At 35.6% G+C, this 72,089-nt stretch overlaps 3 protein-coding genes and 1 long non-coding RNA gene across 4 annotated transcripts; all 4 read left to right on the top strand.

The window, feature by feature from the left end:
• The first annotated feature begins 13,317 nt into the window (after positions 1-13,317).
• LOC141392717 (uncharacterized) lies at positions 13,318-13,881 on the top strand. Its single transcript, XR_012409860.1, has 2 exons — positions 13,318-13,521; positions 13,617-13,881. It is a non-coding gene; the product is annotated as an uncharacterized lncRNA (long non-coding RNA).
• A 2,468-nt stretch (positions 13,882-16,349) lies between these two features.
• Positions 16,350-17,661, top strand: LOC141392220 (uncharacterized). Its single transcript, XM_073965174.1, has 3 exons — positions 16,350-16,560; positions 16,761-17,190; positions 17,613-17,661. Exons 1-3 carry the CDS (start codon positions 16,350-16,352, stop codon positions 17,659-17,661), a joined length of 690 nt encoding a protein of 229 aa, XP_073821275.1.
• A 12,701-nt stretch (positions 17,662-30,362) lies between these two features.
• LOC141392718 (uncharacterized) lies at positions 30,363-31,087 on the top strand. The gene is made up of 2 exons (XM_073965601.1): positions 30,363-30,564; positions 30,634-31,087. Exons 1-2 carry the CDS (start codon positions 30,444-30,446, stop codon positions 30,966-30,968), a joined length of 456 nt encoding a protein of 151 aa, XP_073821702.1. The 5' UTR covers positions 30,363-30,443; the 3' UTR covers positions 30,969-31,087.
• A 2,940-nt stretch (positions 31,088-34,027) lies between these two features.
• On the top strand, positions 34,028-34,598 carry LOC141392719 (uncharacterized). Its single transcript, XM_073965602.1, has 2 exons — positions 34,028-34,180; positions 34,282-34,598. The coding sequence occupies exons 1-2, from the start codon at positions 34,069-34,071 to the stop codon at positions 34,494-34,496; spliced, it is 327 nt and encodes a 108-aa protein (XP_073821703.1). The 5' UTR covers positions 34,028-34,068; the 3' UTR covers positions 34,497-34,598.
• Positions 34,599-72,089: the final 37,491 nt, after the last annotated feature.

A 72,089-nucleotide genomic window follows, 5' to 3' on the forward strand; every position in this document is an offset into this window, starting at 1 on the left:
GTTTTCAGGTGTTTAGCTACATTGGTATACCGAACTACCTGTAATTTAGCATTTGAGCTTCTCAGTGTACTTGTGGCCTTAATATGTCTAGCGGATGTAAAAGTTTACCAAGTCGGTGATGTTACTGTGGTGACCGATCGTCGTATGTACCTTTTTTTCTAATAAAATTAGTTTTTTTAGTGTCATAGAAATTATTTTTACTTATCATTTTCTTTTTTGTCAATTTCCATTCATCAGAAAATTTTCGCTGCGATCGCATTATTTGTCCACGCAATACCCAACATTGTGTAGTAACCAAAACTTCAAAATCCTACGATATGACACGAGTAAGATGTGAAAACCAGTGTTATTCCATTAGCATGATCTTGTGGAAAAGTTCCAGAACCTATGAAACGGTCAACACTAAAGTACCAATTAATTTCCGTTTGGCTGTAGAATATGATCAACATTAAATTATTGATGAAAGTCAATGAATTGATAAATAAATTGTAAACGAAGAAATTAAGTTACACAAAAAAAAATACAAATTTGAATAAATAATAATATGTATTTTTTAAATAGGATTTTAATATAATTTTAATCAAATACAATATTTTAGATAGTTGAAAATACTCAAGAAATATTTTTGTTTTCATGATTGCAAATACTCAATAAATGTAAGTCTTCATTACACTAGCGGTTTTTCTGTGAAATACTCAAAGGTTATGAGTTCGCATTACTATGGGAGCTATACCAAAACATGAACCTTTGTTGATGATTTTGGGTGGAGAACTTTCGTGACCGCTGAGAAGCTTAAATGTCAAATTGCAGCTAGTTTGGTAAAAAAAGTTGTGGCTAAAATCGTCAAAACACCGAAAATTGGGAGGTACTGTTATATGACGACTATACCAAAACATCAACCTATGTTGACGATTTTCGGTGGAGAAGTTTCGTGACCACTGATAACTTTAAATTCAAATTTAAATTAAATTCAAATTACAGACACTTCGGGTAAAATTGTAGCTAAAATCCTCAAAATACCGAAAATCGGAAGGTATCGTCACATGGGGGCTATATGAAAACATGGGCCTATGTTGAAGATTTTTGGTGGAAAATTTTCGGGACCACTGAGAATCTCAAATTGCAGCTGGTTCGGTTCAACATTTTAGCTAAAAACCTCAAAATACCGAAAATCGGGAAGTACCGTTATATGGGGGCAACACCAAAACATGGACCGATGATAAAAATTGTTGGTTGAGATATTTTGTGAACACTGGGGACCTTAATTGTCAAATAAAAGCTAGTTCGTTTAAAAATTTTAGCTAATATTCTCAGAATTCCGAAAATCGGGAGGTACCGTTTTACGGGGGCTATACCAAAACATGGGCCTATGTTGACGATTTTTGGTGGAGTAGTTTCGTGGCCACTGAGAACTTAAAATCTCAAATTGCAGCTAGTTCGGTTAAAAATTGTAGCTAAAATCCTCTAAATACCGAAAATCCGGAGGTACGGTTATATGGGGGATATACCAAAAAATGGACCTATGTTGACAATTTTTAATGGAGAAGTTTTGTAACCATTAGGAACCTCAAATGTCAAAATACAGGTACTTCGGTTAAAAAAAAATTGTTGGTTGAGATATTTTGTGAACACTGGGGACCTTAATTGTCAAATAAAAGCTAGTTCGTTTAAAAATTGTAGCTAATATTCTCAAAATTCCGAAAATCGGGAGGTACCGTTTTACGGGGGCTATACCAAAACATGGGCCTATGTTGACGATTTTTGGTGGAGAAGTTTCGTGGCCACTGAGAACTTAAAATGTCAAATTGCAGCTAGTTCGGTTAAAAATTGTAGCTAAAATCCTTTAAATACCGAAAATCCGGAGGTACGGTTATATGGGGGCTACACCAAAACATGGACCTGTGTTGACAATTGTTGATGGAGTAGTTTTGTGACCACTGAGAACCTCAAATGTCAAACTACAGATAGTTCGGTATACGGATGTAGCTAAACACCTGAAAACACCTAAAATCGGGAGGTCCGATGATAGGGGGGCTATACCAAAACATGGACCTATGTTGACAATTTGTAATGGAGAAGTTTTGTAACCATTTGGAACCGAAACAGCCGAAAACACCTAAAATCGGGAGGTCCGGTGATATGGGGGCTATACCAAAACATGGACCTATGTTGACAATTGTTCGTGGAGTAGTTTTGTGACCACTGAGAACCTCAAATGTCAAATTACAGATAGTTCGGTTAAAATTTCAAGATAAAAAAATCCTCAAAATACCGAAAATCGACAGGTACCGTTATACGGAGGCTCTACAAAAACATGGACCTATATTGACGATTTTTGGTGGAGAAGTTTCGTGGTCACTGAGAACTTAAAATTTCAAATTGCAGCTAGTTCGGTTAAAAATTGTAGCTAAAATTCTCAAAATACCAAAATCAGGATGTGCGTATTGACAATTGTTGGTAGAGTAGTTTTGTGACCAGTGAGAACCTCGGTTAAAAATTCAAGCTAAAAAAATATATTACCGCATAACTCTGTTATCTGACCACATACATTAACAGCCGTACCTGCCTTCCAGCAAGAGCGCTATAAGATCTATGTATATTAAAAATTTTACCAATTTTCAGACAAAAATGTTAATTTTTTTAAACTGCTAAATTGGTTGGATTTTATGTTGTTTTGGAGATTGTTTTGTTTCCCCAAGCCTATTTTTGCATCATAAGATAATCGGGACATTTGTTCATGTCATTTTGTATTAACAACATAAAACAATTCTTACCGTATACTCCCTTCAGAGGAGTATACTCCCAGCAGCACAAAGCTGTAACCGGCGCATTGGCTTGATTTTTACACTCTAAGTATATTTGGCCACTTTCTCCATACAAATATTTTTTTTTTTTTTATCAAAGTGTATTTTTTAAAAAAATATTTTTTCATCAACGAGGATTTTTTTAATACTTTTGAAAAATTGTTTTTTATCAAAATGCATTTTTTTATATTTTGTCATCAACTTGATTTTTTTTAATATTTTTTATCAACGTCGATTTTTTTAAAAATATTTTTTCTTGAAATTGATTTTTTAAAATTTTTTTTTCATCAACGGGGATTGTTTAATAATTTTTTCGCCAATTGGATTTTTTTAAAAAAAATTTTTACCAACGTGTTTTTTTAAACATTTTTTATTCAAAGTGGATTTTTTAAAAAATATTTTTTTCATAGAAACGTGAATCTAAAAAAAAAAAAAAATAATAAAAACCTAAATATTTTAAAAAATATTTTTCACAGAAACGTGGATTTTTTTTAAATAAATTTTTTAAAAAATATTTTTCATAGAAACGTCATCAACCTGGATTTCTTAAAAATATTTTTTGTCACCCTGGATTTTTTAAAGATATTGTTTATAGAAACATGGATTTTTTAAAAATAATTTTTTTATGAAACTGTATTTTTTAAAAATAATTTTCTTCAACCTTGATTTTTTAAAAATATTTTTCTTGAACATTGATTTTTTAAAAATAGTTCTTTGTCAGCGTGGATCGTTTAAAAATACTTTTTCGTCAAAAAATATTTTTCATCAACGTGAACATTGTAAAAATATTTTTTCATTGTTTTTATTTTCGCTCGAGGTCAGTAATTTTGCTGTATAATTTTAATTTTCTTCGGATATTTCGATCGTCTTCGACAGGAATTATCTTATAACAGCTTCACTTTATTTCTACTGCGCAGGTGATTTGCTACTGACTGAAATATCGGAAGAAAAATAAAATTATAAAGCAAAAACAAAAGTATTGGAGAATTATCAGATCAAAGGTCAACTACCGTAATTAAAGTATTAAAATATATTTTTCATAAACTTGTATTTTTAAAAAATATTTCTCATCAACGTGGATTGTTTAAAAATTGTCATCATTCATAAACATGGATTTTTTTAAAAATATGTTTTGTTGCTTAAAAACAACGGGGATTTTTTTTAAAAAAAAATTTTTGGTTAAAAACAAGGTTTTTTTATTTTTTTTTTTATTTTTTTTATTTTTATTTTTTTTTTTTTTTTTTTTTTTTTTTTTGTTAAAAACAACGTGGATTTTTTTAAAAAAAAATTTTTTGGTTAAAAACAACGTGGATTTTTTATTTTTTTGTTAAAAAGAACATGGATTTTTTAAAAAAATATTCTTTATTGCTTAACAACAACGTGAATTTTTTGAAAAAAAAATTTTTATTGCTTAAATCCAGGTTGGTTTTTTTTAAAAAAATATTTTTTATTGCTTAACAGCAACGTGAATTTTTTAAAAAAAATATTTTTATTGCTTAAAAACAGCGTGGATTTAAAAAAAAAAATATTTTTTATTGCTTAACAACAACGTGGATTTTTTAAATAGAATATTTTGCGACGCTTAGCAAGAACATGGATTTTTTGAAAAGCATAGAGACCAGCAAGGTAATTTGGTAACTGATACAGATAGTGTGCTGTATTATGCAGATTCGCTGGGGTTTGGCAGCTGAGGAGCTCGTGTTGAATTAGCGGGTTATTCGGGGAAAACGGTGTTGTTTGTGTTCGGGGGTGAATGATGTTTTCGGTGTTCGGCTGTAGATGATCGCGCAGACGGTGTATTCGGTGTTCGGCTGCAGATGATCGGGATGACAATGAATACGGTGTTAGGCTGCAGATAATTGGGAAGACGATGTATTCGGGTTTCGGCTCCAGATGATCGGGAGACGATGTATTCGGTGTTCGGCTGCAGATGATCGGGAAGAAGATATGTTCGGGAACACGGCTTCGGCTGTTGATGCACGGGTATCGGTGTTCGGGAAGACGATATGTACGGCGTTCGGATACTGACGCGACGGTGTTAGTCTAGGACTACGGTCTAGTTTCTACAGTGTACTACTATTACTAAAACAGTAGAACAGATGACCCAGAGGCCCTGTAGAACTGGAAAACCCGAAGGTCCAGTGCCGAATGGAACATATGACCCGAAGGCCCTTTTGAACTGAAAAACCCGAAGGTCCAGTGCCGAATGGAACAGATGACCCGAAGGCCCTGTAGAACTGAAAAACCCGAAGGTCCTGTGCCGAATGGAAAAGATGAACCGAAGGCCCTGTAGAACTGAAAAACCCGAAGGTCCAGTGCCGAATGGAACAGATGACCCGAAGGCCCTGTAGAACTGAAAAACCCGAAGGTCCAGTGCAATTCATTAGCTACCACAATTTAAAGGGTAGCTTCCAAAAAGTATTCCCAACTCGGTAACACCAAGGTGTACGTTGGCGGATTTAGAACAACATTTAGTTCCAACCCGTGTAGCTAACTCCCTGCAGTAGCCAGCCCGCCATCAGCAACCAACTCTGAAATATATGAGTGACTCGATGCATGAAGTGAATGCGAATTATTCGCCCTAAGCACTGACTACGATGGTTGCTAAAATACACTGAAGTTAAATTTACCAGTGTGTGGCCTGTTATACAACTGGTGTCAGGTAGAGACAATGTATGGTGGAGTGTTGTCAAAGCGCTGTTTACCCATGACTGTAAGGGTTTTCTTGGTAGTAGTTGTTGTGTTATGTACGTGATCATATTGTCACGTTACATAAGGCAGCAGAAGCCGATGGCTTACCAGCCGACCTGTTCAAAATCGGAGGCGACACCCTGATAAGGTGTATGTAGCAGCTAGTTAGCACCATCTGGCAGGAAGAACGCGTACCCAACGATTGGAAACTGAGTATCCTGTGTCCCGTCCACAAGAAAGGAGACAAGACTGTGTGCTCAAATTAAAGGGGCATAAGTCTTCTCCTTATTACCCATAAGATAGTGTCAGGGATATTATGCGAACGACTAAAGCCTATGGCCAATGAAATAATTGGGGCATACAAATGCGGCTTTAGACATAGGCAAGTCCACCATTGACCAGATATTTACCCTGCGGCAGATCCTGGAGAAGACCCAAGAGAGGCAGATCGACACATATCACCTTTTTGTCGATTATAAGGCAGCCTTCGACAGCCCTCTACTCCCAAAGATATTCCAAGCCATGTCTGAATTTGGTATCCCCGCTAAGCACATTCGACTTTGTAAGATGACTTTTACTGATACTAGGTTATCAGTTAAAATAGGAAAGAACCTCCCCGAATAATTCAGTACCAAACGAGGTTTCAGACAAGAAGACAGCCTCTCGTGTGACCTGTTCAACCTCCTGCTGGAAAAGGTTATACGAGAGTAAATGTCATAAGAAATATAACAATATACAGCAACAGCCACATGCTACTTGCTTATGCTGATGACATTGACATCATGGGACGATCAGTAAAGGAAGTAATTGATACCTTTAAGAAGGTCGTAGGAGAATCAGCAAAAGTGGGTCTGGCAGTAAACGGCGAAAAGTCAAAGTTCATGGTGTCGACGAGCAATGCGTCCATAGAGCTAGGACCAACAGTGGAAGTTGGTTCCTAAAATTTTGAGGTGGTAAAATACTTCGTCTACCTCGGCACCGTCATAAACACAACAAACAACATCAGTTGTGAAATAAAGAGAAGAATTGTTTTGGCCAACCGATGCTACTTTGGCTTAAGTAAGCAGTTTAAAAACATAACCACATCTTGTCAAACAAAAACAACGCTTTACAAAACACTGATACTACCCGTGCTGATGTATGGTTCCGAAGCCTGGGTACTTGCGCAAGCCGATAAGGCAGTGCTTGGAGTGTTTGAGAGAAAAATTCTTCGAAAGATCTACCGGCCAATCTGCGTTGACGGTGAATATCGACGTCGTATGAACAACGAGCTTTATCTGCTATACAACGACATCAGTATAGATAAACGTATCGAGATGTAACGATTGCATTGGCTAGGTAATGTTATAAGAATGAGCGATGATGAACCCGCTATAAAGGCGTATAAACACGTCCCACATGGCGGTGCACGCAGAACTGGCAGGCCAATGCTTCGATGGAGCGAACAAGTGGAAAAAGAAATGGAATGACGCGGTATTCCAAAAAGCGAATCAACAAATAGAGATAATTGAAGATATTGTCTTAGTTCGGCTTATGGAACAAATGTTCTGTAATGGGTCAGCTAAGTAAGTAAGGTCCATGCTTTGGTATAGCCCCCATACCTGTAATTTGACATTTAAGGTTCTCAGTGGTCACAAAACTATTCCACCAAAAATTGTCAACATATGTCCATGTTTTGGTATAGCCCCCATATAACGGTACTTGCCGACTTTCGGTATGTTGAAAATATTAGCTACAATTTTTATCCAAACTATCTGTAAATTGCCATTTGAGGTTCTCAGTCGCCACAAAACTACTCCACCAAAAATTTTCAACATAGATCACCGTTTTAGGTATGGCCCCTGTTTAATTGGGCAACAACAAATTCTCCAGTTCGATAGGATAAAATGTTGAGGTGAGGGAGGGGTGATCCATAGGTTATGTTTCTCAGTTACCGTATATGATGAGCAGTAGAGGGAGAAAAGAAGAAGTGAAATAAAAACAACCAGTATTAATTCTTTATATAAATATGATTGCTGTTTATTGTGATATTCAATTCTTTTCTTACAACAAAGAGATTACCTTTTGTAATCTGGGGTTGGCGCAGAGGCCTTGGCGCTTTCGCTTCTAGAGATAAAACAAAAGTGAACGCAGAGGTTCACGTGGATCGCAGAGGATCTTAGTGATCGCAGAGGATCGTGTTGATCGCAGAGGATCTTCGTTTATTACTAATACAACTACAATTATTCCAGTGAGAGAACAGTCTCTCCTATGTATCAAAATGGGCAAACCAACAACAACCGTCGCCCGTTGGTATCTACACTCTCCGGTCTCCGCAGAGGGAACTTGTAGAGGTGATACCCGAGCTGTCAATCAGCATCCGTGATCGACTGGGCTCGAGAATTTGATGGCCAACGTATCTAACTTATACATTGCCGCCCACCTTGATACACGTAAGCGTGTATCAACAATTAAAGCTAGAATAATTGTAAAAAGAATGAACGTAAATTCAGATTTCAAGTGAGCTATAGTTCAAACAAGCGATGTCAATAAACGAGTAATTAAGAAAGGATCGACTCCGATATTCGCTCGATTCAAGAATATGGAGACGAGTCACTGAACAATTCAATTTAAGTTTTTAAGATATAACAGCACTAGCGATTTGTTTCAATTAGTTGTTAGCATTACTCAGTGGTCGATTTCAATTTAAAATACGAGATTACGAACAAGAGGTGGCAGGAACCGGACCGATAAGAAGGTACCCGAAATAGATTTTTGGGCACGCAACGAATTCATAACTATGTTTGGCGGTTCCCAAAAGCACACTATTATTTAAGGAAGAGTTTGGTGTTGTCCGAAGACCGATCCAACAAACGCGGTTCTCGACTTTTGACCTTGGTAAAAGCCGGAGAGGTATTTGCGCGCGACAAAGAAGGGGTAAATACTCGACTTTTGACCTTTGTAAAAGCCGGAGAGTGGTTTGGGTGCGAAAAAGTGGAATTATGTTCTCGACTTTTGACATCAGTAAAAGCCAGAGTTGTCTTCGTTGAAGAAGCAACAACTTTTCTAATTTGCAAAGTATTAGTATCTGGAAGATTGCTTTGGCATTTATTAGAAGAGCGGGTCGACATATTGCACTTAGACTCTCGACTTTTGACATCAGTAAAAGACGGAGACAGTTTTGATGTAGCCGGAGCTCTTCTAACATGTGGCCGGTGGAGAAGGCTATGATGCCGTTGTTTGCACAAATTGCAATTATGTTTGCTTTTGCAAGATTTAATTACATGGCCACGAGTTAAGCAATTAAGGCAGCACTTATACTTTTTAACAATTGAGAATTTATCCTCAAACGAAAGTTCTTTGAACCGAGGGCAGACACGCAGAACATGACTCTGGTGAGGACAAATTGGGCAACAATATTTCTGGGCTGAACTATTGGATGAAGTTTTCGATTTGGACAACGATTGTTTGGAGGATTTAGATAGAGCAACATTATTGGGTGACGAGTCAGTGAGTTGATTCCCGTACATGTTGTGAATACAAACCGATGTTTGTATCCTCTCTGTGAGGAAAGCATCTAAGTCTCGCCAAGAAGGCAACGAAGACTTGTTCTTGATACTTTGCTCCCACAGAGTCAAAGTTAACTTTGGCAAACGCTGCAAACAAATACAAACTACTATTGGATCCCAATGATCCGTGATGACGTCATAGACGGTCATTGCAGCAAGACAACTACTAATCCCACGCTGAATGGTTTTCAAACCAGAGCAAGTTTCTTTATCCAAAGAAGGGAGACTGAGCAATTGTTGGATGTGACTATTTACCACGATACGTTTATTGTCATACGTATCCGACAATGCTTTCCACGCTAAGGGGAAACTAGAATTGGTGAGTGGAAATGACGAGACGATTTCGCGAGCCTCACCGGTGGTTTTCTGCAACAAATAGCAAAGGCGCTCAATGTCTGACAGACGCGAATTTTCAACAAATAGGGTGGTGAAAAGATCCCTAAAGGAGGGCCAAGTCATAAATCCACCAGCAAAAACATCAATGTCGATTGGTGGCAATGGTAAGCTGTGGGTATCGACAGGTGATGTGGAGTTAGCAACAGGGTCACTAGAGCAATTGCAAGGATTGCAAAAAGTTTCAGGTGGAGCAGGTACGGAGGGAGAAGCAGACTGCACAGGAACCGACGGGACGGATTCGTCCAATGACCTATTGGGTGGAGTTGCTACTTCAGCAAGATTCAACGAGTGTTTGGGAGGTCGTGAGATTTCTAAAGATTTACTCGAAAGCAAACCTGGAGATTGTGTTTCTTTTGAAACGTTCAACAATTCATTTTGTGGAGGTGGTGAGATTGGGGAAGCTATAGCAGATGATGGAGTTTCAGTGCCTGAAGATTTAAGGCGTTCAAGATGCCGACTAATTGTGCTAATGCACCGAAGGTAAGCAATGTAGGATGTGGCGTACTTTTCCTCAACGACATCAATACCATCAGCCTGTGCAGTCTCGGATGTCGTGAGGTAGTTTTTGCACTCGTCATAAGTGCTTTTGACTTTAGACCACAATTTTTGAAACTCAGAACTGTGGATTTCGAAATAATATACATTATTGTTGGATTCACTACTTCGTTCAAACGATGCTACACGTTTCAAAAAGATGTCAGAAGCTCTAACAAAACGAGTGTGTGGGGTGACTGACATCTCGAAGTTTAAATTCAGAAAAATCAGTGAAAATCTACAACTGAATTTGCAACGAATGTTGAAAAATGGAAATTCAGTTTAAGCACAAATTGCTATAGCTCAAAGGAAATAAGAAATTTCCACGAAAACCTCAAAATTTCTACGAATACTACAGAAAAATAGCAAGGTGTAATGATTTTTGTAATTAAAGTAGGGCGAAATAGGAGAGAATTTAAATACACTTCCTCAGGGCGAACAAGAACTACTTTAATTTGGTCAAAATGCAAAAAATGTATATAGTGCTACCTAGTGTAGGGTGTATGATAAGGTGAGATAAGCCAATGGTAGGGTGTAGTTTCCAAAATCCAACGACAAGTAAGCTATTAATATGAAAACACTAATGTTTGCACCAGAAAATCAACGCAAATCAACTAATTTGTCTGAAATATATATTGTTCGGTTGACAAGTTGGTGCAAAGTATGCCAAAAGTAGGGTGTATTTGTCCAAAAATACCGAAACCCCTACGGAGACTCAAATATTAATCCAAAATGTTTAACAAATATTGCCAAAAACAATATAAAAAGAGTCAAAAAACAACTATTTTTCACTTATATTCTCTGCTAGAAATTGGTGCAATAAGTGCCGAATGTAGGGTGAATTTGTCCAAAAATTCCAAAAACCCTACTGTCAATTAATTATATTTCCAAAAGTTATCGAAAAATAATTTTCAAAATTAATTATTAAGAAAAAAACTTTTTGTGCTTTTGCCCCACTGTGCTAACCACACAAGCGACGCTAGCAGAGAAATGGCTGTGTGTGAACAGCGAAACTCCCACTGAACAACAGACGTTGCAAACGACCAAGCAAGTGAGTGCAGAGGATCAGCAGAGTTTTTTAAGGGACGCTTAAAAAGGCGGGAAAGTTGTTGGTAGAATTACCATGTAATTTCTCAAATTAGAATAAATACCTGACCGACAAAGGTAGGAGAATAGAAAAACGAATGTGTTTGGTTGGTGATGGACGATGTATACAACAACGAAATCAAATGCAGAGAGAATTTGTATGGTGCGTTGTTATTGTAAATTTGGCAGTGCAAATTTTCAAAGGGTTTTAAGTAAACCGAGGGGGGAAACAACGCCAAATATTTTTTGCTTGGAGAGGATCGCGACAACAAAATAAACCAAACGACAATATGTATATGTAGTGTAACAATGTATGTTATGTTGTTAGTGTAAATTTGCCAATGCAAATTGTCAACAAAAGGGCTTCGTTAGAAAAAAACCCTGGGGAATAACAACAACAATCGGTGCAATAAGAGTTATTATTTTCCAAAGGGAGAGTGCAATAACCGATGCAAATCCGATTGGAAATTTGATGGGTTTTGTTTTTGTAAATATCACAGCGAATTCTCACTAAAGGTATCGGCCTTTCTAATGAGATCAACAACTAAACGAGTTGTGTGATATTATGAAGAAAAACGAAGACGTTTTGTATGATCAACGCGACGTAGGGTGATCAGTACAACAAAATAAAACTAGCAACAACTAGGGTTTCAAATGGAGGAACGAAATAATTAACACGTAGTGACGTTAATAGTCGACCAGAGTGATTTTTAGCTACAATTAGGAATTGCAATGAGAAAAGGCAATTGGTTTTATGTGTGAGTTGTTATGGTGAGACCAAATGATTTGGAGCAAATCTAACAAGAATAACAACAACACGTATTTTGATTTGTATGATCACCGCGACATTGGATAATCAGTATAACAACGATTTCAATAAGTTTTGTGTGGACTGTATGATGTGGGAAGGAAAGCAACGAATTAAATGCACTCGCGTAGGGCAATTGAAATTCGACCAATGATTTATTTATTTACTGCTCAAACGAAAAATATTAACACTCGCGGTAGCTCACTTTTTATAGAAATCTGAGTTTACGTACCTGGTGTTAGTATGGTAATTTGTTGTTGTTTAGAGGAGATGCAATTTTCTTCAATATTTGTCCGTGCTAAGACAACAACAAATGCTTCAAATCTCGTTGTAACACAATACAAGAGAGAGGGAACAGGCAACTGGAGCAGCGACAACAAAAAGGCTGGCATCTATCCGGCTCGATGCGACCAAATGTTTAATTGGGCAACAACAAATTCTCCAGTTCGATAGGATAAAATGTTGAGGTGAGGGAGGGGTGATCCATAGGTTATGTTTCTCAGTTACCGTATATGATGAGCAGTAGAGGGAGAAAAGAAGAAGTGAAATAAAAACAACCAGTATTAATTCTTTATATAAATATGATTGCTGTTTATTGTGATATTCAATTCTTTTTTTACAACAAAGAGATTACCTTTTGTAATCTGGGGTTGGCGCAGAGGCCTTGGCGCTTTCGCTTCTAGAGATAAAACAAAAGTGAACGCAGAGGTTCACGTGGATCGCAGAGGATCTTAGTGATCGCAGAGGATCGTGTTGATCGCAGAGGATCTTCGTTTATTACTAATACAACTACAATTATTCCAGTGAGAGAACAGTCTCTCCTATGTATCAAAATGGGCAAACCAACAACAACCGTCGCCCGTTGGTATCTACACTCTCCGGTCTCCGCAGAGGGAACTTGTAGAGGTGATACCCGAGCTGTCAATCAGCATCCGTGATCGACTGGGCTCGAGAATTTGATGGCCAACGTATCTAACTTATACAGCCCCCATATAACGGCACCTCCCCGTTTTCGGTGTTTTGAGGATTTTAACTAAAATTTTTGATCGAACTATCTGTAATTTGAAATTTGAGGTTTTCAGTAGTCACAAAATTACTCCTCCAAAAATTTTCAACATATGTTGGTCCATGTTTGTATATAGCCCCCATATAACGGTATCTCCCCATATTTTATAATTTATATGGGAAACGGTATGGAAAAAACACAAATTTTTACACACATAATTTCAATTTTAGCTCCAATATGTTTACTATTGAGTCCCATTAAGAAATTAACAATCGGTGACGCTAAAAAATTGGGGTTTTGGCCAGAAAAATCGATTTCTGAACCACTGTGCACCACCACTTTTTAAAAGTGGTTTTCTTATTCTCATTTATTGTAGACAATTTTTGTGGTTGATGTTGAAAAATAAATAAATTATTAATTAGTGGTTATCAAGAGCAATAACTATCGAGGTATTGAGTTTGCATTCTTTAGTGCCGATTCTCATAGTTCATTTGAAAGTCGTTAGAGCAAGAAGCACACCAGAATTTATTTTGATTATGTTGAAGTTTAAATTCCTTTCTATTTACTCCTATGTACTTGTGGCCTTAATATGCCTAGCGGATGGAAAAGTTTACCAAGTCGGTGATGTTACTGTGGTGACCGATCGTCGTATGTACCTTTTTTTCTAATAAAATTAGTTTTCTTAGTGTCATAGAAATTATTTTTACTTATCATTTTCTTTTTTGTCAATTTCCATCCATCAGTTAATTTCCGCTGCGATCGCATTATTTGTCCACGAAATACCTATCATTGTGTAGTAACCAAAACATCAAAATCCTACGATATGACAAGAGTAAGACGTGAAAACGAGTGTTATTCCATTAGCAAGATCTTGTGGAAAAGATCCAGAACCTATGAAACGGTCAACACTAAAATACCAATTAATTTCCGTTTGCATGTAGAATATGATCAAGAATAAATTATTGAAGAAAGTCAATGCAAATACTCAATAAATGTAAGTCTACATTACGCTAGCGGTTTTTCTGTGAGATACTCACAGGTTATGAGTTCGCTTTACTATGGGAGCTATACCAAAACATGGACCTTTGTTGACGATTTTTGGTGGAGAAATTTCGTTACCGTTGAGATCCTTGGAAGCCAAATTGCAACAAGTTCGGTTAAAATTTTTAGGTAAAAACCTCAAAATACCAAAACTTGGGAGGTACCATTATATGGGGGCTATACCAAAATATGGACTTATGTTGACGATTTTTTGTAGAGAATTTTCGTGACCACAGAGAACCTCAAATGCCAAATTACAGCTAGTTTGTTAAAAAATAGTGGCTAAAATCGTCAAAACACCGAAAATTGGGAGGTACGGTTATATGGCGACTATACCAAAACATGGACTTATGTTGATGATTTGCAGTGGAGAATTTCCTTAACCATTGAGAACCTCAAATGTCAAATTACAGACACTTCGGTTAACAAATGTACCTAAAATCCTCAAAATACCGAAAATCGGGTGGTACCGTTATATGGGGGCAACACCAAAACATGGACCGATGTTAAAAATTGTTGGTTGAAACATTTTGTGACCACTGGGGACCTCAAATGGCAAATTACAGATAGTTAAGATACAAATTGCAGCAAATATTCTCAAAATTACGAAAATCGGAAAGTACCGTCATATGGGGGCTATACCAAAACACGGACCTATGTTGACAATTGTTGATGGAGTAGTTTTGTGACCACTGAGAACCTTAAATGTGAAATTACAGGTAGTTCGGTTAAAATTACAAGATAAAAATCCTCAGAATACCAAAAACCGGGAGGTACCGTTATATGGGGGCTATACCAAAACATGGACCTATGTTGACAATTTTTGGTATAGTAATTGTTTGACCAATGGGAACCTCAAATGTCAAATTACAGATAGTTTGGTATACCAAAGTAGCTAAACACCTGAAAACACCAAAAATCGAGAGGTACCGTCATATGGGGGCTATACCAAAATATGGACCTATGTTGACAATTTTTAATGGAGAAGTTTTGTAACCATTTGGAACCTCAAATGTCAAAATACAGATAGCTCGGTATACCAATGTAGTTAAACACCCGAAAACTCCTAAAATCGGGTGGTCCGGTGATATAGAGGCTATACCAAAACATGGACCTATGTTGACAATTGTTCGTGGAGTAGCTTTGTGACCATTTGGAACCTCAAATGTCAAACTGCAGATAGTTCGCTATACGGATGTAGCTAAACACCTGAAAACACCTAAAATCGGGAGGTCCGGTGATATGGGGGCTATACCAAAACATGGACCTATGTTGACAATTTTTAATGGAGAAGTTTTGTAACCATAGCTCGGTATACCAATGTAGCTAAACACCCGAAAACACCTAAAATCGGGAGGTCCGGTGATATGGGGGCTATACCAAAAACATGGACCTATGTTGACAATTGTTGGTAGAGTAGTTTTGTGACCAGTGAGAATCTCAAAAGTCAAATTACAGGTAGTTCGGTTAAAAATTCAAGATAAAAATCCTCAAAATACCGAAAATCGGGAGGGACCATCATATGGGGCTATACCAAAACATGGACCTATTTTGACAATTTTTGGTGAAGATATTTTGTAACCATTAGGAACCTTAAATGTCAAATGACAGATAGTCCGGTTAAAAATGTAAGCTAAAAATCCTCAAAATACTGAAAATCGGGAGGTAACGTTATATGGAGGCTATACGAAAAGTAGACGCAACAGCCCATCTACGAACTCGACCTGCCTATGGAAAAAAGACACTCTGGTAGCGCTCTGACTCAGTTATTGCCGACGCTAGAGTGATTACAACAGACGGACATGGCTATATCCACTCAGAATTTTGTCCGGTAACTCTTGAAGGCAGTAATTGATTTCGTCCAAAATTTGTACATCGTAATATTCCTCCCAGATATATCGAGTTCGAAAATGGACTATATCGGTCAACTGCTTCAGGTACCGCCCACACAAAATTCGTATAATCTGAAGTTTGAGAGCTCCGAAAAAGTGGGCTGCTATAGCCTATCTACGAACTTTACCTGCCTATAGAAAAAAGACACTCGGCTAGCGCTCTAGCTCAGTTATTGTGGACGCTAGAGTGATTACAACAGACGGACATGGCTATATCCACTCAGAATTTTGTCCGGTAACTCTTGAAGGTAGCAATTGATTTGGTCTAAACTTTGCACATCTTATTATTCCTTCCACATATATAGGGTTCGAATATGGACTATATCGTTCTACTCCTACGGGTACCTTCCACAGAAAATTCGGATAATTTGAAGTTTAAGAGCTCCTCTCGGATCGTTTTGAAATTTTTTCCAGTAGGTTGTCCTTGCGGCTCACTTTACGACGGTAAAATTTTTTTCCATCGCAAGTCCATACTTCCTGAAATATGTATTGGACTAACAGATCCAATCTCTAATCAAATGGGATCCTATTGATGAAAGAATTATGACGGCAACGTTCCGAACTAGAGTTAGAAATGCCACTATAATTCAGTGCTATGCACCCACGGAAACTTCACCATTTTGCGAAAAAGATCGTTTTTATAGTAAACTCAATGGCACGCTGAACAACATTCCTCCAGGAAACATTAAGATCTTGCTTGGCGATTTTAACGCCAAAGTTGGCGCCAATAACGACAACCTTACTAATATCATGGGTAATCAAGGCTTAGGCGAAATTAATGAAAATGGCGAGATGTTCACGGAAATGTGTAGCTCCAACAATATTATAATAGGTGGCACGCTTTTTCCCCACAAAAGGTCCCATAAGATTACATGGGTTTCCCCAGATGGCCGTACCGAAAATCAGATTGACCATATCTGCATAAATAAGATGTGGAGACACAGTATCTCTTAGATACGCGGAACAAACGTAGTGCGGACATTGGCTCAGACCACCATCTTCTGATCGGCGAATTCCGCCTAAAAATTGTGCGCACTGACACTCGTAACATCCACACATCGACACGATTAGACATCCAAAAACTCAAAAATCCAAACATCCGACAGCAATATCGTCAACAGCTACAATTAAACATCACAAACATAGCACCGCATGGTAACGTTGATTCGAAGTGGAATGCTATAAAAGATGCTTTTATCGATGCAGGATCAAAAGTACTCGGTCACCAACGCAAAACCAAAAAAGACTGGATATGTACAACTACCTGGGAGGTTATCGATGAACGCCGCAGAAAAAAGGCAGCTGTCAATTCAGCAAGAACTCGTGCTTCCAAGGAAGCTGCATACCGTCAATACGAGACTTTAAACAAATCTGTAAAGCGAAGGTGTAGACACGATAAGCGGATGTGGATCAGCTCGATTGCGACACAAGCAGAAACTGAAGCTGCAAGTGGGAACACTAAAATGCTTTATGAATGCACAAAACGATTGTCAGGTAGACCAATAAATGGAAATGTCCCAATAAAAGCTAAAGATGGCACAATTCTTACCTCAGAAGTAGAACAGCTCTCACGATGGTATGAGCATTTCACCGAGCTCTTTCAGGTTCCATCTGAGTATAATGACAACCTGGCGAAATTCGTACCTCATTACGCAATCCAGCATATCAACCGCGTCGGGTCCCAATGCCCCAGCATCACAGAAATTGAGTCGGCAATGTCACAGAAATTGAGTTGGCAATGTCCATGTAGAACTCTTTAAAGCGGATAATGAACTATCTGCTCTGGCTTTGCATGAATTATTTCAGGATATCTGGACGTCAGAAACGTTTCCAAACGATTGGCTACAAGGGATAGTGGTAAAAATACCGAAAAAAGGGGCACTAAGCGACTGCAACAATTGGATCCTGTGCAGCTGTCTAAAAATATTCTGCAAAATCATTCTAAACCGTATTGAGAATAAAATTGACGATACGCTTAGGCGCCAACAAGCCGGATTCCGCAGTCGCAAATCTTGTGTCGACCATATTGCCACTATACGCATAATAATGGAACAAATAAACGAAATGCAAGACTCGCTCCATCTTGTCTTCATTGACTTCAAAAAAGCGTTCGACTTAATTAAGCACCAGAGTATTTGGGAAGCTATGAGCAGAAAAGGTGTCCCCGACAAGATTTGTAACCTAATCAAAGCACAATACCACCGTTTTGAATGCAGAGTAAGACATGGCGATAAACTCTCCCCCGCTATATCCGTAAAATCCGGGGTGAGACAATGATGTGTGCTGTCACCGCTGCTATTTCTTATTGTTATTGATGAAATACTTGTCAGGACAATCGACAACAATCCGCGCCGAGGAATAATGTGGCACCAATTAAAGATGGAACACCTCAACGACCTTGTATATGCTGATGACATTGCTTTAATATCTAAGCGGTTATCAGATGTACAAAGCAAAATAACCGACATAGCATCAACTTCAAGTGCATATGGCTTAAAGATTAACGTGGAAAAGACCAAATCACTTCACTTAAACTCCTCTCAAAGACAACCGCTCTCTCTGTATGGACAAGACATCGAACAGGTGGCGAACTTTACGTACCTAGGCAGTCAAATTACGAAAGATGGAGGTAAACGTGATGATATATCAACCCCCATCCCAAAGGCTAAGGTCGCTTTTGCGGGTTTGTATAAAATATGGAGGTCCAATCAACTAAGTACCAAAACAAAGATACGCATATTTAAAAGTAATGTTCTGTCAGTTCTGCTTTATGGATGCGAAACCTGGCTTGTGTCCAACAAGCTCACGAATAAGCTGCAATCTTTCGTTAATAGATCCAAATAACTGGATATCAAACTTGGATCTTTATCAGAGGAGTGATATTAAGCCGATTGCTACAGTAATCCGTGAAAGGAAATGGAGGTGGATAGGCCACGTTCTTCGTAAACCAGCGGATGATATATGTCGAGAAGCCTTTGATTGGAATCCACAAGGAATGCGAAGAAGAGGCAGACCAAGGGGTAGCTGGAGAAGAAGCATTGAAGAAGAAATAACCTTACATCCAGGAAATCTATCTTGGAATAATGTTAAAACTTTAAGTTCAAATAGAAATGATTGGAATAATTTTGTATTGGCACTATGCGCCCACGATTTGGCGTAAAAGCAATAAATAATAAAAATAATAACAGATCCAAGAAACCCTAACCGTACGAAATAAAATGGAAAATCTGTAAAATAACTCTCGCAGGGAATTTCTGATTGGTCCACACTTTGCACATTGCATTATTTCACCCAGTCGTGTATCAGGTTGGAATATGGACTATATCGGTTCACTCCTTCGAGTACCTCCCACTCACAATTCGGAGAGAGCAAAGTTTAAGAGCTTCTCTAGTATTGTGTTGAATTTTTTTCAAGAGGTTCTCATAGCGGGCCACTTTTAATTTTTTTTCCGAAGTTAGTTCATACTTCCTGTGATAATGACCCAAAAGCTCACAAATTGCCAAAGTTTGAGCATAATCGGAATATGTTAACACATGCCGCGGGGATCTTAGATTTCCCATAGTAATTTGTATGGGACCAATGGTGAATTGCCATCTTATAAACGTCTTTTAAAGCAACTCAATTGCATTTTTCGAAATTTCCTGCACCGATCAACACGGGATCCAACGAGAAAATCCACAATATTTCCGTCAGCTGTACATCCAATATCAAATGTTAGTTGGTGGAATAAATGCCCAAGGCTGCCTCTATCTCACGGTGTATAACATGGCGATCTTTCATTATCCGTTCACTTATGGCTTAATTGTTTTTCTGACACAATGGCCGTTTTTAGACGACCCTTACGATCTTCGTTTTTTTAGCGAGTGTCGGCCACGATTGAATTCACTTAACCAGTTTTTCATAGAGCTATAGGATGGTCATTAATCGGCATACAAATATTTAAGTTGACCGATGCATTCTTGCCGTGATTATCCACGCCGAAAGTTGTGAACAATTATCGGACGAAAATGTTCACAAGTAAATTCCATTTTTGATTTTTTCAAGTCCTTGTAAACACAACGACAACAAAGGGTGACGGAGGGGATGAAAGATATCACGGAACGGCCCTGACCGGCTTTAACATGGCAAAGCCCAGGATCTATCTTGGTGCCTCTTTCATCTCAAGTGGACACTGACCTTCCCGTGTTATCGCCTGGGAAGCTACATTTAACACCCGTTAAAGGTAGTGACCTAACATGTGCCGCGCGTTCACCCGTAAGAACGTTAACAATTCGGGTTTGGACGTCGGGTTAATAACCCCCCTCTAGCAAAAAGCAGTCAACTAAGAAAAAACGAAACGTTTTAAGGACCATGATCTGCAAATCTGCACCTGGAATGTTCGCACTCTTTATAGAGAAGGTGCAGTTTACGCATTGGCAGATGTACTTGAAAAGTACTAGGCCGACATTACTGCCATACAGGAAATACGATGGAATGGAAAAAGCGTCACAACAACACATAAAGGTGACGCACTGTATTATAGCTGCCACGACACAAAGCATGAGTTTGGTTGCGGATTTGTAGTTAGTCGGAAGTTAAAACATCTGATCTCCAGCTTCATTCCAGTGAATGAAAGTCTTGCTACAATACGGATAGAAGCAAATTTCTTCAACATTAGCTTTATCTGCGCTCATGCTCCAACCGAAGACAAAGACGAACAGGCCAAAGATATATTCTATGAGCGCTTAGAAGTAACACACGACCGTTGTCCATGGCTCATGACATTAAAATTATTCTAGGCGATTATAATGCCAAAATTGTAGAGGAGAATATCTTTGGCCCAACAGTCGGGAAAAACTTAGTCTCCACAGTGAAACATCTGACAACGTAATTAGGCTGATAGACTTTGCTGCGGCAAAAAACACGATAGTTAGCAGCACCAGATTTAAGCATCTAGAAATTCATAAGGGCACCCGGCTGTCTCCGGATCAGAAAACAAGAAATAAAATTTATCACGTTGTGCTAGATGGGAAACTTTCATTGAGCGTGTTGGATGTACGTTCGTTCCGAGGAGCAAACATAGACTCGAACCAATACCTAACACGAAAGTTAGACATCGGTAAGCTGCAATCCCAACAGAAAGCCACAGCATATTCCACTCTACTGGCCCAATTGCTTATTCAAAGGAGTTCTCGTCACAATAACATATCAGCACAATGACAAAGTATTGTCCATTCCATGCAAACAGCCGCAAAATCCATGCTTAGATACCAGAGACCTCCACCGAGGTATCCATGGTATGACCAGGAGTGTTGTGCTGCTACCGAAGAAAAAAATGCGGCATGTAGGGCTACTTTACAATCCGTAGCAACGCGTAACGCACAAGAGAGATATCAGGAGAAAAGGGGAGAGGAGAAACGTTTTTTCCGCAGGAAAATGAGAGAAATGGAAAAGCGAGAGTTTGAAAAAATCGAGATGTACAGGAGCCAGAATGTCCGAAAGTTCTACCAAAGAGTAAAACAACAAACTGATGGCTTTGGTACATCCTCCTGTGAATTACATTAATCATTATCGTGAATTTCTTTCTAAATATTTTTTCATCAGCGAGGATTTTTGTAAATATATTTTCATCAACGTGGATTTTTTTGAAAAATATTTTTTATCAAAGTGAATTTTTTAAAAAAAAAAAAATTCATCATCTTGATTTCTTTTAATATTTTTTATCAACGTGGATTTTTTTGAATATATTTTTTGTTGAAATTGATTTTTTTTTTCATATTATTTTTTCATCAACTTAAATTTTTTAAATAGGTCACTGTTTTGGTATTGCCCCCATATAACGGTACCTCCCGATTTTCGGTGTTTTGAGGATTTTAGCTAAAAATTTTGAGCGAACTACCTGTAATTTTACATTTGAAGTTTTCAGTGGTCACAAAACTACTCCTCCAAAAATTGTCAACATATCGACGCCTCCAAACAATAGTATGCTAAGTCGACTTAGCATGTTTTCAAGTTCTTTACATTTTTATATTTAACGTCCTTTAACTTAAATTCTGTCAAATTTTGGTAATGATCGGACAATCCGAACAGAAGTTATAAACAAATATTTACTTAGCATAGTACTGAAGGTCAAAGAAATTTCCAAACTTTTAGAGCTTGTCCTGCAAAACTCGCTTTTCAGAATTAGCAAACTATTATTTGGAGGTGTCGAACGTCCTTTAACTTAAATTCTGTCTAATTTTGGTAATGATCGGTCAATCCGAACAGAAGTTATAAACAAATATTGACTTAGCATAGTACTGAAGTTCAAAAAATTTTCCAAACTTTGAGAGCTTCTCCTGCAAAACTCACTTTTTAGACTTAGCATACTATTATGCTAAAAAATTGGGATTTTGACCAGAAAATAGATTTCTGAACCATTGTGCACCACCACTTTTTAAGAGTGGTTTTCTTATTCTCATTTATTGTAGAAAATTTTTGTGGTTGATGTTGAAAAATAAATAAATTATTAATTAGTGGTTATCAAGAGCAATAACTATCGAGGTATTGAGTTTACATTCTTTAGTGGCGATTCTCATAGTTCATTTGAAAGTCGTTAGAGCAAGAAGCACAGCAGAATTTATTTTGATTATGTTGAAGTTTAAATTTCTTTCTATTTACTCCTGTTTACTTGTGGCCTTAATATGCCTAGCGGATGGAAAAGTTTACCAAGTCGGTGATGTTACTGTGGTGACCGAACCATGTAAGTACCTATTTCTAATAACATTTTTTTTTTTTCTTAGTGTCATAGAAATTATTTTTACTTATTTTTATTTATCATTTTTTTTTTTTTTTTTTTGTCAATATCCATCCATCAGTTAATTTCCGCTGCGATAAAATTATTTGTCCACCAAGTGCCCATCTTTGTGTAGTAACCAAAACTTCTAAATCCTATCAGTTGACAAGAGTAAGACGTGAAAACCGGTGTTATTCCATTAGCCAGATCTTGTTGAAAAAATCCAGAACCTACGAAACGGTCAAGACTAAAATACCTATTGATTTCCGTTTGGATGTAGAATATGATGGACAATAAATTATTGATGAAAGTCAATGAATTGAAAAATAAATTGCAAACGAGGAATTTTTTTAAATATGATCTTAATATAATTTTAATAAAATACAATATTTTACATGGTTGAAAATACTCAAGAAATATTTTTGTTTTCATGATTACAAATACTCAGTATATGGAAGTCTTCATTACGCTAGGGGGTTTTCTGTAAGATACTCAGAGGTTACGAGTTCGCATTACTATGGGAGCTATATAAAAACATGGACCTTTGTTGACGATTTTTGGGGGAGAACTTTGGCGACCGCTGAGAACCTTAAATGTCAAATTGCAAAATGTCAAGTTCGGTGAAAAATTTTAGCTAAAATCTTCAAAATGCAAAATCGGGAAGAACCGCTATATGGGGGCTACACCAAAACATCGACCGACATTAAAAATTGTTGGTTGAGATATTTTGTGACCACTGGGGACTTCAAATGGAAAATTACAGATAGTTTAGATAAAATTGTAGCTAATATTCTAAAAATTCCGAAAATCGGGAAGTACCGTTATATGGGGGCTATATTAAAACATACACCAATTCTGAAGTTTTTTGGTGGAGAAGTTTCGGGACCACTGAGAACCTCAAATTTCGAATTGCAGCTAGTTCGGTTCAACATTTTAGCTAAAAACCTCAAAATACCGAAAATTGGGAGGTACCTTTATATGGGGGCTACACCAAAAGATGGACCGATGTGAAAAATTGTTGGTTGAGATATTTTGTGACCACTGTGACAGATAGTTTAGATAAAAATTGTAGCTAATATTCTCAAAAATCAGAAAATCGGGAGGTACCGTTATATGGGGGCTATACCAAAACATGGACCTATGTTGACAATATTTGGTGGAGTTGTCTTCAAGTCTCAAATTACAGGTAGTTTAATTGAACATTGTAGTTAAAATCCACAAAATACCGAAAATGGGGAGGTACTGTTATATTGGGGGCTATATCAAAACATGGACCTATGTTGAAAATTTTTGTGGAGATATTTTGTAACCGCTAGGAACCTTAAATGTCAAATTACAGATAGTCCTGTTAAAATTTGAAGCTAAAAATCCTCAAAATACCGAAAATCGGGAGGTAACGTTATATGAAGGCAATACGAAAAAGTGGGACGCTACAGCCCATCTACGAACTTGACCTGCCTATGGAAAAAAGACACTCGGCTAGCGCTCTAGCTCAATTATTGCGGACGCTAGAGTGATTACAACAGACGGACATGGCTATATCCACTCAGAATTTTGTCCGGTAACTCTTGAAGGTAGCAACTGATTTGGTCCAAAATGTGCACATCTTAATATTCCTTCCAGATATATCGAGTTCGAAAATGGATTATATCGGTCAACTCCTTCAGGTACCGCCCACACAAAATTCGTATAATGTGAAGATTGAGAGCTCCGAAAAAGTGGGCCGCTACAGCCCATCTACGAACTTGACCTGCCTATGGAAAAAAAGACACTCGGCTAGCGCTCTAGCTCAATTATTGCGGACGCTAGAGTGACTACAACAGACGGATATGGCTATATCCACTCAGAATTTTGTCCGGTAACTCTTGAATGTAGCAATTGATTTGGTCTAAGCTGCGCACATTGTATTATTCCTTCCACATATATAGGGTTCGAATATGGACTATATCGGTCCACTGCTTCGGGTACCTCCCACACAAAATTAGGATAATGTGAAGTTTAAGAGCTTCTCTCGGATCGTTTTGAGCTTTTTTTCAGTAGGTTGTCGTTGTGGCTCACTTTACGACGGTACAATTTTTTTCGGTCGCATGTCCATACTTCCTGAGATATTTATTTATTTATTGAGTCTATGGAATTACAATCCTTACAGACCAGCTTACTTACTAGCAAAATATAAATCTAATAACTCATTAAATTTATCTAGAGGGTAGCAAAAATCTAAATCAATTTCCAAATTAATTTTATTAAATTCATTTAATGTTCTCACAATAGGTTCGTTTCGACCATAGTTTGTTCTGTGGGTCGTAACGTTAAAATATTCGGCAAATCGAAGGGATCTTATTGGCACTTTAAATCCAATTAAACATAATAGATCCGGGCAATCTATATATCCACAAACTAGCTTATTAAGAAGAATTATAGACATTTTGGATCGTCGATCACATAGCGAATCCAAGCTTATTAATTTACAACGTGCTTCATATGACGGTAAAGGATTAGTAAATTGTAATGAAAACAATGCAAATTTAACAATTTTTTTTTTTTGAATTCTCTTAATGCGATCAATATGTGAGGAATAATACGGATTCCAAACAATTGAGGCATAATCAAGTTTAGATCTGACAAATGTCGTATACAATAATTTGCGAGTATAAGGATCCAAAAATTCTTTACAGTTGCGACGTATAAAAGCAAGAACTGAATATGGGCTAGGCAAAATATAGTCAATATGGTACTTGAATGAAAATTCAGCATCGAAAACTACACCAAGATCAAGTTTGGTGCTTACTTTTGAAAGCATAATGTCACCAATAGAATAATGACTATTTATCATTTTAGATAGCCTTCCAAAAGGAAGATGGACGCATTTAGACGGATTGAAATTAAGTTTATTCAAGTGACACCAAGAGATTAGCCGATTAATGTCGGCTTGTAATAACATTGAATCGCGAATTGAAGACATTTTTGAAAATAGTTTTATATCATCAGCAAAAAGAAGATATTTCCCATAATGAAAACACGAGCTAGTGTCATTAATGAAAAGTATGAAAAACAAGGGTCCCAGAATACTACCCTGAGGTATACCGGAGGTAGCGAAGTAATAATCAGATTTGCAATTCTCTATATTCACAAAACATTTCCTGTTCGCAAAGTATGATTTAATCCACATTAAAAGGGCCACAATGTTGGCTTAAATATTTCATTATAAAGATCTGCATTAACTTCCAACTTAAAGTTAATACTTTTATGTTCCTCTATTTGAGCTTTTTTTTTTTAATCAAACTGTAGCAAACTAAATGTTCGCGTACAATATCAGCATGTTTAACAACGTATGAAATAATATCATCAGCAGTTACTGTAGACCTAAAAGATGATAAATGAATCCATCTTTTATGAACTACAACATCAAGTTCACAATTCAAATTTTGCCCAAAAACTGCTCTATTACGCCTGCGTTTATTTCTTCCTTTAGCAACACGAAAATCGTTTGTTGGGTTAACATCCGTTGAAGCAATTGTTTGCAAATCAGCACTTTCGGTATACTCGGAGTTTACATCAGCATTGAGAATACCTTCAGATAAAAACGCATTTGTAGATAAATGAGAGAGTTCATTGTTGCGCACATCCATAACACGTTGACCACTAGCAGCATTGATGTCCAAAATAAATGAGAGAGAATTGATGGGAGAGTAATGTCCCTTTGTTAAACAATGGCTGACACAGCTCTCATTTGAATTCGTTATTCTCTGTTGTTACGAAAACGTGCAGGCGTTGACATCAATGACTAGCAGGAACATAAGAAGAAGCAGCATTAGTAGATAAGTGAGAAACGTCTTTGTTTACATCAGTGTCAACAACAACAGCATTGGCAATCATAGAACTATTATGATATTCAGGAGAACCGCTGTTAGCAACAACACCACGTCAAAGAGAGACGTTAGATAAAACGCGAGAAGAAGAAGCACAATTCTCGAGTGATTTAGAAGAAGTAAAACCAGTATTGAGATTGTCAAATGAATCTGTTGTTTTCTCAGCTCCATTAACATTTACCAACAACTCTCCAAGCATTTTCTTAAGCTCTATAACAGTGTTAATCACCACTGGGCTCGCGAGCCGTGTCTGTGTGAACACACACAATCTCATTTGTGGTGAGTTTGAACGTTGCTCTCACCACCGATCATCTTCTTTGTTTTAGCAATGAATTAACGCACACGATGTTTATCTAGAGAGGGATAGATAATCTCGTGTGTGTGCCCAACACAAACGCAGCGGTTGAATTTGTTGTTGCTGGTGAACACTGCTCTATAACCTCCAGAGAGAGTAATGAAACAGATGAAACTAACTCTCTCGATATCGATAAACATTCATTGCAATTATACAAAACATTTTTAGTTTTTTTAATGACATCAAAGATATTCAAATCACTTATTTCTGTGCAGAAATAATGAAATCTGCAACCGCATATATTGCATCTGATATATTTTTCACTTTGCATCTGCTTGTAGCACTTAGCACACAATGCCATCGACGGAATAGATGACATCGTAAAAATAAACATCTGTTTAATGCAAAGAACACTGACTGATATGTATTGACCTAACAGCTCCAAGAAACCCTGACCGAACGAAATAAAATGGAAAATTACTGTAAAATAACTATCGCTGGGAATTTCTGATTGGTCCAAACTTTGCACATTGTATTATTTCACCCAGTCATGTATCAGGTATCAGGAATATGGACTATATCGGTCCACTCCTTCGGGTATCTCCCACACACAATACGGAGGGAGCAAAGTTTAATAGTAATTCCATAGTAATATGTTTGGGACCAAAGGTGAATTTTCACAAAATTGCCATCTTATAAACGTCTTCTGAAGCACCGCCATCGCATTTTTTCGAAATTCCCTGCACCGATCAACACGGGATCCAACGAGAAAAACCACAATTTTGCCGTCAGCTGTACATCCAATATCAAATGTTAGTTGTTGGAAGAAATGCCCAAGGCTGCCTCTATCTCACGGTATATAACATGACGATCTTGCATTATCCGTTCACGTATGGATTAATTGTTTTTCTGACATAACGGGCGTTTTTGGACGACCCTTACGATCTTCGTTTGAATTCATTGAATTCACTAAACCAGTTTTTTCATATAGCTATAGGGTGGTCCTTTATCGACATACAAATATTTAAGTTGATCGATGCACTTTTGCCACGAAGAAAGTTGTGAAAAATTATCGGACGAAAATGTTCACAAGTAAATTCCATTTTTGATTTTTTTAAGTCCCTGTAAACAACACAACACATGGTCGTATGTCAAATTGCATTGAGTAAGTTTAGGCTGAAAGCTGTCAAACTTTCCAAAAAAAAAACAAAAATGTCGAATGGCGGCTGGCCAGAAACTTTTTTAACTTCACTCTTATGCATAATTTTTAAGACCATTTGCCACGCGAAACCCGCTCTCTATTCCCACACTATGAATTAGAGATGAAAACCTCTGTGAGCGGTATTACAGGTCACTACTTTTCACTTCAGGAAAGAAAGGATATTAGGCCCACTAGCCAACCGACATTCAACTGATGTTAACAGTTTGTCTGTAGCGGTATGTCCGAAGGACTTTTACACTCGATAGGTTTCTCAAGCCCTCAAACGATACTGCCCCAACTTCGGCCTTAATGACTATCCTCTTGCCATCTCCGATATTGAAAAACTACTACCAGGCAGACCAGAAAAACCTTTGCACAGCTTTTGTTACTAGTTTCAGAAACTGTTGACCCGTCCCCAATTTGCATCTATTCTCCTGTCCATAGAGACCCGCATGGTTGCGCCATGTGGTTCCCTGGACCACCATTTTTTAACACTTTACAAACTGTCCACGATCAACACAAGGGAGACATGAGTCTCCGAGTGGAGTGGCTGCTGGGCATTCTAAATCCAAAACCCGATAGTAAAGAACATCCGCCAGTATGGGATTTCATAGACCGCAATGAAAAAATATATATTTCCAGTCCATTATCGATTGTCCTTGCCTTTCCTGTTCTGTTAACATGTAAGTGTGACACGTGTGGCAGAATGTTGGCAGCGGGTTAAGACTGATAATGTTTATGCGTCACTTAACCATTCATACACCGCAACTTTTAACAAGTAAGAAAGTATCAGTCAGCTGAGCCGACAGAGATATACCCTCAGCCACGTACCCGAAGACAAACAGTTAACACAATACTTCTGTAGGTTTTTTAGCTGTTGGGAAAAATTTCCAGGATGGAAAGGGCCGCAAAAAACTACATGTTGCAACAAAATTCAGAATTATCCAAGACGAGTGCATTTTTTCCAAACTTTGGGTAGGGTGTACCCATAGGAGTGATCCGATGTAGTACATATTCGGACCTAATACAAATCTGTAGGAAATATTTTTTTTCTTTATTAGTCTATGGATATTTTCCTTACAGACTATATAATTAAATATGTTGTACTTAATTTTCTGAATTTAAATATATTACAATTTTACTTTTCAATTTACAAAGTTTGAGCTAAATCGATTTCTCTCTTAAAGGGTTATTTTACACATTAGCCAGTTTAGGTGGTACCGGTAGGATTTTCTGGACTTTTTGGGTCATTATCTCAGGAAGTATGGACTTTCCCACGAAAAAAAATTACAACGTCGTAACAGGGGCCGCAAGTGCAACCTGCTGCGTCACAAATTAATAAGATCGGAGAGGAGTTGTTAAACTATACTTTTTCCAAATTTTGTGTGGGAGGTACTCAAATGAGTGGACCGATATAGTCCATATTAGAACTCGATCTATGCCTGAAAGTAATATTACCAATAGCAAAGTTTGGTTCAATTGAGTTATTCACTCCTAGAGTTATCATGCCCACAATCTTGGCGAAAAATGTTGAACCTTTGTGGGGGAGGTACCGGAAGGAGTGGACCGATATGGTCTATCTTCGAATTTAAACTAAGTTTGGACAAAATATTGAAAGACCCAAAATTTTAACCAAATATGTTGATCCGTTCGAGAGTTATCGTGTACTCCAACTACGACACATGGTATTATAAGGGTTGTTTGCAGTTTTCGTGCTGATTTCTGAGGATATATGGACTTGCTCCTGAAAAAAATTATATCGTCGTAATGGGGGTAGTGAATACAAGTGGCTGCAACAAAAACCAAAGCGATTCGAGAGCAGGCCTTAAAATGCACTTAAGCAAAATTTTGTGTGGGAGGTACCCGAAAGAGTGAAGCAATAGGGTCCATATTGAAACCCCATCTATGCCTGGTAGAAATGTTACGATGTGCAAAGTATGGACTAATTCGGTTACTTCCTTCAAGAGTTATCGTGCGGACAATTTTTCCGAACATTTTTGAACTTTTGTGGGGGAGGTACCTGAAGGAGTGGACCGATCTGGCCCATCTTCGAACTTAAATCAAATCTGGACAAAATATTTCGATACCCAAAATTTGAACCGAATCGATTGATCCGTTCGAGAGTTATCGTGCGCACCAGCCAGCCAGACAGACAGACGGACAGACAGACAGACAGACGGACGGACATTGCTAGATCGACTCAAAATTGTCTGAAACGGATATCGTACAAACATACTTGGGGTCTAAAACCATTATTTCGATGAGGCACATTTTTGGCCGTATCAAAGTGTAAATACCCTCTTTAGCCTAAAGGCTGAGGGTATAAAAAGGTTTTTTTTTGTGGTTAATATTTAAAAATACAAAAAATAATAAATAAATAATTTTAGTGGTTATCAAGTGCAGTAACTACATTTCTGCATTGAGGTATTGAGTTATCAGTATTTAGTGGCAGTTCTCATAATTCATTTGAAAGTTGTTAGAGCAAGAAGCACAAGACTTATCTTTAAAATATTTCATTATGTTGCAGTTTAAGTTCCTTTCTTTTTACTCCTGGGTACTTGTGGCCATAATGGGCCTCGTAAGCCTAGCCCAAGGAGAAATTTTCAACATCGATGATATCACCGTGGAGACCAAAACAAGTATGTATTTCTAAAAAAATAGCTGATAATGTTTTTAAAATTATTTTGTTTTTAATTGCCCTCCAACAGATAATTTCCGCTGTGATCGCATCACTTGCCCACCAACTGCCAATCGTTGTGTTGTTACAAAAACTACAAAATCAAAAGATTTAGCAAAAGTAAAACGTGAAAATATCTGCTATTCCATTGGCAATGAAATTTTACAAAAATCCAAAACCTATGAAACAGTCAGCACTGGAATACCAATTAATTTTCATTTAGATGTTGACCATAATGGTAAAGTGAATACCCTGGCGTGGGACAAACCAAAAAAGTCATCGAGTGACTTGGATAAAATCAAAAGGATGTTATTGAAGAAAGTCAATGAAATGAAAAACAAATTAGACAAAAAAGCAATGAAATAAAGTTTCACACAACTACATTTTATAATATATGTTCTCCATTATTTTAATATGTTAATTAATAAATAATAACTAATTAATAAATAAAATAATAAATAATTGTATTAAATATGCAAAAAATATTTTAATATTTTTTTCTTTTAATATATTTAATATTTTTCCTATGGAAAACACTATTCAGCCAGGCTGAATAGAAGTTTTCCTATGGAAAACCTTATTATTATAGAAGTTGTCCTATGGAAAACACTATTCAGCCAGGCTGAATAGAAGTTTTCCTATGGAAAAGTTTTCCTATGGAAAACCCTATTCAGCCTGGCTGAATAGAAGTTTTCCTATGGAAAACCTTATTCAGCCAGGCTGAATAGAAGTTTTCCTATGGAAAACCTTATTCAGCCAGGCTGAATAGAAGTTTTCCTATGGAAAACCTTATTCAGCCAGGCTGAATAGAAGTTTTCCTATGGAAAACCTTATTCAGCCAGGCTGAATAGAAGTTTTCCTATGGAAAACCTTATTCAGCCAGGCTGAATAGAAGTTTTCCTATGGAAAACCTTATTCAGCCAGGCTGAATAGAAGTTTTCCTATGGAAAACCTTATTCAGTCAGGCTGAATAGAAGTTTTCCTATGGAAAACCTTATTCAGTCAGGCTGAATAGAAGTTTTCCTATGGAAAACCTTATTCAGTCAGGCTGAATAGAAGTTTTCCTATGGAAAACCTTATTCAGTCAGGCTGAATAGAAGTTTTCCTATGGAAAACCTTATTCAGTCAGGCTGAATAGAAGTTTTCCTATGGAAAACCTTATTCAGCCAGGCTGAAAAGACGGTTTCCTGTAGAAAACCTTATTCAGCCAGGCTGAAAAGACGGTTTCCTGTAGAAAACCTTATTCAGCCAGGCTGAATAGACGGTTTCCTATGGAAAACCTTATTCAGCCAGGCTGAATAGAAGTTTTCCTATGGAAAACCTTATTCAGCCAGGCTGAAAAGACGGTTTCCTGTAGAAAACCTTATTCAGCCAGGCTGAATAGACGGTGTCCTATGGAAAACCTTATTCAGTCAGGCTGAATAGAAGTTTTCCTATGGAAAACCTTATTCGGCCAGGCTGAATAGAAGTTTTCCTATGGAAAACCTTTTTCGGCCAGCCTGAATAGAAGTTTTCCTATGGAAAACCTTATTCAGCCAGGCTGAATAGAAGTTTTCCTATGGAAACTCTTATTCAGCCAGGCTGAATAGAAGTTTTCCTATGGAAACTCTTATTCAGCCAGGCTGAATAGAAGTTTTCCTATGGAAACTCTTATTCAGCCAGGCTGAATAGAAGTTTTCCTATGGAAACTCTTATTCAGCCAGGCTGAATAGAAGTTTTCCTATGGAAACTCTTATTCAGCCAGGCTGAATAGAAGTTTTCCTATGGAAACTCTTATTCAGCCAGGCTGAATAGAAGTTTTCCTATAGAAAACCTTATTCGGCCAGGCTGAATAGAAGTTTTCCTATGGAAAACCTTATTCGGCCAGGCTGAATAGAAGTTTTCCTATGGAAAACCTTATTCATCCAGGCTGAATAGAATAGAAGTTTTCCTATGGAAACCCTTATTCATCCAGGCTGAATAGAAGTTTTCCTATGGAACCCGTTATTCAGCCAGGCTGAATAGAAGTTTTCCTATGGAACCCGTTATTCAGCCAGGCTGAATAGAAGTTTTCCTATGGAAACCGTTATTCAGCCAGGCAGAATAGAAGTTTTCCTATGGAAACCGTTATTCAGCCAGGCAGAATAGAAGTTTTCCTATGGAAACCGTTATTCAGCCAGGCTGAATAGAAGTTTTCCTATGGAAACCGTTATTCAGCCAGGCTGAATAGAAGTTTTCCTATGGAAACCGTTATTCAGCCAGGCTGAATAGAAGTTTTCCTATGGAAACCGTTATTCAGCCAGGCAGAATAGAAGTTTTCCTATGGAAAACCCTATTCAGCCTGGCTGAATAGAAGTTTTCCTATGGAAACCGTTATTCAGCCAGGCTGAATAGAAGTTTTCCTATGGAAACCGTTATTCAGCAAGGCAGAATAGAAGTTTTCCTATGGAAACCGTTATTCAGCCAGGCTGAATAGAAGTTTTCCTATGGAAACCGTTATTCAGCAAGGCAGAATAGAAGTTTTCCTATGGAAAACCCTATTCAGCCTGGCTGAATAGAAGTTTTCCTATGGAAAACCCTATTCAGCCTGGCTGAATAGAAGTTTTCCTATGGAAAACCCTATTCAGCCTGGCTGAATAGAAGTTTTCCTATGGAAAACCCTATTCAGCCTGGCTGAATAGAAGTTTTCCTATGGAAAACCCTATTCAGCCTGGCTGAATAGAAGTTTTCCTATGGAAAACCCTATTCAGCCTGGCTGAATAGAAGTTTTCCTATGGAAAACCCTATTCAGCCTGGCTGAATAGAAGTTTTCCTATGGAAAACCTTATTCAGCCTGGCTGAATAGACGGTTTCCTATGGAAAACCTTATTCAGCCTGGCTGAATAGACGGTTTCCTATGGAAAACCTTATTCAGCCTGGCTGAATAGACGGTTTCCTATGGAAAACCTTATTCAGCCTGGCTGAATAGACGGTTTCCTATGGAAAACCTTATTCAGCCTGGCTGAATAGACGGTTTCCTATGGAAAACCTTATTCAGCCTGGCTGAATAGACGGTTTCCTATGGAAAACCTTATTCAGCCAGGCTGAATAGACGGTTTCCTATGGAAAACCTTATTCAGCCAGGCTGAATAGACGGTTTCCTATGGAAAAACTTATTCAGCTAGGCTGAATAGAAGTTTTCCTATGGAAAACCTTATTCAGCCTGGCTGAATAGTGTTTTTTAGTTCGTGTTGAGTAGAATATATAACGCGTTCGGGTCTTTTAACCATTCATCCAGTGCCACTTTTAAAAAGTTTTTTTTCTTATTTTAACAATAATTGATTGTAGAAAATGTTTGTGGTTCATGTTGAAAAATAAATAAATTATTAATTAGTGGTTATCAAGAGCATTAACTATCGAGGTATTGATTTTACATTCTTTAGTGGTGATTCTCATAATTCATTTGAAAGTCGTTACAGCAAGAAGCACAGCTGAATTTATTTTGATTATGTTGAAGTTTAAATTCCCTTGTATTTACTCCTGTGTACTTGTGGCCTTAATGTGCCTAGCGGATGGAAAAATGTACAATGTCGGTGATGTTACTGTGTTGACCGAACCATGTGAGTACCTATTTCTAATAACATTTTTTCTTAGTGTCATAGAAATTATTATTACTTATTTTTATTTAACATTTTCTTTTTTGCCAATTTTCATCCATCAGTTAACTTCCGCTGCGATCGCATTAGTTGTCCACCAAATGCCCATCGTTGTGTAGTAACCAAAACTTCTACAAACCACCATTTGACAATAGTGATACGTGAAAACCTCTGTTATTCCATTAGCAATCAACTGTTAAAAAGATCCAAAACCTATGAAACGGTCAACACTGCAGAACCAATTAATTTCCGTTTGAATGTAGAATATGATTACGTCTGATAAACCCAAAGTTATCGAGTTATCCAAGTTAACACAAGATTAAATTTTTGAAGAAAGCCTGTGAATTGAAAAATAATTTGTAAACGAGGAAATTAAGTTACAGGAAAAAACTAATTTGTATGAATAATACGTATTTTTTTATTAAATATGATTTTAATAAATAATACTGTAAAAAATACTATAGAAACCTCCTACGGAGGTCTTTGATACTATAGAAACCTTCTACGGAGGTCTTCGATACTATAGAAACCTCTTATGGAGGTCTTCTATGCTATAGAAACCTCCTTCGGAGGTCTTCGATACTATAGAAATATATAGAATAAGGCATGTGGAATTTTAAAACTATTTTGGGTACCTATAAAGAGTCGTGGATTTTTAAAAATATTTTTAGGGGACCTATAAATACTCGTGGATTTTTAAAACTATTTTTAGGTTACCTACAAAGGTTTGTGGATTTTAAAAATATTTCTAGGTTTCCTATAAAGGCTCACGGATTTTTAGGGTACCAATAAAGGCTCGTGGATTTTTAAAAATATTTTTAGGTTAACTACAAAGGCTCGTGGATTTTTAAAAATATTTTTAGGTTAACTACAAAGGCTCGTGGATTTTCAAAAATATTTTTAGGTTACCTATAAAGGCTCGTGGATTTTTAAAAATATTTTTAGGTTAACTACAATGGCTCGTGGATTTTTAAAAATATTTTTAGGTTAACTACAATGGCTCGTGGATTTTTAAAAATATTTTTAGGTTAACTACAATGGCTCGTGGATTTTTAAAAATATTTTTAGGTTAACTACAATGGCTCGTGGATTTTTAAAAATATTTTTAGGTTAACTACAATGGCTCGTGGATTTTTAAAAATATTTTTAGGTTAACTACAATGGCTCGTGGATTTTTAAAAATATTTTTAGGTTAACTACAATGGCTCGTGGATTTTTAAAAATATTTTTAGGTTAACTACAATGGCTCGTGGATTTTTAAAAATATTTTTAGGTTAACTACAATGGCTCGTGGATTTTTAAAAATATTTTTAGGTTAACTACAATGGCTCGTGGATTTTTAAAAATATTTTTAGGTTAACTACAATGGCTCGTGGATTTTTAAAAATATTTTTAGGTTAACTACAATGGCTCGTGGATTTTTAAAAATATTTTTAGGTTAACTACAATGGCTCGTGGATTTTTAAAAATATTTTTAGGTTAACTACAATGGCTCGTGGATTTTTAAAAATATTTTTAGGTTAACTACAATGGCTCGTGGATTTTTAAAAATATTTTTAGGTTAACTACAATGGCTCGTGGATTTTTAAAAATATTTTTAGGTTAACTACAAAGGCTCGTGGATTTTTAAAAATATTTTTAGGTTAACTACAAAGGCTCGTAGATTTTTAAAAATATTTTTAGGTTAACTACAATGGTTTGGTCTTTGGTTGTTGTTCCTCACTTCAAATCACACTAAATTTTATTACATATGCCAATTCCAACATCAACCGCTTTACTAACATATTTTTTCCAAAAACTTGCTACCATGGCAAAAATGGCGTTCGGTAGCCTGGAAACAACAAAACGTCTACATGAAACGGATGCTGTAGAAAAAAACTCCCAAAAAACTGCTTTGCAACCGTTTACAAAATTTCACAAAATGTTTCACCAAAACAATGATGACCCAAAATGCCATTAGCGTCCCTACCATTAAACAAAAAAAAAACACACACACACGCACACACTTTCAGCTATTTAACAAATATGGAAACAAAAGTTCACTTCCAAAAAAAAAAAACTTTAAAATGAGGTGTTATGGAGATATGGAATTGGAGCCAAACTCAACAAAAAACATAATGCAATGTGTACACATTTTGTATGCTTATTCACATCCAGCAACCACATCAATTCGACAGTTCACCCAGCATCTTGTTGAACGACCCAGAAAATAATGTGAAGCAAAACGATAGATAACACCACACCACATAACATTAAATGCGCAAAAACAAAAACTGAACCGAACTGAAAATGGTAGATTTCAAATCTTAAGAAACTCCCAGAAATATATGAGAAACCACAAACGAAAAAAAACATTTATTTATACATTTTATAAACACAAACGTTTATTCACCTTTTATGTAGTAGCCGAAGTCATTTGGGAAGTTGCAGATGCTAGTCAGTTTGTAGGTTTAAATTTAATTTGAACATACTTAAAAAATCACATGCACATCTGTGTAGTATACTATCTTTAGTGAGAGGTACATACATACATATGTATCATTTTAGTGAGCATGTTTTTATGGCTAACAGGTGACTGCATACGAATGCTAACTCCTCGTATGTATCTCAAGAGATTATCCTACACCACCTACAAAGGCTCTTAAATTTTTAAAAATATTTTTACGGGCACCTAAAAAGGCTCTTACATTTTTAAAAATATTTTAGGCCAACTACAAAGGCCGTGGATTTTTAAAAATATGTTTAGGCCACCTGCAAAGTTTCGTGGATAGGTCACAGGAGGCCCGGGCCCCCCGAATTGGATTGGTCAAACAAATTAGTAAATTTTTATACCCTACACCACTATGTGGGGAGGGTATTATAAGTTGGTTTTGGCCAAAATGTTTGTAACGCATCGAAATAATGGTCGTAGACCCATACTTATATATACCAAAATGAATGTCTCGAGTCGAATGCTGAGTCGATCTGGCTATGTGTGTCCGTCCGTCAGTCCGTCCGTCCGTCCGTCTGTCCATCTAAACCTTGTAATCACGCTACAGGTCGCAATTTTGATCGAATCGTCACGTCAATTTTGGATGTTGATGGGGGTCCCGGAGGGGAAGAAGCCTATTGATTTTGGTGATGGTCGGATAATATTTAGGGGTCGGAATGGGCAAAAAACTTATGTGGATAAAAAGACAACGTTTTTTCCAAAGCGAATATCTCAGCTTCTATACGGGGTATACCAAAAGCAAAACCTGACAATAAAAGTAGAAAATATCACCTTTCTAATGATGTAAAGTAGGTTCTCGTAGGTGATCAAACAACGAAGATATCACAATAGTCGCAAATAAACCCCAAATTTTCATTTTAGCGATTTTAATTATAGTGACGAATATCACAGCTTTGGTTGGGGACTTTCCAAAAGCAAAGCCTGGCTATGAAAGTAGAAGATCCCATCTTTACAATGATGTAAACTAGGTCGGCGCAGGTGACTAAATAACGGAGATATCGCAATAGTCGGTAATACATCCCATTTTTCCACTTTTTTGGAAATCACGCTACAGGTCGCAATTTTGATCGGATCGTCACGAAATTTTGAGGGTTTATTGGGGGTCACACAGATGAAAAACCTTTTGATTTTTGATAATGGTCGGATATTATTCAGAGGGCAGAATGTGAAAAAAAAAATATTTGGAAAAAAGACCAACGTTTTATTTCGAAGTTAATATCTCCCTTCTGTAGGAGGCATATCGAAAGCAAAACCTGACAAGGAAAGTAGAAAATATCACCTTTACAACGATGTGAAGTAGGTTGTCATAGGTGGTCAAACAACAGAGATATCGCAATAGTCGGTAATGCATCCCTTTTTCCATTTTTGTGCAATCACACTACGAAATTTTGATCGGATCCTCACGAAATTTTGGGGGTTGATGGGGGTCTAACAGATGGTTGATGGTTGATGGTTGATGGTTGGCATACATCACACTTTTCCATTTTTTATTTGGGTTGTACTGTCGATGCACTTAAATGCGTTTCAAAAAAATTGACCTGTGTTAAAGAAGACATTCAGAGCAAAGGCGCTAAGCTATCCCAATTTTAATATTTTGAATTTTATTAGTCAAAAGCTTATGAACAGGGGTAGTGGTGTAGGGTATCACATAGTCGGCCCCGACCCGACTATAGCCTTGGCTCACTTGTTTGTAAATATAAATCTTTTTTGAGATTTTAAATAAAATTCAGTTTTGAAGTTTATGTGCTAAACACGTACTTCACTTACAGGTTTTGTAAGAAATAGTTTAAATTTTTTTGTTTGAAGTTTTCAAAATTTTTGTTTGAATTTTTATTGTTTTCTGAATTACTTCTTTATGCCATATCATTCCAGTATCAAAAAATAAACGAACTTTGATTTCCGTAATTAATATACTCCATATTTGCTAGGTAATATTAAAATATTACATCAATTATTAAATTATTACATAAATAAATTAAAAAATATTACATGAAATGAAATATTTATTGGACAAAATGTACCATATATCAAGGTGTTTTAATTGACTGTATCTCGAAAACCAATTAAAAATTTATTTCGTCAAATTTGTTGTTCACATTCCTGATGGTATTGCGGTAATACTGGGTACCACCGGGAATATTATAAACAAAGTTATATATAGCAGACGTTGCAGAAATAATTATTCACAGTTTTCCCTTCGGTTTTTAGGTTTTTCATTTGATCGGTTTACTGAAATCCGATGCCTGTGTTCCTTTTTTAATTTTAATCCAGTTTTTATCGTCTTCTAGAAACTCTCAGATAGAAATAAATCTAATTACCATAATTATTGGCTGTAAATCCTTTTCTACCCGAATTGCTAGTGTCTATTCAGATAAATAATTTAAAAGAGATAATAAAATACTTTGACATATTACAGTATACCAAATTCCAATACTGTAATATGTCAAGGTATTTTATTATCTCTTTTATAAGATGTAATTTATGGGGGTCAAAGATTTATCCAACTAAAAACTTTTTGAAACATGGGACTGAAATTAAAGGGCGATATTTCGATAAGCATTAAAACGTGGATCTGTTTTAATCACTTTCAGCATGGAGATTCTCCAACCAAAGGAATGCCAAAATCTGCATAACAGCCGATATTCTTAGATATTAAAGTAAGATCTTCTGTTACTGAAAAACTTGCGATAGCGAAAACAGTGGAAATTTTCTGCAGAAATTAGAAACCAAAATGCCAATTAAGAGCGAATGTGGATGTAGCAAAATGTGAGCATACAAGGTTAATAACTTAAAAATACGGATAACCATACCAAACGTGGTCTTATATGATTTATTTTCAATTCAAAATATCCAAGAAGTAATGCATTAGTAACCTTCCCCTAGAAAAAACAGCGTACTATGAAAAAACGAAAGAAAATAAAAACAAACCCCTCTAAAGTTGACGAACCCCGCAAACGTTTTAAGGACCATGATCTGCGAATCTGCACCTGGAATGTTCGCACTCTTTATAGAGAAGGTGCAGTCTTCGCATTGGCAGACGTACTTGAAAAGTACAAGGCCGATATTACTGCCATACAGGAAATACGATGGATTGGGAAAGGCGTCACAACAACACCTAAAGGTGACGCACTGTATTATAGCTGCCATGACGTAAAGCATGAGTTTGGTTGCGGATTTGTAGTTAGTCGGAGACTAAAACATCTGGTATCCAGCTTCACCCCAGTGATTGAAAGACTTGCTGCAATTCGTATAAAAGCTAAATTCTTCAACATCAGCTTTATTTGCGCTCATGCTCCCACTGAAGAAAATGACGAACAGACCAAAGATATATTTTACGAGCGCTTAGAAGAAACATATGACCGTTGCCCTGCGCATGACATTAAAATCATTCTTGGCGATTTTAATGCCAAAATTGGAAAGGAGAATATCTTTGGCCCAACAGTCGGGAAATTCAGTCTCCACAGTGAAACATCTGACAATGGTATGAGGCTGATAGACTTTGCAGCTGCAAAAAACATGGTAGTTAGCAGTACCAGATTTAATCATCTCGATATTCATAAGGGCACCTGGCTGTCTCCAGATCAAAGAACAAGCAATCAAATTGATCATGTTGTGATAGATGGAAGACATTCATCCAGCTTGTTGGATGTACGATCGTTCCGAGGCGCAAACATTGATTCGGACCACTACCTTGTTGCAGCAAAGGTACGTACCCATTTAAACGTTGCAAATAAAGCACGAACAGACACAACGCGGAAGTTGGACATCGATAGGCTGCAAACACAACAGATAGCCACAGCATATTCCACTCAACTAGCCCAATTACTTAACGCGAGCACTCCTTGTCCCGATAACATAACAACACAATGGCAAAATATTGCCCACTCCATGCAAACAGTCGCAAAATCCATACTTGGATTCCAGAGACCTCCACAAAGGAATTCATGGTATGACCACGAGTGTCGTGCTGCTACCGAAGAAAAAAATGCGGCATATAGAGCTACTTTACAATCAGTAGCAACGCGTAGCGCACGAGAGAGATATCGGGAGAAAAGGAGAGAAGAGAAACGTCTTTTCCGCAAGAAAAAGAGAGAAATGGAAAAGCGGGAGTGTGAAAAAATCGAGATGTACAGGAGCCAGAATGAAGTCCGAAAATTCTACCAAAGAGTAAAACATCAAACAGAGGGCTTTGGTACAGGCACATCCTCCTGTAGAGACCAACAAGGTAATCTGATAACAGATACAGATAGCGTGCTCAGGATATGGAAGGAACATTTCTCCAATCTGCTGGTATCCAATAGTAGCGAAGACGATGATACCACAGATACAATCCCAGAAGATGGTATAGAATGTATACCGCCCGGCCAAGATGAGGTAAAAACAGCAATCAACCGGCTGAAGAATAATAAGGCAGCAGGAGCCGATGGCTTACCAGTCAAGCTGTTTAAAACCGGAGGCGACGCGCTGATAAGGTGTATGCATCAGCTAGTTAGCACCATCTGTCAGGAAGAACGAGTACCCGACGATTGGAACCTGAGCATCCTATGTCCCATCCACAAGAAAGGAGATAAGACTGTATGCTCCAACTATAGGGGCATAAGTCTTCTCCCTATTGCCTATAAGATAGTGTCAGGGATATTGTGCGAACGGCTAAAGCCAATGGTCAACAAAATAATTGGACCATACCAATGTGGCTTTAGACCTGGCAAGTCCACCATTGACCAGATATTTACCCTGCGGAAAATCCTAGAGAAGACCCAAGAGATGCAGATCGACATATTTCACCTTTTTGTCGATTATAAAGCAGCATTCGACAGTCCCCTCCGATCAAAGGTATTCCACGCAATGTCTGAATTTGGTATCCCCGCAAAACTCATCCGGCTTTGTAAGATGACTTTAACTGATACTAGGTCCTCAGTTAAAATTGAAAAGAACCTCTCCAAAGAATTTTGTACCAAAAGAGGTTTCAGACAAGGAGACAGCCTTTTGTGTGACCTATTCAACTTTTTGCTGGAAAAGGTAATACGAGATGCAAATGTCAAAAGAAATGGCACAATTTACACCAATAGCCACATGTTACTTGCCTATGCTGATGACATAGACATCATGGGACGATCAGTAAAGGAAGTAACTTATACCTTTAGGAAGGTCGAAGCAGAATCTGCGGAAGTGGGTCTGGCGGTAAACGGCGAAAAGACCAAATTGATGGTGTCGACGCGCAAAGCGTCCATAGAGCTCGGACCAACTGTGGAAGTTGGTACGTACAATTTTGAGGTAGTTACAGACTTCGTCTACCTCGGCACTGCCATAAACACAACAAACAACATCAGTTGTGAAATAAGAAGAAGAATTGTATTGGCCAACAGATGCTACTATGGTCTAAGTAAGCAATTTAAAAACAAAGCCACATCTCGTCAAACAAAAATAACACTATACAAAACGCTGATACTACCCGTGCTAATGTATGGCTCCGAAGCATGGGTACTTGCGCAAGCAGATAAGGCAGTGCTTGGTGTGTTTGAGAGGAAAATTCTTCGAAAGATCTACGGGCCGATTTGCGTTGACGGTGAATATCGACGCCGTATGAACCACGAGCTATATAAGCTATACAAAGACATGAATATAGTTAAACGTATCGAGATGCAACGATTGCGTTGGCTAGGCCATATCATGAGAATGAGCGATTATGAACCCGCTAAAAAGGCGTATGAATACATGCCACATGGCGGTGTACGCAGAATCGGCAGGCCTAAGCTTCGATGGAGCATACAAGTGGATGAAGAAATGAAAAGGCGCGGTATTCCAAAAAGTCAAGCGAAAAACAGAGAGGAATGGAGATCTTTTCTTAGTTCGGTCTATGGAACAAATGTTCTGTAATGGGCCAACTAAGTAAGTAAGTATGCATAATATATGTATACTAGCAAAATGCCCGCTACTTCGTATGCGGAAAGGAATAAACAATATTTCATATGGAAATGGTGAGGTATGAAAATTTTGTTGTTAATTGATACTTGATTTCATTTAAGTACTATTCGTACCCCTTTAGTCTGAATTTCCAAAAAAAGGTATACCTCACCACAAAACATCAACAGCTATCAATTCATTTAAGGTATTTCAATTAAGGGATAAAAACCTTCTTGTAAAAAAATGATCACATATATCTAATTTAATTACTTAATTTCAGTAAGTTACTTCGCGTTCACATAAAACCAATGGTACAATATATAATACAACTTTTCAAATCCTGGACCTCATCTAAAATTTAACAGTTTTTGCACTCCTTGTTCACCTAATGCCTATGGCATTACATGTAGAAACATGTCATACGTTTTAAGTTCGAATTTTCATAATGATTTTAATGAAATCCCAAATCTCAAAGCACTGGATTTAGCCGTTCACTCAATATTAATACTAAAAATTTTAGTAATATTTAGTACTTCTAGTACACTTAATTTTTATTACCCTTTGGTACTTTTAGTACACTAATATTATAATTCCAAATTACATAATTTCAGTTTTATTCTAACACGCAATACCAAAATGGTATCAACGCTATGTACCAACCGGGATTCTCATTTCCAGCTCTATATGTTTCCCCAGATACAATTTTCATATACACACGTACGAATTTCCAAAATCTTCTCCTAAGATTTCAAAATTCTATCTCATCCTCATTACACAATAACAAACTATACCAAATTCTGTACCATTCAGTAATTTCCTTAAGTCCAAATTTCAGGATTCCAGCTCTTTCTCACAAATCCAAACTGTACCAAATTTGGTACCATTTAGTACTCATAAGTACGAATTTACAAAACCTCCTATACACCAACTGCTATCCCAAAGTTCCAGCTCAACTCTTTTAGTACTTACTGTATTTCCAAAACCTCAACCATACACCTCTACCTTCTCGATATTAAAACCCCACATACGAAAAGGGACTCTAATACCAAATTTTAAAATTCCAGCGCTATCCGTACACCAAATACCACATTTAGAACGATTTAGTAGTGTTCGTATATTTATGGTACATACATATTCCCAAACCACCTCCATATACCAACTCTACACTCCAGCTCTATCCGTACATCCAATAACAAATTGACTACGATTTAGTACTTTTCGTATACTTATGGAACTTATTTCCACAACCACATCCCTACGCACCAACAGCGACTTTAACACCAAATTTTCGAATCCCAATTCTATTCCTTAACACAACATCAAAGTTAGCAACATTTAGTATGCTTACATAAGCACTAATTTCCGAAATTTCTTTCTTATCTCCATTCTACACACCAACACTAATACTAAAATTCAAAATTCCAGTTCCTTAGTTTAGCAAATACCAAACGGTTCCAAATTTAGTTCCACTTATAAATTTTCATACACATAAGTACGAATTTCCGAAACTACCTCCATATATTAATCCCACACTTAATTCCAAATTTCAGGATTCCAGCTCTATGCGATCACACACATCCAAAATGTACCAAATTTAGTAAACATAAGTACGAATTTCCAAAACCTCCTCCATATCTCTATCCTACACCGCAAAAGTAATCTTAATTCCAAATTTCGGGATCCGAGCTCTATTCTTTCATCCAAATTGAAATTGTACCCCCATTTACTACCAATTATTACTTTTCGAACACAAAAGATAAGTTTCCAAAACTACATCCATATCTCTATCCTACACTTCAAGTCTAATTTTAGGTCTTAATTTCATGATTCCAGCGCTATTCGTTCACCCAACTCCAAAATGTACCAAATTTAGTACCATGTACCATCTAGTTCAGAAAGGTACGATTCCAAATATTTTTTTATATTTCAATCCTTCGCTCCAACAGTAATCTTAATTCCCAATTTCAGGATTCTAGCTCTATCCGTTCACCCAAAGCCAAATTGTACCAAATTTAGTACCATTTCCTACATCCCAATATGAATTTCCAAAACTTCCTCCATATTTCAATATGACACTCCAACAGTGATCTTAATTCCAAATTTTAGAACTCCAACTCTGTTCGTTCACCCAAATCCAAATTGTACCACATTTAGTCCCATTTCGTAGCTTTAATACACATAGGTACGATTTTCCTAAACCTCATTCTTATACTCCAACAGTAATCATTGTTCCAAATTTCAGGTTTCCTGTTCTATCAGTTCTCACAAATCCAAATTGTATCAAATTTAGTACCATTTAGTACTTTTCGTACAAATAAGTAGGAATTGACTAAAATACCTCAATCCTATACTGCAACAGAAATCTTAATTCCAAATTTTATCATTGTATCACTATCTCTGTAACCAAATCCAAATTGTAAAAAATTTGGTACTTTTCGTACACATGAGTATGAATTTCCAAAACTGCATCATTCCTATACTACAACAGTAAACATAACTGCAAATTTCAGGATTCCAACTCTATCCGTTCACCCAAATATAAATTGTACCAAATTTAGTACATTTAGTACTTTCCGTTCCCATAAGTATGAATTTCCAAAACTAACTCAATCCTACACTCCATCAGTAACCTTAATTCGAAATTTCAGGTTTCCATGTCTATCTAAATCCAAATTGTACCAAATTTGGTACCATTTAGTACTTTTCGTACACATAAGTATGAATTTCCAAAACTACCTCAATCCTACACTCCGTAAGTAATTTAATTCCAAATTTCTGGATTCGAGCTCTATCCGTTCACCCAAATATAAATTGTACCAAATTTAGTACATTTAGTACTTTCCGTTCCCATAAGTATGAATTTCCAAAACTACCTCAATCTTATACTCCATCAGTAACCTTAATTCGAAATTTCAGGATTCCAACTCTATCCGTTCAACTAAATTTAAATTGTACCAAATTTAGTACCATTTAGTACTTTCCTCAACTCAATCCTACACTCCAAAAGTAATTAAATTCAAAATTTCAGGATTCCAGCTCTATCCGTTCACCCAAATCCAATTTGTACCAAATTTAGTACTGTTTACTACTTTTCGTACCCATAAGTAAGAATTTCCAAAACTACCTCAATCCTTCACTCCATCAGTAATCTTAATTCCAAATTTCAGTATTACATCTCTATCCGTCCACCTAAATTTAAATTGTACCAAATTTAGTACCATTTAGTACTTTCCGCACCCATAAGTACGAATTTTCAAGACTAAGTCAATCCTGCAGTCCAACAGTAATCTTAATTCCAAATTTCAGGATCCCAGCTCTATTCATTCCCCCAAATCCAAATTGTACCAAATTTAGTACTTTTCGTACCCATAAGTACGAATTTCCAAAACTTCCTCAATCCTAAACTCCAACAGTAACCTTAAGTTGAAATTTCAGGATCCCAACTCCATCCGTTCACCCATATATAAATTGTACCAAATTTAGTACATATAGTACTTTCCGTACCCATAAATATGAATTTCCAAAACTACCTCAATCCTACACTCCAACAGTAACCTTAATTTGAAATTTCAGGATTCCACCTCTATCCGTTCACCCAAATCTAATTTGTACCAAATTGAGTACGGTTTACTACTTTTCGTACCCATAAGTAAACATTTCCAAAATCTTAATTCCGAATTTCGGGTTTCCATGTCTATCTAAATTCACTCTATCAGTAATCTTAATTCCAAATTTCAGGTTTCCATGTTTATCTAAATCCAAATTGTACCAAATTTGGTACCATTTAGTACTTTTCGTACACATAAGTATGAATTTCCAAAAGTACACCCATATCTCAATCGTACGCTTCAACGGTAATCTAAATTCCAAATTTCAGGTTTTCAGCTCTATCCGTTCACCCAAATCCAAATTGTACCAAATTTGGTACCATTTAGTACTTTTCGTACACATAAGTATGAATTTCCAAAAGTACACCCATATCTCAATCGTATGCTTCAACCGTAATCTAAATTCCAAATTTCAGGTTTTCAGCTCTATCCGTTCACCCAAATCCAAATTGTACCAAATTTAGTACCATTTAGTACTACTCGTTCACATAAGTACGAACTTCAAAAATAATTTCCATATATCAACACCACTTCCCAACCTTGATTTCCTTACCAAATATGAACATTGTAGCTATATCCGCTCAAAATATACAATTGGTACCAAATTTAGTAACTTTTCGTACACTTATAAGTCGAATTTCCAAAAACCCTTTGGTACATCTTTCTAAATCTCCATCAGTTACCCTCATTCCAAATTTCAGAATTCTAGCTCTTCCCGTTTGCATAATACAAAGGGTACCATATTTAGTACCTTTTAGTACTTTTCGTACCCTTCTAGGTCGAATTTCCAAAAACCCAGCCTTATCTCACCCCTACACACCGACGGCAACCCACAGTCAAAATTTCAGCTTTCTAGCTTCAGCGGTTTCGTCTGGGCGATGATATGTCAGTCACTCAGTCACTCAGTCACTCACTCACTAAGCTCTTTTATATATATAGATTACTCTGTACCAAATTTCAAAATTGTTTATGAAGTATTGTGAAGTCTTCCTCTATTGACGTTATATAATTGGTCTCAATAATTAATAAAAACTCAACTGACAACCATTAAAATAGGGCCACGTAACCCTACCCAAAATTTAAAAATTTCATGATTTTTGGTCAAGTTGGGCCCCCCGAAATGAAATCCTGCGTACGTCCCTGTATACACTTTTATACGGGCAAAATGTGCCTCATCGAAATAATGGTTTTAGACCTCAAGTATGTATGTTTGGACGAAATGTGTTTCAGACAACTTGGTGTCGATTTAGCAATGTCCGTCCGTCTGTCTGTCTGTCCGTCTGGCTGGCTGGTGCGCACAATAACTCTCGAACGGATGAACCGATTTGGTCCAAAATTTGGCTTTCGCAATATTTTGTCCAAACTTATTTTAAGTTCGATGATAGGTTATGTCGGTCCACTCCTTCCGGTACCTCCCCCACAAAAGTTCGAAAATGTTCGGGAAATTTGTGCGCACGTTAACTCTTGAAGGGAGTAACCGATTTGGTCCACACTTTGCACATCTTGAAATTTCTACCAAACTCAGATGAGGTTCCAATACGGACTCAATCGGTCAAAGCCTTCGGGTACCTCCCACACAAAATTTCGAAAAAGTTCAATTTAGGACCTGCTCTCGAATCGTTTTGATTTTTGTTGTAGCAACTTGTATTCACGATCCCCCATACGGCGGTACAATTTTCATCAGGGGAAAAACCATACTTCCTGAGAAAATAGCCTGAATGGTTCAAAAAACCCCTATGACACCGTGTGTAGTGGTTGGAGCGCAAGATAACTCTCGAACGGATCTGCCGATTCGATCCAAAATTTGGCCGTCATAATATTTTGTCCAAACTTATTTTAAGTTCGAAGATATGCCATATCGGTTCACTCCTTCAGGTACCTCCCCCACAAAAGTTCAAAAATGTTCGGAAAAATTGTGGGCACGATAACTCTTGATCCAATTTGGTCCATACTTCACGCATCCTAATATATCTACCAGATATAGATCAGATTTGAATATGGACTATATTTGCCCATTCCTTCGGGTACCTCCCACACAAAATTTCGGATAAGTTCACTTTATAACCTGCTTTTGACTAACTTTGCAATCGCTGTCTCAATTACAACGGTAATAGTTTTTTCAGTGGCAAGTCCATAGTTCTTGGGAATGCAGCCCGAAAGTTGTAAAAAAACCCCTATGGCACCATATGTAGTGCCTGGAGAGCACAATAACTCTCGAACTGATTAACCGATTTGGTCCAACATTTGGCCTTCGTCATATTTTGTCCAAACTTACTTAAACTTCTAAAATGGCCCAAAAGTTTAGCATTTGTGCAGTGCAGTTTATGGTCTGTTCATGGATCCTTTGGAAATTTATACCGATGATGTTCTTTGTGGTCCTGCTGACAGCCATATTATGTTTTCCGTGGACAAATCCATGCTTCCTGGCATACTGGTCCAACAGGTGTACGATAACGCACTGAATCCACATTTTTGTCGGCAAGTTCAAATGTCCAAAAAGTGCCACATTCGATCTGTCCGTAGATTAAAGTTCCAATTCACATAGGCTGAGGGTATATCCCTGTCGGCAAAGCCGACTGATACTTTTTTACTTGTTTTAATTAATTTCTCGTTGGAGTCGGGTTAAATGACCGATGATTTTTTGCAAGTGAAAAAGTAAAGCCGAAGATTCGAACCCACACAACCACCATTGTTAAGTTAATGTTGGGGCAGAGATAATTCCTTTTGGAGATGAAAGCCTTTGGTGTGTGTATATTAAAAACCCCGAAGGACAGATGCGCCGTTAGTCGAACTTCCGCGTTATGGCGTGAAGAAGTTTTTGCAAGAGACCCTGTAAGCCATCATGAATTAGCATTATATCTTTGCTGTTTTTGTAGAGCACTTAAGCAACAGTGAACAAAGATATAACGCTAATTCATGATGGCCCACAGGGTCTCTAACAAAAATTTCATCACGCCATAACGCGGAAGTTCGACTCACGGCGGATCTGTCCTTCGGGGTTAATAATATACTCACCAAGGCCTTTCTTCCCCAAGAGGAATTTTCCGTGCCCCAGACATTCACCTACATTTTGTTGCACAGTGTTATCTAATCTAATCTAAAAAAATGTGTTCAGCTAAGTGAAAGGTACCACCTACAGGGCTATATCAAAGAGTCAACCTATCTTTAAATTTTTTGGCGGAAAAGTTTTATAGCTGCAGAGAACTTCAAGAGTCAAATTGAGGGTAGTTTCATCAAAACAATGTAGACCCTCAAAAATGGACCCATGTTGACGAATTTTAGTGAAGAATTTTCGTGACCACTGAAAATTCCCGAATATCGGGAGGTACAGTTATATGGGGGGAAATACCAAAACATGGACCTATATTGACGATTATTTTTGAATAGACAAAATTGTAGCTAAAATTCTCAAAATATCGATAATTTCAGCTAGTTCGGTTAAAAATTGGAGCTAAAATTCTCAAAATACCGAAAATCGGGAGATACCGTTATATGGGGTCTATACCAAAACATGGATCTATGTTGACGATGTTTCGTTGGAGATGTTTTATGACCACTGAGAACTTCAAATATCAAATTACAGCTATTTCGGTTAAAAATTGGAGCTAAAATTCTCAAAATACCGAAAATCGGGAGGTACCATATGGGGGCTATACCAAAACATGGACCTATGTTCACGATGTTTGGTGGAGATGTTTCATGACCACTGAGAACCTCAAATGGCAAATTACAGCTAGTTCGGTTAAAAATTGTAACGAAAATGCTCAAAATACCGAAAACCGGGAGGTACGGTTATAAGCGGGCCATACCAAAACATGGACCTATGTTGACGATGTTTAGTGAAGATGTTTCATGACCACTGAGAACCTCAAATGTCAAATTGCAGATAGTTCGGTTACAAATTGTGGCTAAAATTCTCAAAATACCGAAAATCGGGAGGTACCGTTATATGGGGGCTATACCAAAACATGGACCTATGTTGACGATGTTTAGTGGAGATATTTCATGACCACTGAGAACCTCAAATGGCAAATTACAGCTAGTTCGGTTAAAAATTGTAGCTAAAATTCTCAAAATACCGAAAATCGGGAGGTACCGATATATGGGGGCTATACCAAAACATGGACCTATGTTGACGATATTTCGTTAGAGATGTTTTATGACCACTGAGAACCTCAAATGGCAAATTACAGCTAGTTCGGTTAAAAATTGTAAACAAAATGCTCAAAATACCGAAAACCGGGAGGTACGGTTATAAGCGGGCCATACCAAAACATGGACCTATGTTGACGATGTTTGGTGGAGATGTTTCATGACCACTGAGAACCTCAAATGTCAAATTGCAGATAGTTCGGTTACAAATTGTGGCTAAAATTCTCAAAATACCGAAAATCGGGAGGTACCGTTATATGGGGGCTATACCAAAACATGGACCTATGTTGACGATGTTTAGTGGAGATATTTCATGACCACTGCAGGGAACTTCAAGAGTCAAATTGAGGGTAGTTTCATCAAAACTATGTAGACCCTCAAAAATGGACCCATGTTGACGAATTTTAGTGAAGAAATTTCGTGACCACTGAAAATTCCCGAAAATCGGGAGGTACAGTTATATGGGGGGAAATACCAAAACATGGACCTATATTGACGATTATTTTTGAATAGACAAAATTGTAGCTAAAATTCTCAAAATATCGATCATTTCAGCTAGTTCGGTTAAAAATTGGAGCTAAAATTCTCAAAATACCGAAAATCGGGAAATACCGTTATATGGGGTCTGTACCAAAACATGGATCTATGTTGACGATGTTTCGTTGGAGATATTTTATGACCACTGAGAACTTCAAATGTCAAATTACAGCTATTTCGGTTAAAAGCTGTAGCTAAAATTCTCAAAATACCGAAAATCGGGAGGTACCATATGGGGGCTATACCAAAACATGGACCTATGTTGACGATGTTTGGTGGAGATGTTTCATGACCACTGAGAACCTCAAATGGCAAATTACAGCTAGTTCGGTTAAAAATTGTAACTAAAATGCTCAAAATACCGAAAACCGGGAGGTACGGTTATAAGCGGGCCATACCAAAACATGGACCTATGTTGACGATGTTTAGTGAAGATGTTTCATGACCACTGAGAACCTCAAATGTCAAATTGCAGATAGTTCGGTTACAAATTGTGGCTAAAATTCTCAAAATACCGAAAATCGGGAGGTACCGTTATATGGGGGCTATACCAAAACATGGACCTATGTTGACGATGTTTAGTGGAGATATTTCATGACCACTGAGAACCTCAAATGGCAAATTACAGCTAGTTCGGTTAAAAATTGTAGCTAAAATTCTCAAAATACCGAAAATCGGGAGGTACCGATATATGGGGGCTATACCAAAACATGGACCTATGTTGACGATGTTTCGTGGAGATGTTTCATGACCACTGAGAACCTCAAATGTCAAATTACACCTAGTTAGGTTAAAAATTGTAGCTAAAATTCTCAAAATACCGATAATCGGGAGGTGCCGATATATGGGGGCTATACCAAAACATGGACCTATGTTGACGATGTTTCGTGGAGATGTTTCATGACCACTGAGAACCTTAAATGTCAAATTACACCTAGTTCGGTTAAAAATTGTAACTAAAATGCTCAAAATACCGAAAACCGGGAGGTACGGTTATAAGGGGGCCATACCAAAACAAGGACCTATGTTGACGATGATTTGTGGAGATGTTTCGTGACCACTGAGAACCTCAAATGTCAAATTGCAGATAGTTCGGTTACAAATTGTGGCTAAAATTCTCAAAATACCGAAAATCGGGAGGTACCGTTATATGGGGGCTATACCAAAACATGGACCTATGCCCATATCATTTGGGATATAAGTTTGTTGATCACTAGGAACCCTAAGTGGCAAATTACAGCTAATTCGGTCTGCAAATGTGGCGAAGAATGTCAAAATACCTCAAATCCGGAGGTACCGTTATATGGGGGATATACCAAGGAGTGGACCGATATAGCCCATATTCGAACTTGACCTGCCTATGGAAAAAAGACCCTCGGGTGCAAAATTTCAGCACTCTATCTCAATTATTGCGGACGCTAGAGTGATTACAACAGACGGACGGACAGACGGACATGGCTAGATCGTCTTAGAATTTTATCATGATCAAGAATATATATACTTTATAGGGTCGCAAATGATTAGTTCGATGTGTTACAAACGGAATGACAAACTTAATATACCCTCCATACTATGGTGGAGGGTATAAAAACAGGGGGTTAGTCTGAGAATAACGAATTTCTAGGTAAAAATCGTAATATATGGTCCTGAGCTGTATTTCAAGAACAAAAAAACGACATCCGGATTTGAAAAGAAATCGCTACTATGAGTAAGAAATATCAAAAAAAAAAAAAAAAAAAAAAAAAACAGAATCCGTGTTGGCCAGTCTGATATTTCCAACAGTCCATGAAATTCTTCACTAAATCAAGTATAACTTTAAGAGACTATTTGAAAAACTGAGAAAATCTAACCGTAATAACCCCTTTATCAGGCAATAAAATACGAAACAAAACTAGAATCCACTTCATTCATTAAAAAAAAACCAAAACCCTTTCTCTCTCCTTTTTTACGGCCATAAATGTTCCTCTATCTTCCACAAATACCCACATTCTCACCTGTTCCATAAAAAAATATTGTTAAGATAACGCCTTCCATACATCCACACAAAGTTGATGACAATCTTTTTACCACTTCCGTAAAGATGTTCGTCGTGTCGTGTCTCTCTCACCGTTATCACTGAAACTGAATCTCTGAAATTATTTTATTACTCATCGTAGCTCCTGTTTAATAACTCATCATATTTTTAGCCCTTTTATGAGTATGAGAAAAATGTTTTTTTGTTAATCATTTTGAAGTTTTTTTTTTTTCAATTGATATTTTGTGTCATTTCATAAATTAAATCGTAAAGACGCTATTTAACACCTGTTTTAGTTAAGATTTTATGACATTTATGATAAGATGCTGAGGCTGACTTTCCGTTGGTGGGGGTTATTAAAGGAAAGACTTTTTCCGAAATCCATTAGAATTACCACAAATTATGTGTAATTGTTATCATTAGGTTGGTTGGAATGTTGTAAATATGGCTATAAAATAAAATTATGGCTTCATTACTAAGGCCTTAACGCTTGAAGAGAAAAGGCTATGATAAAAGAAAATCTGCTGTAAGGACTGCATGGGTGGCTATTACAGAGGGATTGATCTTTAAAACGAACATATATTCCATTTGTAATTTCGTTCATTTTTTTTTTTTTTTTTTTTTTTTTTTTTTGATGGAGGTGTTGTTTTCTAATAGTGTAGATTTCTGAATCAACGTATAATACCCTCGGATAGGGCATTGGAATTTAATTGCCGGTTGGATTTTTTCATTTTCAACGTACCTACAGGGCTTTTCACTAGTAGCATCCTGTGTACCAGTCCGTGTCGGTATTTTTCTGTAACACTTTCTTCAATTTCTATAGACTATTCGACGTCACCAAAATCTTTAGATCACCCAAGGCTCTAAAAACAAATCTGTTTTACAAATTATCAAATCACAGTATATTGTTTGTGTTTTTTTTTTTTTTTTTTTTGATGAAAAGGTGTCAAATTAAAATTAAATAGCTTCACAAAAATGTAAAACGAAGTAGGTCATAAACCCCGATTTTGATGGCTTGTCTTTCTTGGTAACGCTTTTTTTTCGAATTTCGAATGAATGAATGTGGGCTTCAACTGTGTGTTTGACATAAAATCTGCAGTCCCCCTCCTTTTGGTTGTCTTTGTTCGGTAACATTGATGGTTGTATCTCATTTTTATGGTTTCATCGGAAATAACATCACCAACAAAAGCAAGTGTTTTCAATGTTTTGGTTTTGATACATCTGGAAACTGAAAATCAAATAAATCCAAAAAACGCTTTTTATGTTAATTTAAACACATTTGAATTGCCAATAAAAAATCATTTACAGGTGATTTACAAACAAACACACATTAACGCCAGCACACACACGCACACTCGCGCAATCATTTCCATTTCGAAAAAAACACAAACCATTCACTGAAAATGGCATTAATTTCAAAATAAATTCGATCGTATCGCATGGCTCGTTTTTAATTTGTATTTACATTTTTATGCGTTTCAACATGTTTTAGGGTTGCCAGGTTTATATTCAAAAATGCATAAAAAAACTAGAATGCTTCTACGCTGGTTGTAGCCAATATGGATTACATAATGTCTTAATTTGGGTTGAAAAAACTAAAAAAAAGACCAACATGTTTAATTAAAAATTATTCGACCTTTTTTGTGTACAAAAATAACGTAGAAAATGTGAAGCAAAGAATTGACTTTATCCCAAAAACCGACCAAATTTTTGAAATAAAACAAATTGGATCACATTGTTTTGTTAAAAAAGCAAAGCACACAGAAGTTTTTTTTTTCAATATTTTTAACTTATTCCAAAAACCGACCAACTCGAAAGAGAATTAATCAAAAAATTTTAAATTAAACATTCTTTCGACCACTTTTTTCCGAAAAGAAAGTTAAAAAAATATCAAACAGATAGCTCAAAATATTATATATTTTATATACCCTGATTTTGTAACTTCTTTTTGTTCGTTCGTCTATATTCGTAATAATTTAAGCATCCATAGCTCAGCACCCAGAAGACATACATACCAAATTTTTCGTATAGCCGTTCCATATATCATTAAGAATTCCTCATTTAAAAATCAGCGCTCTACATTTGCGCTAATTCGAACAAATCAATCTACAAAATTTGACAATTCGTATGAAAAGAATAAAATTGTTTACAAAAACGGGGGGTTAATAGTTTTTGAGCTTATCCCAAAGAACCGACCAAAAATAGGATTAAAAAAATCCTTTTTGACCACTTTTTGCTCAAAAACAACAAAGTAAAAAAACAGGGTTTCGGGGTCGGAGTCGGAGTCGAGCAATTTTGCTGGAGTCGAAGTTTGAGTCGAAAAAATAACTCGACTCCGACTCCGGGCAATATTTTTGTACATTATAGAAATATAACATTAAATTCGGGACAGCAAAATCTTTTCAAAAAATATTTTTTTTATTTAAAAAAAATATAAGAGCACAATTAAGCAAACAGAGCACAATTATACTAACTTAGAGGGCTATCCATAGGATATAGTCAAATTTTTTCATCTCTATTTTGATTGCTAAATGCATGTTGAGAATATTTTATGATCCAATTAATGCTTTAATTTTTTGCAAGCAAAAGTAAAGTTCTATGATATTCGAATTATAAGTGGGCATTTAAGGTCTTCTGTACAAGTTCTACAAGTCTTCTGTGAGAAGTCCTACTGGTCTTCTCACAAAATTATATTTTGAAGAGATTTTACATAAAATTAGATAAAATCTTAATTATTAGATGATTTTATAAAATCTAGAAATTAATCGATCGATTTTATTTGTCATATTTTGTTTGACCGTTTTAGACAAAAACTTTAGGTTTTTAAGCCAAACTTTAATATTTTGTCTTTTCCTGTCCACCATTTCCGTAAAATCTAATATTTTTTTACAAAATTGATCGATGAAGGACTAGATTTTGATGTTCTTGATAAGCCCACAAAAATATATGGCAATCGGTTTAGTTTTCGCACTGCACTGTAATTATTAGATTTTTTCGTATACGGCCATTTGCCACAAAACTTCGTGGTATTTTTCAAATTAAAAGTCAGAAAGCAGATTTTGTTATGTTCTTTCAGAGAAGAAAATCTAAAAAATAGTTTTTTAGGCTCTCGAAGCTTTCTCATATGTTGGCTTACATCCATTTAAAACCTTTTCATGAATTGCTTATAATGTTTACCTTATAATGTTTAACTTAGTTGGCCCATTACCGAACATTTGTTCCATAGACCGAACTAAGAAAAGATCTCCATTCCTCTTTGTTTTTCGCTTGACTTTTTGGAATACCGCGCCTTTTCATTTCTTCATCCACTTGTATGCTCCATCGAAGCTTAGGCCTGCCGATTCTGCGTGCACCGCCATGTGGCATGTATTCATACGCCTTTTTAGCAGGTTCATCATCGCTCATTCTCATGATATGGCCTAGCCAACGCAATCGTTGCATCTCGATACGTTTAACTATATGCATGTCTTTGTATAGCTTCTTTCCAATTTTAACTGAGGACCTAGTATCAGTTAAAGTCATCTTACAAAGCCGGATGAGCTTTGCGGGGATACCAAATTCAGACATTGCGTGGAATACCTTTGATCGGAGGGGACTGTCGAATGCTGCTTTATAATCGACAAAAAGGTGAAATATGTCGATCTGCATCTCTTGGGTCTTCTCTAGGATTTGCCGCAGGGTAAATATCTGGTCAATGGTGGACTTGCCAGGTCTAAAGCCACATTGGTATGGTCCAATTATTTCGTTGACCATTGGCTTTAGTCGTTCGCACAATATCCCTGACACTATCTTATAGGCAATAGGGAGAAGACTTATGCCCCTATAGTTGGAGCATATAGTATTATCTCCTTTTTTGTGGACGGGACACAGGATGCTCAGGTTCCAATCGTCGGGTACGCGTTCTTCTTGCCAGATGGTGCTAACTAGCTGATACATACACCTTATCAGCGCGTCGCCTCCAGTTTTAAACAGCTCGGCTGGTAAGCCATCGGCTCCTGCTGCTTTATTATTCTTCAGCCGGTTGATTGCTGTTTTTACCTCATCTTGGCCGGGCGGTATACATTCTATACCATCTTCTGGGATTGGATCTGTGGTATCATCGTCTTCGCTACTATTGGATACCAGCAGATTGAAGAAATGTTCCTTCCATATCCTGAGCACGCTATCCGTATCTGTTACCAGATTACCTTGCTGGTCTCTACAGGAGGATGTGCCTGTACCAAAGCCATCTGTTTGATGTTTCACTCTTTGGTAGAATTTTCGGACTTCATTCTGTCTCCTGTACATCTCGATTTTTTCACACTCCCGCTTTTCCATTTCTCTCTTTTTCTTGCGGAAAAGCCGTTTCTCTTTTCTCCTTTTCTCCCGATATCTCTCTCGTGCGCTACGCGTTGCTACTGATTGTAAAGTAGCTCTATATGCCGCATTTTTCTCTTCGGTAGCAGCACGACACTCCTGGTCATACCATGAATTCCTTTATGGAGGTCTCTGGAATCCAAGTATGGATTTTGCGGCTGTTTGCATGGAGTGGGCAATATGTTGCCATTGTGTTGTTATGTTATCGGGACAAGGAGTGCTCGCGTTAAGCAATTGGGCTAGTTGAGTGGAATATGCTGTGGCTATCTGTTGTGTTTGCAGCCTATCGATGTCCAACTTCCGCGTTGAGTCTGTTCGTGCTTTATTTGCAACGTTTAGACGGGTACGTACCTTTGCTGCAACAAGGTAGTGGTCCGAATCAATGTTTGCGCCTCGGAACGATCGTACATCCAACACGCTGGATGAATGTCTTCCATCTATTACAACATGATCAATTTGTACTTGTTCTTTGATCTGGAGACAGCCAGGTGCCCTTATGAATATCGAGATGATTAAATCTGGTACTGCTAACTACCATGTTTTTTGCAGCTGCAAAGTCTATCAGCCTCATACCATTGTCAGATGTTTCACTGTGGAGACTGAATTTCCCGACTGTTGGGCCAAAGATATTCTCCTTTCCAATTTTGGCATTAAAATCGCCTAGAATGATTTTAATGTCATGGGCAGGGCAACGGTCATATGTTTCTTCTAAGCGCTCCTAAAATATATCTTTGGTCTGTTCGTCCTTTTCTTCAGTGGGATCATGAGCGCAAATAAAGCTGATGTTGAAGAATTTAGCTTTTATACGAATTGCAGCAAGTCTTTCATTCACTGGGGTGAAGCTGGATACCAGATGTTTTAGTCTCCGACTAACTACAAATCCGCAACCAAACTCATGCTTTACGTCATGGGAGCTATAATACAGTGCGTCACCTTTAGGTGTTGTTGTGACGCCTTTCCCAATCCATCGTATTTCCTGTATGGCAGTAATATCGGCCTTGTACTTTTCAAGTACGTCTGCCAATGCGAAGACTGCACCTTCTCTATAAAGAGTGCGAACATTCCAGGTGCAGATTCGCAGATCATGGTCCTTAAAACGTTTGCGGGGTTCGTCAACTTTAGAGGGGTTTGTTTTTATTTTCTTTCGTTTTTTCATAGTAGGATGTTTTTTCTAGGGGAGGGTTACTAACCCGACGCCCAAACCCAAGTTTTTAACGTTCTTATGGGTGAACGCGCGGCACATGTTAGCTCACTACCTTTAACGGGTGTTAAAGGTAGTTCCCCAGGTGACACCACGGGAGGTCAGTGTCCACTTGAGATGAAAGAGGGACCAAGATAAATCCTGGGCTTTGCCATGTTAAAGCCGTTTCTTACCCCCAACGAAGACTAAAGACAATGGAATATTGTGGCCATATCCTTCAAAATACCGAAAATCGGGAGGTGCCGTTCTATGGGGGCTATATGAAGGCGTGGACATATACCGACAAAATTCTGGGGGATAGTTTAATACCCCCAACGAAGACTAAGTACCAAATTTCAGCCATTTCCGTATGATAATTAAGCTGAAACATTCACAATACCGAAAATCGGGTGTTACGGTTCTATGGGAGCTATATCAAAACGTGGACCGATATAGTCCATTTGCAATATCAAACATCCTAGGGGTAATAGAAACTTCTATACCAAATTACAAAACTCTATCTTAAAAATTGCGAACTGTATATTGATTTCAACAGACGGACGGACAAACAGACGGACATATGGTGGAGGGTATAAAAATATCAAACTGACACCTCTATTAGTTTTTGTGCTTATCCCAAAAAACCAACCAAAATTGTGAATAAAAAATCCCTTTTCGACCACTTTTTTTCAAAAAACAACGCAGACAATTATGAACCAAATACCTGACAACTAAGCTATTGTTTTGAATTTTTTTAGTTTATACAAACAAACCGACCAAAGTTAAAAAAAAATCGACCAATTTTGATTTATATCTGTGAAATAAGAAAACCTCATTCATATTTGCAAAATGATCTTAATTAAACCCAAAACCGTTTTTTTTAATTAAATATTTTTTAACTTATCCCAAAAACTGACCAATTAAATAAACATATTTTCCGACCACTTTTTCCGAAAAAAAGTAAAAAATATAAAGCGGATACTTCAAATAGGATAGGTGTTTTTATATTTTTTGAGCTATTCCCAAAAACAGAACCGACCAAAATTTTGAATAAAAAATCCCTCTTTGACCGCTTTTTGGTTCACTAACAACGCAGAAAATTATGAAAGAGATACCTGAAAACTAAGCTCTTGTTTTGATTTATTTAGTTCATCCAAACAAACCGACCAAAATTTAAAATAACATAAAAATTAAATGACTTTTTATTTTTATCTGTGCAATAAAAAAACCTCGGTCATGTTTCCGGAATGATCTTACTTGGAAGCTGAAAGCCAAAGCCAATTTTTTAATACTTTTTAACTTATCAAAAAAACCGACCAAAAATTTTTAAATTAAATTTTTTTCCCACACATTCTTCCGAAAAGTAAGTCAAAAAATATCAAGCAGATATCTCAAAATAGGATAGGTTTTTTTATATTTTGTAAGCTTATCCCAAAACACCGACCAAAATTTTGAATTAAAGAAATCCTTTTTCAACCGCTTTTTCATAAAAGAACGCAGAAAATATGAAACAGATACCTAACAACTAATCTATAGTTCGACCGACCAAAATTTCAAATTAAAAAAAAAACTTTTCGATCACTTTTTATTTATATCTGTAAAATAATAAAACCCCATTTATGTTTCCAGAATATTCTTACTTGGACGCTGAAACCCAAAACCGTTTTCTTCAATATTTTTAACTCATACCAAAAACCGACCAAACAAATTTAAATTTTATTTTTTCAATCAATTAAATTAAATTAAAAAATGTTCGACCACTATTTTTCGAAAAGAAAGTAAAAAGTAGAAGCAGATACTTCAAAAAAGATAGTATTTTAATAATTTTTGAGCTTATGCCAAAAAAACCGACCAAAATTTTAATCAAAAAACCTTTTTCTACCACTTTAAAAAAAAAAAAAAAAAACGCAGAAAATTATAACAGGTACCTGAAAGCTAAGCTATTGTTTTGAACATTTTGCTTAGTTTATCCAAACAAACCGACAAAAATTTTGAATTAAAAGATTTTCGACCACTTTTTATTTATATCTGTGAAATAGGAAAACCTCAATCATGTTTGCAGGATGATCTTAATTGGACGCTGACGCCGTTTCTTTTCAATATTTTTAGTTTATGCCCAAAACCGAACAAAAATTATTATTTTTATTTTTTTTTTTTTTTTTTTTTTTGATCAATTAAATTAAATTAAAAAATTCTTCGACCACTTTTTTCAAAAAAGAAAGTAACAAAATATCAAGCAGTTACCTGAAAATAGGATTATTTTTTTAAATATTTGTTTTGGGGATAAAACCAACCAAAATTTTGAAATAAAAAAATTCTATCACTTTTTTGCCTAAAAATCTAAATATTTTTTAAGCTTATCCCAAAAAAATATATGGTAACATGGGGCGGCTTTGCCACCGCAGATTTTCTTGAAAACTACAAATGCTACAAAAACCCGTTAAAAGGAAAATTGTGAGTTTGGCGAAGATCTATCATATCCCAAAAGCTGACATTTGTATCAAAGATATGATTGAGGATGCAAGCAATTTTGTGTGTTTTCAGGGTATTGCGAAAAAGTTAATTGAAGGTATATTTTGTTATATCCTGTTTGCCTTTGCTGATATCCAAAATACATTTTATACCGTTAAATGATAACTTCTAAAGAATATAAATTCAAATAATTTGTATTAAAAAAATAACTATAAATGCCAAAATTATTCATATTATGAAATATGTTGGGGGTGGGGCGCCTATGCCAGGATGTGGGTGGGGTTGGTTATTGTGAGAAATTTGGCGGTTTTAACCTATATTGTTTATGTTATAGATATACCACACTATAATGTGAAGTCAAAATCAAATATTATGCTAAACGTATCGTGTGGATGTAATATTATATCTTTTGTATCTAAATTCAACATACCAACTTCAATTGAATGCTAGATCTGTTTCTTTTTGGCAATTTTAGTTTAATTTTTGATTATTCAATAGATAAAACGTCCCTTTATTGTAAAATTTTGATATTTAAGCAACAAGTATGGCAAATGATGTTCTAGATTCCCATGGCGTAGGCAACAACTTCGGTAGCAAAGCTGCTCCATGGGTGGGGCGGCTTTGCCACTTTTTAGACAGTTTAGAAATTCTCAATAATTATATTTTAAAAACAAAATTATAAACATTTATATATCAAAACTGATAACCAAGATATGCTTATATTTTTTCCAAACATAATATTTGAAAAAACTTTAACGGTGTTCATATTAGAACATTTTGAACAAAAACGTGGCACACCCTCCCCATGTTACCATATATATTTTTTAACTTATCCCCAAAAAACTACCACAATTTTGAAATAAAAATTTTTTCGACCACTTTTTTGCTAAAAAATCAACGCAGAAAAATATGAAACAGATACCTAAAATCTAAGCAATTTTTTAAATATTTTTTAAGCTTACCAAAAGACCGACCAAAATTATTAATTAACAATTTTTTTCGACCACTTTTTATTTGTGGAATAGGAAAACCTCGTCATATGCAATCGCCGTCAATCACCACACAAACACACTAAAACACATTTAAATATAATTTATGTTTGTTTTGTAAAGTTTTACATTTACAACGTAAATCTTTTCTTGGTATTTACATGGAAAACCATTGTAAATATCGTGTAATTTGCTTGCTCGCTCGCTTGCAATGTCCGTAACGCCCATGTCCAAAAGGTGTATTTACATAGTTTTCTAACTTGAGTTTTCAATTAAATAACCGATATAAACTTCAATTTAATTAGGCTTTAAATTGAATTAGTTTTCATTTCGTGGAGATGAAGAAAGAAGAGCAAAAAAATGACCACTTGGGTGGTTTACGATTTGAAGATTTATTGCTGCGTTCCCTTGAAAAGCGTTAATGTGGAGGGGTCTTTTATGGGTTTTTGTATCTATTTGTCGGTATGCTATAGCAGAGCTCTTTGAATACGCAGTTGAATGTACTAGACAAATTGTCGCTGGATGGATGGATGCTCAATGCAATGTCTATACAAATAGTTTTGTAAGCAGGTTACACACGGAACAGTTATACAGTTAATATTTGTTTTTTTATTATTCAAAGGGAGAAAGTTAGGTTTTCTGAGAATTACGAAAGAAGATGCTGATACGGCATTAAAATGTTTGTGTGGCATTTGTGAGATGCAGAATTTTTAAGAAAAGAATTTTTTAAAGAAAACAATACGCCTGAAAAGTTGCACAGTGGTCCCGCTACTGAAGCCAAGGATACCAGCAATGGCCAAGCTCACGTTTGTCACTAGTAGCAAAGATTTTGGAAGCGTTACTTTTTCCTGGCATCAGATCTTGGTATCCAGTTGCTGATTATCAATAAGGGTTCCAAAAGCAGCTCAGTGTCACAACAGCACTGCACTACATTTACACACTTATGTATATATTAGCCGAAATCGTATCCAGAAAAGACTGTGTCACAGAACAGTGATAGCAGAACAGTGGACCAGACTAAAACATCTGAGAGCTGTTCGAGAATGTCGAGAGTGTATGTGTGGTCACCAGTCCCCAACCCGCAGCAGTTGGTACAACAAGATGTTGTCGATACAGTATCTACTTGGTTGTTTAGGTAGAAACATCCAAATCACCATGGATATATTTTAGTTTCGATTGTCAAAGATTTTCTTTTTTATGGATAGCTTTTTTAAATATTTTTTTATTTTCAATAGTGGATTTAATTTTTTTCTTAATTTTTTTAGCAAAAGAATATTTTCTTTTAATTTTAAACGTGGAGTTTTAAAGGATTTTATTATCTTTAGGTTTTTTTTAAAGATTTTCGTCATTTTTAGACGAGGGTTTTTATAGAATTTGGTTTCCATTTTTAGTGTGTATTTTCATATAATTTTTTTATTATTTTTAAGCATAGGTTTTCGAAAATTTATTTATTTTAAGTTTAAGCGTGGATTTTGAAAAATTTTTATTTAAAGTGTGGTTTTTTATTTTATTATTTTTTAACGCAGGCCTTTAAATCTGGATTTTGAAAGAAAAAACAATTATTTTTAAACGTGGATTTTTAAATATATATTTTTAATTTTTTGAAATTTTGCCTGTTAGGGCGAAGATCATTTTTTTAATGATTTTATTAATTTTCTCGTTTAGAGTTAAGCTTAATGATCTGAAATTATTTGCAAGTGAAAAAGGAAAGCCATGGACTCGAACCCACATAGTCACCAAATTACGTTACCTGGTTTCATTGGTGGTAAAGCAAATCTTCGGACGTATCGACTATGTAATGGCTTCTCTGTCCTAGAACTTATCGTTTTTCAAATGCAAATGTGTTTTTATACATTAACGGATATTTGGCCGTTTTGAAATGTATTTTCTTCACAACAACCGCTTTTTGCGATGCCTTTGAAGTTATGAGTTTTGGCTTTGAACGCTAACACGCCGTGACAACATTTTTTTGATATGTTTTCAAAAAAATGTTGTCACGGCGTGTTAGCGTTCAAAGCCAAAACTCATAACTTCAAAGGCATCGCAAAAAGCGGTTGTTGTGAAGAAAATACATTTCAAAACGGCCAAATATCCGTTAATGTATAAAAACACATTTGCATTTGAAAAACGATAAGTTCTAGGACAGAGAAGCCATTACATAGTCGATACGTCCGAAGATTTGCTTTACCACCAACGTAATTTGGTGACTATGTGGGTTCGAGTCCATGGCTTTCCTTTTTCACTTGCAAATAATTTCAGATCATTAAGCTTAACTCTAAACGAGAAAATTAATATATATTTTTAATTTTAAGCGAAAAATTTTAATTTTTCTTATGTTATTGTGGGTGGTTATTTTATTTTTTTTAGAACGGATTTTTAATTTATTTAAGTTTATTAATTTAAATATATATTTTTATATTTTTAATAGTGGAGTTTTAGAAATATTTTTTGTATTTTTTAAAATAGTCTGGCTTAATCCCATAGTCGTTGTTTTAATATTTTATTAAAACAACTTTAATTTATTAGTGGGAAAAAATTGGCGATGTTTACCAAGGGGTAAGGCAGGGAAGACTATAGTTTCAGATCTCGCCACAGATCTTTATCAGTTCCCTTGTTTCTTGTTTTTCAACAAGAAACTTTTTATACCCAAGTGTCAATTGCTCGCTCAAATAGATATGTGTGTAAAGAAACACTCTGATCGAGAATTTCTTTGGCATTTATTTTATGTTAAGGTGGATCAATATTATTTTTTTTTTTAAACGTAGATTTTCAAAGATTTTTTAAGAAAAAAATTAATTAATAAACTTGTTGTTTTTAAATTTGAAAACAAAAAATATGAGATTAAGCTTGACTTACATACAAATAGTAAGTAAAACACACATCTCAACAAAACTGCCAAAGTGAATCTAAAAATAGACACAAAACTCCGTGGACGATTGGTTGTTGTTATTTTTCGACAACTATCAAAATAATTATGTGCATTCTCTGCAATGTGGAGACACATGGCAGTGGGAGTAGTTAATTTGGGTTTACATATGCGGCTACGAGAGTTTTTAGGTGTTTCGGTTGAATTCGCATTTAAACGAATTCATCAGTCACACTTATTCTTGAGCTGGAGTCGTCATAAAATTGGGGAAGGGTTCTTTGTTTCAATACAAAGAACTAAGAGAACTGATGAGTCCAAGTGGCGTTGGACGAAACTAGTCTTTTCTGCCATCCCCTAAAGTAATCAATTTTAACTACATCCCACTTTAAACTTGTTGTTTTTAATTTTGACTTACCTACAAATAGTAAATATTTTTTTATATATTTTTTAAAATTGATTTGAAAATATTTTTAGCGTGGAGTTTTAAATATAAATTTTTATTTTAAGCCTTTTTAATATTTTTTTGGATTTTTTTAAAAATATATTTTTTTAAATGGATTTTTAAATATTTTTAGCCTGAATTTTTAATTGTTCTGTAATTTGAAAACGATGATTTGTAAACATATATTTTCTCATTTTTAAGCCTGGATTTTTAACTATTTTTTATTTAATGTCTAAATTTCAAAAATATAAATATATCTTACACCTTGATTTAAAAAATGTTTCTTTGCATATTTTTAAGCTTGGATTTTTAAAGAAGTTTTTTATTTTTAAAAGCGAGTATTTAAGGATTATTTTTTTTATTTTAAGACATGATTTTTTAAAGCATGCATTTTTTAAGATTTTTTTAATGTATTAATTTTGGTTTTTTAAAAATATTTGTTTTTATTTTCTAAAGTGGATTTTAAATATTATATTATTTAGCATGGATTTTTAAATATATATTTTTTAAGCTTTGATTTTTAAATATATTTTTATCTTTAAAGATATTCTGTAATAATTTATTGCGTTTTTACAAATATATATTTTTAAATGGATTTTTTAATATTTTTAGCATTGTTTTTTAATTCGAGACGATGATTTTTAAGTATACATTGTCTCATTTTAAGGACGAGTTTTTAAAGAATAATTTTTATTTTTAGACACGATTTTTTTAAAACCTGGATTTTTATAGATATTTTTTAATATATTAAATTTGGATTTTTTAAAATAATTTTTTAATATTATTTAAAAGGTATTTTAAGCTGGATTTTTAAATATATATTTTTATTTTTAAGCCAGGATTTTTAAAGATATTTTTTTGGATTTTTAAAAATATATATTTTTTAAATGGATTTTAAAATATTTTTAAATATTTTTAGTCTTGATTTTTAATTGTTTTATAATTTGAAACGATGATTTTTAGACATATATTTTCTTATTTTTAAGCCTGGATTTTTAACTATTTTTTATTTAATGTCTAAATTTTTAAACATCTCTTACACCTTGATTTAAAAAATTGTACTTTGCATATTTTTAAGCCTGGATTTCTAAAAATTTAAATATATATTTTTGTTTTTAAGCTGGGTTTTCTGAATACATATTTTTTATACCCTCCACCATATGGAGGGTATAATTAAATTTGTCATTCCGTTTGTAACACATCGAAATATTCGTCGGAGACCCTATAAAGTATATATATTATTTATCAGCATAAAATTCTATGTCGATTTTACAATGTCCGTCTGTCTTTTGAAAACAAGACACAGCTCGCAATTTTAAAGATATAGAGTCAATATTTGGTACAGAAGTTTATATTACATGCAGGATGGTTGGTATTGAAAATGGGATATATCGGTCCACGTTTAGATATAGCCCCCAAAGAACGGTACATCCCGATTTTCGGTATTTTTAAGGTTTTAGCTTCATTATCCTACCAAAATGGCTGAAATTTGGTATTTAGTTATCTTTGGGTGTATAGAACTTTCCACCTGAAATTTGTTGGTGTAAGTCCACGCATTCATATAGCCCACATAGAACGGTACCTCCCGATATTCGGTATTTTGGAGGTTTTAGCTTCATTATCCCACCAAAATGGCTGAAATTTGGCATTTAGTTATCGTTGGGTGTATAGAACTTTCCACCTGAAATTTGTTGGTATAGGTTCACGCCTTCATATAGTCCCCATAGAAGGTACCTCCCGATATTCGGTATTTTGAAGGTTTTTGCTTCATTATCCCATCAAAATGGTTGAAATTTGGTTATTAGTCTTCGTTGAGGATAAAAAACCTTCCACCTAAAATTTGTTGGTATAGGTCCACGCCTTTATATAGCCCCATTTCCCACTGAAATTCGTCGGTATAGGTGCACGTTTCGATATAGCCTCCTAGAACAACACCTCCTGATTTTCGTAATTCTGAATGTTGTGACGTCTATATCCCACAGAAATGACTGAAATTGGTATTTTGTCTTCTTCACAAACGAAAGGAAACTAATTTTTCCATTTTACTTCAATACAATTCGTAGAGGAGGGTATAACAAGTTCGGCCAGGCCGAATTTAACGCCGTTCTTACTTGATTATTTTTAAACCTGGATTTTTGAAAATATTTTTTTTATATTTTTAAGCATGGATTTTTAAATATTGCTTCTATTATTAAGCTCTATTTTCAAAAAAATTTTTTTATATTTTTAAATATTTTTTCAATCCTAATTTTTTTATTTTTTATAATTTTAATTTCGAATCTTAAAACATTTTTTACACGTGGAATTTTAAAAAATTTTTTGTGTATTTCTAAGACTTTTTTGTAATATATATATTTTTTTTAATCTGGATTTTTATACATTTTACGCCTGCATATTTAAATATATATTTGGATATTTTTAAACCTGTATTTTAAATATTTCTACATTTCAAAACGTGAATTTTTTAATTTTTTTTTAATCTTAAACCGCGGTTTTTAAATATTTTCTATATATACATACGTGGATTTTCAAAAATTTAATTTTTAATTATTTTTAAGCATTTTTAATTTTTTATATATTAAACCAATTTTTTTCATGAATTTTACCAATTTTTTTATAATTTCCGCTAACGTGGATATATTTCGTGCACACATAGACCGCTTAGCATGAAGTTTTGAACAAAATTTTAATTTACCCTGAATTTTTTTCAAAAATTTCCCACCTGATTCAATCAAAAGATATTTTCCCATGCTAAAATCTATCCTTCCAAGAACTTAAACCTTGAACTAACCGCTGGCTGACACATAATTATGACAAATGTTGGTGACCCAATAAATTGTTGTAATAGACCTCTTTACGAAAGAAAAAAAACTCTGACTTACAGAAGCAAAAACCACAAATACGATGATAATCGATTATCTCTGATCAGTCGCATCAGACTAACATTTAACATGTTTTGACAAATTAACTCAATTTACACTAAACATGGGATCATACAAAAAGATTACAACAACAACAAAAGAAAACATAAAGAAGTAGACAAACTTGTCGATGAGATGACTAAACCTTAACGATTAACGATAATCATCTGGGGGGATAGTGATTATCACTGATGTTCTGCGTTCTACTGGAATTGTGTGTGTCTTAGGCTAGGAAAGAGGAGAAAGGGAGAGTTGATGGTGATGGGTTTGAAGAGAATTTGTTAATGTAAATTTTTGTTCACACTATTAATCTTGTGAACCAAAACGGTCCAGCGAACAGCGGTAGGGCTCAATAATGATGACACACTCACGTACGTACGGCAACGTGCGGACATGGCTGGTATTCCTCACTAAGGCACCCAAGGGTGGTCCAACAAACCACACAAAAGCAACAACAACAACAAGGGCCATAACACAACAGTTAGCCTCTGTTGAATGCAGGTTGCATTCATTGCATTTTGTCAATGTTTTTAGTCACAACCTTTAAGGCCGCCACAGACGCAGGCTTTGTTTGTGTGCGCTCCCCCAAGGGATTCGCCTTAGTTTCTTCTGTGTTTTTGGTCAATGTGATATGTTATCTGTTGGAAATCAGGAGCTCGTACATCTTATATTTGTTTGGTCGTTTCATTCGAAAGCGATGCATATCTTAACGCAGAAGATACGCACCATTCACCACTGAAGGAGGATTTATTTGGTTCGAGTTTTTGATTAACGGCTGTGAAAATTGAGAAGTTTGTTTATTGTTGCTGCTGCTGCTGGGTACCCTTTGCTTGACAAAATGATTTAATGACATTATTTTGAAAGTTTTAAATCAAATTGTGTAGAAATTAAAATTCCCGTTAAAAAGGAAAAATGTGTTCGATTGGTGGTGGTGAGCGGGAACATGAACCAGAAAAATGATTTAGGAATGAACATTGAAATTAAATGGGTTAAAGATTTTTAATGGGTTAAGTGGAAATGATTAGGTTAAATGTGATCAAATATGCCGGATGACATTCACTGGAGGAGGCTATGATAAAATATTTGGCACGGCATCAAAAGGGGGGTTTTTAAAGAATTTTTTTTTTTATGGACTACCACCTTTAGGTCTCACAACTGCCCAAAGAAGTTTTTCACGTTCGTCGCATAAAAATTCTTCATTAGACAATTTTTAAGATTTTGTGCCTAGATCTTCCTGGCAACAACAGACATCAACTTACATTTTTTATTTGCCTTTCTCCAGCAAGCAGCACAATCTCTAATCAAACTCCTCATACATAGAGTATCCCATACGCCAACCAAGAGAAGTGAAGCAGAATCAAATCATTTACCAAGCAAAACAAATGCAAAAGTTTACGACATTTTGACATAGAATAATGTTGGCAACATTATGGTGGCATAATAACCATACATCATAAGGTCTTCCATATCAATTCGTTGGAATCTCTCCGGAATCACAAAATGAGTTTGCACTAAATTCTAACTGGCACTGGCGGCGGAGGAGACAGAGAAGCTGCAGAATGATGCTGATGTATACACTTCAGCACATAAGCGGCGTCGGACACACACCCATAAGTTCACATGATTCATGTGTGTGTTGATATGGCGTTTACCTCCAACTCAGAGTTAGTCCGCCTAAAGAGCGAAATAATTCTAATACTGCTTTTGAACATATTTCATTTAATTTGTCTCAAGACACTTGGCCACATATGAGCTGAGCCTTCTTTGGCCATTATCATAATTGTGAGATCAGCCTTAAGACAATTTATGAAATAAGGATTTATTTAAAGGATGTTAAGAGAAATATGATGCAACTTATATTAGGGTGGCAGGGAAAAACTATTAAAAAAATATTCTTTAAAAATCCAGGCTTAGTGGTTGGCTGAAAAAATATTCTTTAAAAATCCAGGCTTAGTGGTTGGCTGAAAAAATATTATTAAAAAAATGCAGGCTTAGTATTTGTCTGAAAAAATATTTTATTATTTTTTATTTAAAAATCCATGTTTAGTGTTTGTCTAAAAAATATTATTTAAGAATCCACGCTTAGTATTTGTGTGAAAAAAATATTATTTAAGAATCCACGCTTAGTATTTGTGTGAAAAAAATATTATTTAAAAATCCACGCTTAGTATTTGTGTGAAAAACATATTATTTAAAAATCCACGCTTAGTATTTGTGTGAAAAAAATATTATTTAAAAATCCACGCTTAGTATTTGTCTGAAAAAAATATTATTTAAAAATCCACGCTTAGTGTTTGTCTAAAAAATATTATTTAAGAATCCACGCTTAGTATTTGTCTGAAAAAAATATTATTTAAAAATCCACGCTTAGTATTTGTCTGAAAAAAATATTATTTAAAAATCCACGCTTAGTATTTGTCTGAAAAAAATATTATTTAAAAATCCACGCTTAGTATTTGTCTGAAAAAAATATTATTTAAAAATCCACGCTTAGTATTTGTCTGAAAAAAATATTATTTAAAAATCCACGCTTAGTATTTGTCTGAAAAAAATATTATTTAAAAATCCACGCTTAGTATTTGTCTGAAAAAAATATTATTTAAAAATCCACGCTTAGTATTTGTCTGAAAAAAATATTATTTAAAAATCCACGCTTAGTATTTGTCTGAAAAAAATATTATTTAAAAATCCACGCTTAGTATTTGTCTGAAAAAAATATTATTTAAAAATCCACGCTTAGTATTTGTCTGAAAAAAATATTATTTAAAAATCCACGCTTAGTATTTGTCTGAAAAAAATATTATTTAAAAATCCACGCTTAGTATTTGTCTGAAAAAAATATTATTTAAAAATCCACGCTTAGTATTTGTCTGAAAAAAATATTATTTAAAAATCCACGCTTAGTATTTGTCTGAAAAAAATATTATTTAAAAATCCACGCTTAGTATTTGTCTGAAAAAAATATTATTTAAAAATCCACGCTTAGTATTTGTCTGAAAAAAATATTATTTAAAAATCCACGCTTAGTATTTGTCTGAAAAAAATATTATTTAAAAATCCACGCTTAGTATTTGTCTGAAAAAAATATTATTTAAAAATCCACGCTTAGTATTTGTCTGAAAAAAATATTATTTAAAAATCCACGCTTAGTATTTGTCTGAAAAAAATATTATTTAAAAATCCACGCTTAGTATTTGTCTGAAAAAAATATTATTTAAAAATCCACGCTTAGTATTTGTCTGAAAAAAATATTATTTAAAAATCCACGCTTAGTATTTGTCTGAAAAAAATATTATTTAAAAATCCACGCTTAGTATTTGTCTGAAAAAAATATTATTTAAAAATCCACGCTTAGTATTTGTCTGAAAAAAATATTATTTAAAAATCCACGCTTAGTATTTGTCTGAAAAAAATATTATTTAAAAATCCACGCTTAGTATTTGTCTGAAAAAAATATTATTTAAAAATCCACGCTTAGTATTTGTCTGAAAAAAATATTATTTAAAAATCCACGCTTAGTATTTGTCTGAAAAAAATATTATTTAAAAATCCACGCTTAGTATTTGTCTGAAAAAAATATTATTTAAAAATCCACGCTTAGTATTTGTCTGAAAAAAATATTATTTAAAAATCCACGCTTAGTATTTGTCTGAAAAAAATATTATTTAAAAATCCACGCTTAGTATTTGTCTGAAAAAAATATTATTTAAAAATCCACGCTTAGTATTTGTCTGAAAAAAATATTATTTAAAAATCCACGCTTAGTATTTGTCTGAAAAAAATATTATTTAAAAATCCACGCTTAGTATTTGTCTGAAAAAAATATTATTTAAAAATCCACGCTTAGTATTTGTCTGAAAAAAATATTATTTAAAAATCCACGCTTAGTATTTGTCTGAAAAAAATATTATTTAAAAATCCACGCTTAGTATTTGTCTGAA

This window comes from Musca autumnalis, unplaced genomic scaffold (genome assembly GCF_047663935.1).
Source record: "Musca autumnalis isolate F117 unplaced genomic scaffold, ASM4766393v1 scaffold_2, whole genome shotgun sequence".
In the NCBI taxonomy this organism is placed as follows: domain Eukaryota; kingdom Metazoa; phylum Arthropoda; class Insecta; order Diptera; family Muscidae; genus Musca; species Musca autumnalis.

Bases quoted from the DNA above. Each gene is read 5' to 3' on its own strand.
- LOC141392220 (XM_073965174.1), top strand. From the start codon at position 16,350: ATGACGGCAACGTTCCGAACTAGAGTTAGAAATGCCACTATAATTCAG. The intron at 16,561-16,760 runs GTAATCAAGGCT...AGTATCTCTTAG, and splicing joins CAACCTTACTAATATCATGG to ATACGCGGAACAAACGTAGT. The intron at 17,191-17,612 runs GTGTAGACACGA...GAATTATTTCAG, and splicing joins AACAAATCTGTAAAGCGAAG to GATATCTGGACGTCAGAAAC.
- LOC141392719 (XM_073965602.1), top strand. From the start codon at position 34,069: ATGTTGAAGTTTAAATTCCCTTGTATTTACTCCTGTGTACTTGTGGCC. The intron at 34,181-34,281 runs GTGAGTACCTAT...TTCATCCATCAG, and splicing joins TACTGTGTTGACCGAACCAT to TTAACTTCCGCTGCGATCGC.
- LOC141392718 (XM_073965601.1), top strand. From the start codon at position 30,444: ATGTTGCAGTTTAAGTTCCTTTCTTTTTACTCCTGGGTACTTGTGGCC. The intron at 30,565-30,633 runs GTATGTATTTCT...GCCCTCCAACAG, and splicing joins CACCGTGGAGACCAAAACAA to ATAATTTCCGCTGTGATCGC.